The sequence below is a fragment of the Macaca nemestrina genome, chromosome 20 (assembly GCF_043159975.1).
Source record: "Macaca nemestrina isolate mMacNem1 chromosome 20, mMacNem.hap1, whole genome shotgun sequence".
Taxonomy (NCBI): Eukaryota; Metazoa; Chordata; class Mammalia; order Primates; family Cercopithecidae; genus Macaca; species Macaca nemestrina.
In genome coordinates this window covers 44822157-44878514 of record NC_092144.1, presented here as the reverse complement: position 1 = coordinate 44878514, position 56358 = coordinate 44822157, and the positions used below count along the sequence as shown (strand labels likewise).

General features: G+C 50.0%; 2 protein-coding genes and 1 long non-coding RNA gene across 11 annotated transcripts; 2 read left to right on the top strand and 1 right to left on the bottom strand.

Moving 5' to 3' along the window:
- The first annotated feature begins 8859 nt into the window (after nucleotides 1-8859).
- LOC105495521 (dermokine) lies at nucleotides 8860-26494 on the top strand. 8 transcript variants are annotated; one of them, XM_011765194.2, is made up of 19 exons: nucleotides 8860-9394; nucleotides 9653-9853; nucleotides 9967-10023; nucleotides 10627-10677; nucleotides 10847-11059; nucleotides 12216-12284; nucleotides 12506-12556; nucleotides 14229-14264; nucleotides 14964-15017; nucleotides 16985-17044; nucleotides 17185-17232; nucleotides 17402-17449; nucleotides 20558-20614; nucleotides 20953-21000; nucleotides 22533-22580; nucleotides 23403-23474; nucleotides 24799-24822; nucleotides 24932-24979; nucleotides 26176-26494. In XM_011765194.2, exons 1-18 carry the CDS (start codon nucleotides 9065-9067, stop codon nucleotides 24977-24979), a joined length of 1515 nt encoding a protein of 504 aa, XP_011763496.2. In that variant the 5' UTR covers nucleotides 8860-9064; the 3' UTR covers nucleotides 26176-26494. The 8 variants fall into 8 exon arrangements, with proteins under 8 accessions (XP_011763496.2, XP_011763486.2, XP_070942444.1 ...); XM_011765184.3 differs by lacking the exons at nucleotides 23403-23474; nucleotides 24799-24822; nucleotides 24932-24979; nucleotides 26176-26494 and having other exon boundaries at nucleotides 22533-22777; XM_071086343.1 differs by lacking the exons at nucleotides 16985-17044; nucleotides 23403-23474; nucleotides 24799-24822; nucleotides 24932-24979; nucleotides 26176-26494 and having other exon boundaries at nucleotides 22533-22940.
- LOC105495523 (uncharacterized) lies at nucleotides 26493-35837 on the bottom strand. Its single transcript, XR_011617459.1, has 7 exons — nucleotides 35685-35837; nucleotides 32626-32721; nucleotides 32107-32187; nucleotides 31367-31479; nucleotides 28021-28190; nucleotides 27326-27380; nucleotides 26493-26672 (listed from the first exon to the last, which is right to left on the bottom strand). It is a non-coding gene; the product is annotated as an uncharacterized lncRNA (long non-coding RNA).
- KRTDA (keratinocyte differentiation associated protein) lies at nucleotides 33257-36406 on the top strand. Of its 2 annotated transcripts, XM_011765196.2 has the most exons (6): nucleotides 33257-33398; nucleotides 34910-34948; nucleotides 35047-35088; nucleotides 35265-35309; nucleotides 35976-36023; nucleotides 36264-36406. In XM_011765196.2, the coding sequence occupies exons 1-6, from the start codon at nucleotides 33312-33314 to the stop codon at nucleotides 36300-36302; spliced, it is 300 nt and encodes a 99-aa protein (XP_011763498.1). In that variant the 5' UTR covers nucleotides 33257-33311; the 3' UTR covers nucleotides 36303-36406. The 2 variants fall into 2 exon arrangements, with proteins under 2 accessions (XP_011763498.1, XP_011763499.1); XM_011765197.2 differs by lacking the exon at nucleotides 35047-35088.
- The last annotated feature ends 19952 nt before the right edge of the window (nucleotides 36407-56358 follow it).

The window sequence follows — 56358 nt, the reverse complement described above, 5'->3', positions numbered from 1 at the left end:
TGCCCTTTGGCAGCAGCGGAGAGGGGGAATCGGTGAACAGGAAAAGTGAGACACGGGATGGGGCCGGGGATCCTCTCAGGGGAAGGAGGGGGAAGGATGGAAGGCTCAGGTGGAAGACATGTTGGTGACAGGAGCCACCGAGTGGGGGCACAGAAGGCCCCATTTTCAGATCTGTGCACCATTCAAAGCCCAGAGGAACGACGATTACAATTACTGAGTATAGAGCACTTGCTAGACTCAAGGTACCGGGTACAGAGGTGTTCATATTCTCTCTCTCTTTTTTTTTTTTTGAGACAGAGTCTTGCTCTTTCGTCCAGGCTGGAGTGCAGAGATGCGATCATGGCTCACTGCAGCCTCGACCTCCTTGGCTCAAGCAATCCTCCCACCTCAGCCTCCTGAGTAGCTGGAACTACTACAGGCACGCGCCACCACATTCAGCTAATTAAATTTTTTTTTTTTTTTTTTTTTTAGAGAGGGGGTCTCACTAGTCTCACTATATTGCCCAGGCTGTTCTCAAACCTGGGCTCAAGGGAGTCTCCCGCCTCAGCCTCTTGAGTAGCTGGAACTATAGGCACGCACCACCACACTTGGCTAATTAAAAATTATTTTTTTGGCCGGGTGCAGTGGCTCATGCCTATAATCCCAGTACTTTGGGAGGCCAAAGCTGGCGGATCACGAGGTCAAGAGTTCAAGACTAGCCTGACCAACATGGTGAAATCCTGTCTCTACTAAAAATACAAAAAAAAAAAAAAAAAAAATTAGCTGGGTGTGGTGGTGGGTGCCTGTAATCCCAGCTACTCAGGAGGTTGAGGCAGGAGAATCACTTGAACCTGGAAAATGGAGGTTGCAGTGAGCTGAGATTGTGCCTCTGCACTCCAGCCTGAACGACAAGGCGAGACTCCGTCGCAACAACAACAACAACAACAACAACAAAAACAGGGCCTCACTATATTGCCCAGGCTGTTCTCAAACTCCTGGGCTCAGGGGATTCTCCCGCCTTGGCCTCCCGAAGTGGTGGGATTACAGGCAAGGCCACTTCATCTGGCCCGTTCATGTTCTTTAAGTCTCCCACAACCCAAAGGCAGAAGCCCTCTTCTCGTCAACACTGTCTGGATGAGGATGCTGCAGCTCCGTGGGACGAGGGCACCCACAGAGAAAACAGCAGGCCTGGGTCTGGCTCTATCTATCGCCAGCACCTGACTTCTCATGGTTCCCCGTGAAGTCTCTGTAACCCTCCCAGGCACTAGCCTGGGCGCTGGGAGACTTGCGTTCCAACCAGGAGCAAGATGCCTGAAGGCAGCGTATTTCCCGGAGGCAGGGATTCCACAACTGTTGCTTCCAGCTCCAAAATTCCGTCAGTGGGGGACTGGAACTAAGAGACAGTGTTCTTGCCCTTGGGGAATTCACAGCTTTCCTCGGAGGCAAGGCCTGTAAACAGAATGTGAATGCAAACACACAAAGCCACGCATCAATAAGAGCTCAATGACTGGCAAGGGGAGGGGCCTACATTTGTGCAAAAAACGTGAGATTCCTCACTTTATAGTCACTGCATTTTCCCTTATTCTGTGGAATACCATAATTTCATTACATATGCTCCTTCCCTCCCCCTGCGATATTTTATTTTGAAAACATTTCAAACATCATGAAAAGATGAGTTTTATAGTGAACACCAACATTCTCACCACTTAGATTTTACCATACTTGCTTGATCACGCATCTGTCCATTTAGCCCCATATCAAACATTTTTGATGTATTTCAAAGTAAACTGTAAACATTATGTTTGCTGCATTTTGTCTTCTTTATTTTTTGAGACAGAGTCTTGGTCTGTTGTTCAGGCTGGAGTTCAGTAGCAGGGTCACGGCTAACTGCAGCCTCAATCTCCTGGGCTCAAGGAATCCTCCCACTTCAGCCTCTCAAGTAGCTGGGACTACAAGCACACACCACCATGCCTGGCTAATTTTTAAATTTTTTTTTGTAGAGATGGGGGTCTCATTATGTTGCCCAGGCTGGTCCTGAACTCCTGAGCTCAGGCAATCCTTCCGCCTCAGCCTCCCAAAGTGCTGGGAATACAGGTGTGAGCCACGGCACCCACCTGCTTGCTGCACTGATGTAAATAGAACCTTCCATTCATGTCACATACTGAGTGAGGGTCTGCTCTGTGCTGGACTTCGTTTCACAGGTATTGGAGGAGGCTCTACTTAAAGGAATCCTACAGTGGCGGCTTTTGAAAAGGCAAAATTGAAGGGACTCTTTCTTTTGTGAAATAAAAGCTTTCATTGACTTTATTTATTTTTATTTAAAAAATATATACATACCTATATGTATACATATGTGTGTGTGTATATATATATATATTTTTTTTTTTGGAGACAGGTCTCACTCTGTCATCCAGGCTGGATTGCAGTGGGTGATATCAGCTCACTGCAACCTCTGCCTCCCGGGCTCAAGCAATTCTCCTGCCTCAGCCTCCCTTACAGGCGTGTGCCACCACACCCAGCTAAATTTTTGTATTTTCAGTAGAGATGGGGTTTCACCATGTTGGCCAGGCTGGTCCCGAACTCCTGACTTCAGGTGATCCGCCCGCCTCGGCCTCCCAAAGTGTTGGGATTACGGGTGTGAACCACCGTGCCTAGCCATCGCCCGGCTGATTGACTATTTTTCAGGCACATTTTCTTGCTGGGTTTGCTTGGATGGGGGTCCTGAAAATACCAAAGAGATACAAGATAATTGATAGACACTGAGTCAGTCCTGGGAGGCCTCTGAAAAAGCAGAGCTTTGAGTCTGTTTTGAGGGTAAAAGAGGCTGGGCTCTCTCCTGTCTGAAGGTCTTGCATGCTGCTCCCTCTGCTAGCAACACTTTCCATGCCCCTCGGCCCCCCATACTGGCTCTTCCCTACCCTTTGCATCTCAGCTACCTTGACCGCTCAACCTGAGCTACAGCCACCCTGTCACTCTCTCTCATAGCCCTGATCGTGTTTTTCCTGTTGGTTACGACAATCTGTAATCATATTACAAATATCCTACCCATTTCCCCCCAGACGAAGAGGTTCAAGCAGTGATGTCAAGGCCAGGTGTCAATGTCTGCCAAAAGCAGAAGGGAAGCCACTGGCTTGAGCAGGTTGGGAAGGGCCATGGAATGAATGTGAGCAAGACACAGGCTGCTTTGCCTGAGACGGGTGGAGCCAGGCTAGGGAGAAACACGGAGAGGAAGGGCCGGTTTCTGAAGATGTTGAAGAACAGGGAGAGGAGTTTGGGTGTGGCTCTCACTGGGCATCTTTTATAGGGTCTGTGCTAAGCACTTACAGGCATGATTCATTTCATCCCCACAACCACCTAGGAGGCAAGTACCATGATCATCGCCCTCACAGATGTTGAAGAAGAGGTGCACAGAAGGGAGCGTGTTGCCTGAGGCCACCCAGCTAGTAAGTGGTGAAGGCCAGGCTCCTGTTCAAGGGCACTTCCCTGCTGGACATCTCTAGCAGTGAAGTGGCCTGCTGCCCTTGCGACTCCCAGGAAGGGGGAGGGGGCTACATCCAAATGAATGTTGTCTTGTTTGTTTGTTTTTTTGACAGAATCTTGTTCTGTTGCCCAGGCTAGAGTGCAGTGACACGATCTTGGCTCACTGCAACCTCCAAATCCCGGGTTCAGGAGATTCTCCTGCCTCAGCCTCCCAAGTAGCTGGGATTACAGGCGCACACCACGCCTGGCTAATTTTTGTATTTTTAGTAGCGATGGGGTTTCACCATGTTGGCCAGGCTGGTCTTGAACTCCTGATCTGAGGTAATCAGCCTGCCTTGGCCTCCCAAAGTGCTGGGATTACAGGTGTGAGCCACCCCGTTCTGGTTCCAAATGAGTGTTCTTTAAAAGTAAGTTTCTGTATCTGGCATTTTTTTTTTTTTTTAAATTGAGGCAGGGTCTTGCCCTGTCATCCAGGCTGGAGTGCAGTGGCGTAATCATGGCTCACTGCAACCTCTGCCTCCAGGGTTCAAGCGATCCACGTGCCTCAGCTTCCCAAGTGGCTGGGACTACAGGCACATGTCACTACACCCTGGTAATTTTTGTATTTTTTGTAGAGACGGGGTCTCACCATGTTGCCCAGCGTGGTTGGGAACTCTTGGGCTCAAGCAATCTTCCCTCCTTGGCCTCCCAAGGTTCTGGGATTACAGGCGTGAGCCATGTATCTGGCATTTCAGGATGTGTGCATGTGTGTGTCTCAAGATTAAACAACTGCCAAGAAAGCATTCCAGGAACAGCAATGTGATCAGCACTGCCGAGAAATATATTGAGTGCTTCTGAGTGGCAGACACTTCTCTAAGCAATTTACTTGTATTGCTTCACTCAATCCTCACATTCACCCCTCTTTACAGATGAGAAAATTGTTGCACAGATGGGTTAAGATCATGGTTAGTAAGCGGTGGAGCTAGGGTTTGAATGTAGGCTCTGGGATAGGCCCCGTGGAAGAGGTGAGACTGTAGGTGCCAGTTTGAGACCTGGCATCCCACAGAAGGGAGCAGAGACATCACCCACCCCCAAGGCCTTATCTTCCCACTAGACTGAGTCCAGCCTCCAATCTCCCTCCTCCCTGGTTCTCTGTACTCCACAATCCCCAACGATCTGTTCCCCAGGGGAATGCTGTTAGCACCCGTGGCAGCCCAGAACCCTTGGCTGGTTCCACCTCATTCAGAGTACAAATAAAAGTCAAAGTTGGCCAGGTGTGGTGGCTCACACCTGTAATCCCAGCACTTCGGGAGGCCTAGGTGGCTGGATCACTTGAGATCAAGGGTTCGAGACCAGCCTAGACAACATGGCAAAACCCCGTCTCTACTAAAAATACACAACTTAGCCAGGCATCGTGGCAGGCACCTATAATCCCAGCTACTTGGGAGGCTGAGGCAGAAGAATCACTTGTACCCTGGAGGTGGATGTTGTGGTGAGTTGAGATTGTGCCATTGACCTTCAGCCTGAGCGACAAAAAAGAAAAAAGAAAAAAGAAAAAAGTCAGTCTTCATAATAGTCCCCAAGACCCCAGGATCTTTCCCTCTTTGACTTTAGCTTCTCCCATCCCGACACTGCTCCAGCCACAATGGTTCTCAAATACAGTAGGCAGGCTCCTGCCTCCAGGCCTTTGCATGGCTGTTCCCGCTGCTTGGAATCCACTAGCCCCAGCTAATCCCCACGGCTCACTCTTCCACTCCCTGCAGGGCTCAGCTCACAGGTCACATCTCAAAGAGCCTTTCCCGAGTACCCTATTTAAAACACCTCTCTGTCACCTATTGCCCAACTCCCCCCACCGTGAATGTAAACTCTGCAAGGAGAATGCTTTTTTTGAGACAAGGTCTCACTCTGTCACCCAGGCTGGAGTGCAGTGGTGCGATCATAGCAGCCTCAACCTCTAGAGCTCAAGCGATCCTCTCACCTCAGCCTCTGGAGTAGCTAGAACTATAGGCGTGCACCACCACACCCAACTACTTTTTCAAAAACATTTTTTAGAGATGGGGTCTCTCTGTGTTGCCCAGGCTGGTCTCGAACTTTTGACCTCAAGTCATCCACCTGCCTCGGCCTCCCAAAGTGCTGGGATTGCAGGCGTGGGCTGGGATTACGCGGTGTCACTTAGCTGGAGAATGGTTTCTAGGCTGTATCCCCAGTGTCCGGAATAGGCGTGTCACGGAGCAGGTAGTCATAAACATTTGCTGAATGAATGATGTGGTGAATTAACGAGAAGAACTGAGACCAGAGGGCCTTGGACATGACATAGGCATGTCAGATTTGTGGGTGCCATCACGCGTAAGAACACGGGTGGCATGGTGATGGAGGAGAGAAAGCTGTTTGGAGTCAGACTGACCCGGCTCAAGTTTTTGTTGTTGTTGTTGTTGTTTTGAGACGGAGTTTCGCTCTGTTGCCCAGGCTGGAGTGTAATGGTGCAGTCTTGGCTCACTGCAACCTCCACTTCCCAGGTTCAAGCAATTTTCTTGCCTCAGCCTCCTGAGCAGCTGGGATTATAGGTGCCTGTCACCACACTCGGTTAATTTTTGTATTTTTAGTAGAGACGGGGTTTTCACCATGTTGGCCAGGCTGGTCTTGAACTCCTGACCTCAGATGATCCACCTGCCTCAGCCTCCCAAAGTGCCTGGCTCAAGTTTTGACAACTCTATTTTACCACAGTCTTTTCACATATGATTTTGTGTGTGATGCTGAGCCACTTGGGCCTCAGTTACCTCATCTGTATAATGGAAATAATATTAACCTCTTGTGGTCATACTGAGGATTCAATGAGATCATGTATCTGAAAGCACCTAATATTTTATTTGGTTCACACTAGGTATTTAATAAGGATGCCCTAGGGCTGACCTGCGGTGGCTCCTCAGGTCCAGCGACGTCTGAGGGCAATTTTTTCCTAGCAGTAGAACATGGGCCTGTTGGTGGCGTGGGAGAATTGAGGTGATCCGTGGACACAGCTTTGAATAACTGAATCACACAGGGAGAAACTTACTTTCTTCTCAATTTTCTTTTAAGCTCTCTGACTGTGTTAAAGAGAAAGATTTCATTTATGTTTATTTTTGAAAAAATTTATTATTAGTGTTATTTTCTTGAGGCCTGGACCTACCCTTGAGAAAGACCCCATGTCCAGTTGTGCTGGTGAGTCAGAACACCTCTTTCATCCTTGCTAATCTTCCTTCTTAACAAACAGGGCACGTGGCCGGGCGCGATGGCTCATGCCTGTAATCCCAGCACTCTGGCACTCTGAGGTGGGCGGATCACTTGAGGTCAGGAGTTCGCCACCAGCTTGTCCAATGTGGTCAAACCCCATCTCTACTAAAAATACAAAAATTAATTGGGCATGGTGGTGTGCACCTGTAATCCCAGCTATCTGGGAGGCTGAGGAAGGAGAACTGCTTGAACCTGGGAGGTGGAGGTTGCAGTGAGCCGAGATTGTGCCACTGTACTCCAGCCTGGGCGACAGAGGGAGACTCCATCTCAAAACAAAACAAATAAACCAACAAAAAACAAAGAGTGCAGGAGCTGCAGCAAGTATGATGTAATACCACTGTTTACTCATGCCTGTCATCCCAACACTTTGGGAGGCCGAGGCGGGCAGATCACGAGGTCAGGAGTTCGAGACCAGCCTGGCCAACATGGTGAAATGCTGTCTCTACTAAAAATACAAAAATTAGCCTGGCATGGTGGCGGGTGCCTGTAATCCCAGCTACTTGGGAGTCTGAGGCAGGAGAATCGCTTGAACTTGGGAGGCAGAGGTTGCAGTGAGCCAAGATTGTGCCATTGCACTCCAGCCTGGGCAACAGAGTAAGACTCTGTCTCAAAAAGAAAAAAAAGAAAATTAGCTGGGCGTGGTGGTGTGTATCTGTAGTCCCAGCTACTTGGGAGGGTGACGGGAGGATCGCTTGAGCCCAGGAGGTCCATGCTGCAGTGAGCTACGAGTGTGCTACTGTACTCCAGCCTGGGCAAGACCCTGTCTCTAAAAAAAAAGAACTATCTCCTAGAGTTGTATAATTCTTAAACTGCTTGTGCTTAGTCCAATGCTGGGTACATCGAGAAGCGCTGATAAGCTGGAGCTGTAATTATTATTATTGTTGTTATTATTACCACCATTATTATTATCATCATTAACGAGTAAGAGATGGAATAACAGGGAAGTAGGAGCTGAGGAGGACAGATGGGGATTGTGTTTACAAGGTAAGAAGTGTTGGATGTTACAAGCTGGGGTGCGGATATTGGGGTGGAGAGAGGAGGGAGAGACTGACTGAGAGACATTGAGAAAGGCTGATGGAAACTGGCCCCTCCTAACTGGGTGATGAACCCCAGTGATACGAGACAGTGGGAGAACCTGTGGCCCCTGGGAATAGAGAAGCAGCCACATTTGCTGGGCAGAGGTGAGGCGGGGGGAGGCTCCCAGGTTCTGTATCACGAGCTGGGACTGGGGAGAGGGCTGTGGCACTCACGGATGACTTCTGACCTTGTGTTACCCTCTCCTCGCTTCCCACTGCTGCCCTGGCCCCTGGCCTGGGGGATGGGTGGGGTGAGCTGGCCCAGTCCCGCCCCTCATAGGTGCTCATACTCACACGTGCCCCTCCAGGGCTGCGTAAACAGGATGGGCGCCTGGGTCAGCGGCTCCCTCCCTTGGCCTTCCTCCCACTCGTTCCCTGGGGGTGGCTGGCGCGCCCGGCCGTCCTGCTCCGCGCCCAGCTTTCTCAGCCGGGAGCAGCCCGAACGCTGAGACACCCTGCTGACCACTCAAAGGGCGACAGCCACCTCCCTCCCCAGCACTGAGGGTCCCCCCGGGGGCTCTCCCCAGAACGTCAGAAGCTGACACGCAGCCAGTCTCTCTCTCGGGCTGGAAGGTGTGGAGGAACAACAGGGCAGTCACCTGTAGGTGGCAATGCGGGAGGGGAGAGGGAGAGGAGAGGCTGAGGTGCTGAAACCAAAAAAGGCCGACGATGGGCTATGCCTGTCACTCTGGAGCCCCTGAGCCAGGCTGGCTGAGCCTGGGTGGGTCCTGTCCCCTGGGGCTTCCCTGTCCTTACTCCCCTGGTGGGGTCCTGCCAGTAACTCCTCTTTTCTAAGTCTGCCCCCACCCCACCGCCTCCAGGAGCCACTGACAACCTGTCTCCTTGAATGCCCCTGCCCCCACCCAGCGCCCCGAATGCCTGGGGTTGGGAAATGGGAGCCCTTTTGCATCACCTCATCCATTTCTCCCTCCCTCCCTGATGCAGTTCACTCTCTGTTTCGACAGAGACTCTCAGACTCACAATTACCGCTCATTACCCTATCGGTAGCTGGGCCCTGAGTCACTGAGGGGAGGGACCTCAGGTTGCCCAGCCCTGTCACCTTCTCCCAGCCTAGTATAAGGAGTAGTGACAGGGAGGTGGACTCTGGGAAGGCCGGGAAGTTGAGGACAGGAGACAGAAGGCTGCAGACCCAGAGGGAGGGAGGACAGGGAGTCGGAAGGAGGAGGCCAGAGGAAGGCACACAGACGCAGAGCAAGGGCAGCAAGAAGGAGACCCTGGTGGGAGGAAGACACTCTGGAGAGAGAGGGGGCTGGGCAGAGATGAAGTTCCAGGGGTCCCTGGCCTGCCTCCTGCTGGCCCTCTGCCTGGGCAGTGGGGAGGCTGGCCCCCTGCAGAGTGGAGGGGAAAGCGCTGGGACAAATACTGGGGAGGCCCTTGGCCAAGGGACCAGAGAAGCAGTCGGCACTGGAGTCAGGCAGGTTCCGGGCCTTGGCACAGCAGATGCTTTGGGCAACAGGGTCGGGGAAGCAGCCCATGCTTTGGGAAACCCTGGGCATGAGATTGGCAGACAGGTGGAGGATGTCATTCAACATGGAGCAGATGCTGTCCACGGCTCCTGGCAGGGGGCACCCGGTCACAATGGTGCTTGGGTGAGTGGCTGTGGGGCCAGGTGTGGAAATGGGAGGCTGTGGGCTTCTGGGTTGAGATTCTTGGGAAGTGGTTGAAAGGATGGATGGATCTCTTACTTGCAGCCTCTGGGGCAGCTTTCTTCTATGTTCCGCCCCCCTCCTATGCCACCCTGGAGTCCCTCTGCCTGTCCCTCTCCCGGTCTCTCTACAATTTGCTCTGGCTCTTCTCTGTCAGGGTCAGAGATGGTCCCACTAAGTGCAGGTTTGTTATTCTTGCAGGAAACTTCTGGAGGCCATGGCACCTTTGGCTCCCAAGGTGGTCTTGGAGGCCAGGGCCAGGGCAATCCTGGAGGTCTGGGGACTCCATGGAACCAGGGATACCCTGGAAACTCAGCAGGCAGCTTTGGAACCAACCCTCAGGGAGCCCCCTGGGGTCAAGGAGGCAATGGAGGGCCACCAAACTTTGGGACCAACACTCAGGTAAAGTCACTCCCCAGACCTGCTACCTGCCACCTCCCTCCCTCCAAGCCCACACACTCCACGTGCCTCTCTGGTCCCTCTGGATCCTACACTCAGTCTCACCTTCTCTGCAGGGAGCTGTGGCCCAGCCTGGCTATGGTTCAGTGAGAAGCGGCAACCAGAATGAAGGGGTAAGAGGAAAGGGCTGCGAACGAACGAAGAAGCCACTGGGTGCAGGCTACCGAGAGCTGGGGAAAGAGAAAGAGGAAAGCAAGATGCGGGAGTGGAGGGATTGGGGTGAGAGAAAGAGATGGGGCTGGGCGAGGAGTCTCACGCCTGTAATCCGAGCACTTTGGGAGGCCGAGGCAAGTGGATCACCTGAGGTCAGGAGTTCAAGACCAGCCTGGCCAACATGGTGAAACCCTGTCTCTACTAAAAATACAAAAATCAGCTGGGCGTGGTGGTGTGCGCCTGTAATCCCAGCCACTTGGGAGGCTGAGGCAGGAGAATCACTTGAACCTGGGAGGTGGAGGTTGCAGTGAGCCAAGGTCGCATTACTGCACTCCAGCCTGGGCAACAGAGTGAGACCCTGTCTCAAAAAAAAAAAAAAAAAAAAAAAAAAAGGAGGAAGAGACGGGCTTGGGTCTGGGCCCGGGGAGGAGGCAGATGGGAAGGGGAGGTGGGAGAAACATGTTAAGAGAAAGGAAGCCAAGCCCTAAAGAACAGGAGAGGCCTGGCCTGTGTCCACGGCCGAGGCCGACATCTCCAAACTCACCGTCCCCTTCCCTCCGCAGTGCACTAACCCCCCACCATCTGGCTCAGGCGGAGGCTCAAGCAACTCTGGGGTGAGTGGAGAGGGGCAACCCGGGAGTTTTGCACCAGAAGGAAATGGAAAAGTTCTGCTCCCCTTAGACTGGGCACCATGGAATTTGGCCTGGGTGGAGAGGGAGAGAGGTGGGGCCTGTCTTGGTGCTCTGTCTTTAATCCTGGCCCTGCTCCCTTCCTGCCCCTCAGGGAGGCAGTGGCTCACAGTCGGGCAGCAGTGGCAGTGGCAGCAACAGTGACAACAACAGCGGCAGCAGCAGTGGCAACAGCGGTGGCAACGGTGGTGGCAGCAGTGGCAACAGCGGCAGCAGCAACAGCAACAATGGTGGCAGCAGCAACAACAATGGTGGCAGTAGAGGTGACAGTGGCAGTAGAGGTGACAGCGGCAGTGAGTCCTCCTGGGTGAGTTTGGCACCTCTGTGGAAGACTGAGATGGGGTAAGGCCCTAGTGGTCCCTGCCGGGAGAGGGCTCCAAGTTTCTCTGAAAGCTGCCGCTGCCCCAGGATGGGCAGTCTCCCTGGCAGTCGTCACTCAGGGGTTCCCTCAGCCTCCTGTTCCCCACCCATGCTGTGCCCCTGACACGCGCACTATTATTTCTGCCAGAGCCACCCCACAGCTTCTGACTCTGTATCCCTATTTTCCACTCTGTGATGGTGGGGACGTTATCCCGCCTGTCTAAGCTCTTGCAGTCAAGTCCACTTGGCAAGTCTCAGGAGATCCTGGGGTGGTGGAGAAGAGGGGGGACATGGGAGAATATGACACTTGTCTGGGAAGCTTCCAGGAGAATGGGGGCAGGACTGTGATCCGGGAGACCTACGGACGCTGACAGAGCGACGGTGCAGACGACATTCACACACGGGGCCCCTGCATGAGTGTGAGGGCAGGAAGGGGCGTTGTGACCCCGCAGCTGCCACCCCAGGGCCCCGGGCCTCACTGACTCCAGAGTCGGCAGTCCCTCCAGCCTCCTGGCCAATGGCCTGTCCAACCCCTTGGCTGATGGCGTCTCCCATCCCGTGTCCTGGAGTCGAGCTGGAGAGGGAGCCACATCTGGCTTCCTCGGGGGTCTGGGAAAGGTGTCAGACAGGAGGAGGTGCGTGAACACAAGACGCCAAATAACCTGAGCTGCTCTCATGCCCCGCTCCCGGTACAATCCTCTTCTCCCCCATCTAAGGCAGTTCTGGGAATGGTGACCAAGGCAGCTCCGGCAGCTCCCAGGTGAGGGCTCTCGGGTCCCTTCCACTTGCTGCCCCCTGGTGGCAGGATCGCGGTTACTGCGCGGCCGGGCTCCAGGGGTTCCCACCCCTGGCCTGCGGTGGGCGGCAGCTTAGGTTCCCCAAATCATTGCATAGTTCCGAATACCCTCGGCCACACCTGGCTTTCTCCATGCTCAGAATAACTTTCTGCAGCGACCAACAGGCTAAAGACAGGGAAGGTGTGGAGGCTGGAAAGAGGACTGGAATCTGATTGGGGTTCCAACAAATCTGCAACACCGCTGGGAGCGACTGGGTCCCCTTTAGGTCCTTTAGGACAGCGTTTGAAATCTTGCTTTCCCCTGCAGGGATCCAGTACCGGCTCCTCCTCCGGCAACCACGGTGGGAGCGGCGGAGGAAACGGACATAAACCCGGGGTGAGTGACTGGCGTGAATCTCCCACCTACCGCGGGAAGAAAAAGGAGAGCAGCTGATGTCACTTGCAGGATCGAGGAGCCAAGGCTCCGCGGAGATGGGGCTGGATGGCCGCGGAGTGGAGCGGAAGAGGCTCGCCCCAGGGTTAAAATGCTCCCATTTGGGGGCTGGGACTGGTCTGGGAGGGGACTGAGAGAAAGCCTCCACTTTCTTCCCCCGGCAGTGTGAAAATCCAGGGAATGAAGCCCGCGGGACCGGGGGATCTGGAATTCAGGTGAGAGCCAAAGTCTCTTGGGGACTGCAGTTCCTGCCCGGGACTGCGCCCGCTCCTCCTAACTCAACTCCGCTCAGCCCCCTCCTGCCCTGTCTGCGGGGAACTATTTCAGCAGAAGAAACCAAAATGCACTCCTAAAAATGCTAACAATTTCCAAAGTACTAATTAATTGCAAATCTTGCTGTGATATACCTCACCTTATACCACAGATGAGGCTGGGAGAAATCCCAAGTAAACCGATCCTGGCACAATTGTCTTAAATGTCCTCTATCCAGCCAGGGAACAGACTGTGGTGAACTCTGGGGGATTCAGAGTGTTTTGGAAAGAACATTCCCCCCAGTTATGCTGGAAATGTGGGCTTTATGTCAGCAACCGTGGTGCTGAGAGTTAGTGTTACTGAGATCTTGTGAAAGTGCGGGTTGCTCTAACAGGGTTGAGTAAGGCTGAGCTCCGCGTTGCTAACAAGCTCCTGGGTGAGGCTGGTGGGAAAGGACTCACCTGGCCAGGAGTAAGGCCAGACAGGAAGTGCTGGGGCTGAGTAGAGACAGCTCTTTTTAGATCATCTATGAGGGATACTAACCTTTTATGGGAACAAACTGGATTTTAAAAAACTTTCTCCCCATTTGTAACCCTCTTTCTAGTTTTTTTTTTTTTTTTTTCTTTTTCCTTTTTGAGATGGAGTCTCATTCTGTTGCCCAGGCTGGAGTACAGTGGTGCGATCTCGGCTCACTGGAACCTCCACCTCCGGGGTTCAAAAGATTCTCTTGCCTCAGCCTCCGGAGTAGCTGGGATTACAAGTGCCTGCCACCACCCCTGGCTATTTTTTTTTTTTTTTTTTTGTATTTTTAGTAGAAACAGGGCTTCACCATGTTGGCCAGGCTGGTCTCAAACTCCTGACCTCAGGTGATCTGTCCGCCTCGGCTTCTCAAAGTGCTGGGATTACAGGTATGAGCCACTGCACCCGGCCTTTTCTAGTTTTATAATATACCACAGTTTTAAGTATATAAGTAGTCAAAAAACAGCCATCTTTTCCTCTATGGTTTTTGCTCTTGGTGTACTGCTTTAAGGTTTTTATTTTCTTCTAGCACTATGCATAGTCCTGTAATTTCATTTTTTCAGTTTAACTGGGATGCATCTGGACTTTGTTTTCCCGTATGCTGTCTAGTCCCACCCCTCCATCTAACCAGACTTACCCTACACTTTGTATCCGAGCTGTGTGCTCCTTTATGAGGGGGAAAACTGGTTAAAAACAGAGAGGAGGAAACTGATGAGCTAGAACTAAAATTTTCCTCCAAAATACTTCACTGATATTCCCAGTCCCATGTATTCAAACACTTCAGCCTCTGACTTAAAATGCCTCTTATAAATACCTTAGTATTTTGGGGAGCTTCTGGGAATTCTGTCAGACAAGGACCACACTGCTTTATTTATGGTAGCTTTAGAGTATGTTACTATCTTCCTCTTATCTTCACTTACCATTTATCTTTTCCAGTGTTTCCTTACCTATTCTTAGACTTTTGTCCTTCCAAAAAAAAAGTCAGTGTTTGAACCAGTTCCAAAAGACAGTGCCATTAGGATTGTTAGAGGAATCATATTAAATCAATGCATTAATTTTTGGTGGTGGCCTCAGGATCTTAAACAGGGGTCTGTGTTTCTTTGTCTCACCCTGCAGGACTCCAGAGGAGAGAGAGTTTCCAGCAACACGAGGGTAAGAGGATGGCAGACCTGGGGGCAGAGACTGTACCAGTAGTAAGTGGGATAGAGGTAGGTTCTCCAGGAGCAATACTGGCAGACAGGTGGTCCCACATCCCTGCCAGGTCTACATGAGAGCTCTGGGAACGAGGAAGTACTTATGGGTCTGGAATTCACCACGTTTCACAGCAGATAAAGCAGGACTCCAGAGGAGCCCACCTCTCCCTTAAGAGGGGACCAGCCAGTCTACTCTACGCCGCCTCAGCCGCTACTGGCTCTCCAGCTAGCATCCCCTTTTCTTACTAATGCCAATCAGCCCAGACAGGGTCCTTCAGTTTGAATCAATTTAGTGCAACAGCCTGGCTCACTCCAGCTCCCAAGCCAGGGGAGAATTCAGATGCCTTGCTGGCAAAGCCCTCCCTGATGGATTTTGGGTGGCTTGCAGAAATGAACATAAACAGAGATGGCAATGTTATCTCTGGACATTGTAAGTGAGCAGCCACCCGACCCACAGGAGCTCAAAATAAGATCGAAGGGCAGATGGAGCTTCCCTGAGACAAGGACCTCTTTCTCGGGGCTCTGGGAAGTCCTCTATCATGCTCATGTCTCAGTCCCCCGATTCAGGAACCCCTTGCTGACACCCTGCTCCTCTGCCCTCTCGTCCCCCTGCCCGCCTGCCTCCCCATCAACTCCTCTCCATTTTCTGTCTCCCTAGGAAGTAAGCAAAGAGGGCAATCACCTCCTTGGAGGCTCTGGAGACAATGATCCGGTGAGCTTAGGGGCAGGCAGGGTTGGCTTTAGGAGAAGAGATGGTGAAGCATGCTAAGATCCTGGGAAAAGAAACAAAAATGTCAGTTTCTTCTTGCAAGCTGCTCTAAATCTGTGTCCAGTAACCATCAGGAGACCAAAACAGGGGTCTGGGATCCCCATCTCCCTTTTCGGTTCATTCCTTCCTTCCTTCCTTTTGATTTGGATCAGAGCCATGTTACTTTTGTAACGGGAAAAAACAGATAAAAGTAACAGAAGAATGGCCAAGGGGATTTCCATACTTAGGGAGGCAGTGTTGAGAAGGAGAAAGTCGGCTGGGCGCGGGGCTCAAGCCTGTAATCCCTGCACTTTGGGAGGCTGAGATGGGCGGATCACGAGGTCAGGAGATCGAGACCATCCTGGCTAACATGGTGAAACCCCGTCTCTACTAAAAAATACCAAAAACTAGCCAGGCGCGGTGGCGGGTGCCTGTAGTCCCAGCTACTCGGGAGGCTGAGGCAGGAGAATGGCGTAAACCCGGGAGGCGGAGCTTGCAGTGAGCTGACATCTGGCCACTGCACTCCAGCCTGGGCGACAGAGCAAGACTCCGTCTCAAAAAAAAAAAAAAAAAAGAAGGAGAAAGTCACTGAGCTTTGAGGTAGAAGATGGGGTTTCAAAAGCCATCTCTGACCAGGCATCAGCATAACTGTAATCCCAGTGCTCTGGGAGGCTGAGGTGCGGGGATCATTTGAGCCCAGGAGTTTGAGACCAGCCTGAGCAACATAGCAAGATGCTGTCTCTACTTTACAAAAATAAAATAATAGGCCGGGCACAGTGGCTCACACCTATAATCCCAGCACTTTGAGAGGCCGAGGCGGGTGGATCACCTGAGGTCAGGAGTTCGAAAACAGTCTGGCCAACATAGTGAAACCCCACCTCCACTAAAAATACGAAATTAGCCGGGCATGGTGGCGCATGCCTGTAATCCCAGCTACTTGGGAGGCTGAGGTGTGAGAATCGCTTGAACCTGGGAGGTGGAGGTTGCAGTGAGCCAAGATCGTGCCATTGCACTCTAGCCTGGGCAACAAGAGCAAAACTCCATCTCAAACAAACAAAAACAAAGAAAGGAAAATAAGTTTTTTTTTTTTTTTTTTTGAGAAGGAGTCTCACCCTTGGCCCAGGCTGGAGTGCAGTGGCGCAATCTCGGCTCACTGCAAGCTCCGCCTCCCGGGTTCACGCCATTCTCCTGCTTCAGCCTCCCGAGTAGCTGGGACTACAGGCGCCTGCCACCACGCCCGGCAAATTTTTTTTTTTTTTTGTACTTTTGGTAGAGACGGGATTTCACCATGTTAGCCAGGGTGGTCTCGATCTCCTGACCTCGTGATCCGCCCATCTCGGCCTCCCAAAGTGCTGGGATTGCAGGCGTGAGCCACTGTGCCCAGCCTCAAAAAAATTTAAGATATATGTTAAAAACACCACCAGCTCTGTCATGTCATCTGTGTATCTTCAGGCAGGTCAGTTAACCTCTTCTAGCCTGAGCTTCCTCCGGTAAAATGAGGACAGTGAAGCCTGACTCACATAGCCTTCAGTTACCATACAGCTTTCTGTGTCACCACCAGACCAAGGTGTTGTGGAGTCCAGACTCTGGAGGCAGATGCCGCATAAGGCACGGTGCTTGGCGTGCCGTGGGACTGCGTGCCAACTAATCTCATTACTTGGGGTGTTTTGGGGACAGAAAAGGGTGAAGGCAAGAGTCTGAATATTGAGATTCAGGGGACTGAGTGGGGTTCCATGGGAGCAAGCCATTCTAAGAAGGCCTTCCTAGGTGAACTTTTAGGGGCTATGTAAGGAAGAGAAGGCGGCTTTACAGAGAGGAGGACAGGAAGCCTGGACCGAGGTGGGGATGAAGCAATCCGGGGCAGGTTGACAGGTGGCAGGCATGATAGGACGCATAAGCCTTGGACATCGGTCCCCCTTTTCCCCACCCAGGGGCAGGGGTCCAGCTGGGGCAGCAGAGGAGGTGACGCTGTTGGTGGAGTCAATACTGTGGTGAGTGGAGGCGACACTCCACCTTGGGCTGGGACCATGGTGTCACGCAATCCTCGCCTCCCCTCCTGCCACTCATATCTCCCGCCTCTGGCTCACAAAGTGGGTTCTTCGTCTCATCCCATTTCTCCTTGATTCCATAGAACTCTGAGACATCTCCTGGGATGTTTAACTTCGACACTTTCTGGAAGGTGAGTTCTGCAAGATGGCCCTGTTCACTTGCATTTGGAAAACCCCTGCCCTTGGCCCTACAGGCTGGGGTCCTCTTTCTAAACCAACAGTCAGCAGTGGCCCTTGACCTCTCTCGGCCAATTACCTTATGACTCAATTTGGCCATTCTTCTTTTTGTTTCCTCTGCAGAATTTTAAATCCAAGCTGGGTTTCATTAACTGGGATGCCATAAGCAAGGTAAGGGCTGGAAGGCCGTGTGATCCCAATCTCCGTCGGAGAGGGGTATAGGGAAGAAAGCTAAACCTCCGCTCGGTGAGCTGGGGAAACAGTGACCCTGGCTACTAAGGGAGCATTTAGGCCAGTGCTAAAAACAAAAACTAAACCCACTGGGGGTGGAGGAGGGAGGACAGAGGAGGCCTGAAAAGAGGGGCAGAATCCGGAGCAGTTGGGATTGGGGATGAGTGGAGGGGATGGGCTTCTTTGCTGCTTCAACACATAGACCCGAGCAGGTCCCGAACCTCAGTTCCCCCTTTGAGATGGGGAAGGTTAAGGGGAGAGTAGGTTGACTCCTAGAGGGTACACAGAATGAGGAGGGAGGTGGAGCTAAGACGCCCCGAGAGGATGGACACCCAGAGAAAGGAACCAGCAGTGGCCGACAGCCTCAGGGGTGACAGGCATTAGTTTCTCCCACACAAACAAAAACACAGCTGGGGTGCAGAACCCCTCCCTCCTTCTTCCCTGCCCACACTTCCCTCCTGCAGGGGAAACCCTGGCCAGGCTGCTTTGATATCTGAGTAGCAGAGGCACCTCTAGAGGAGAGGGGGCTGGACTGGAAGGGAGGGGAGGAAGGACAGACAGACAACCCACACAGACACTGCCCCGGCAGAAGCTGCGACTGGTGATGAAAGGATGGGTTTCTGAGCCACTATTTTTTTTTTTAAGAATATGAATTAGTTTAAACATGGAGAGACTTCACATAATGATTTGGATTTCGGGTTTCTTTCAAAAACTTTGGCAACACTGGATTCCATTTCCACGGGATGGGGTTAGGCGAGAGCTGAGAAACAGCTGCTGCTTGGCCCAGGTAGGGTGTGTTGGGAATAGGTGGGAGGGTCACTCTCTAGTGGCCAGACTGTCCCTACCTGTCACAGTCATTTTTTTTTTTTTTTTTTTTGAGACGGAGTCTCGCTCTGTCGCCCAGGCTGGAGTGCAGTGGCGCGATCTCGGCTCACTGCAAGCTCCGCCTCCCGGGTTCACGCCATTCTCCTGCCTCAGCCTCCCGAGTAGCTGGGACTACAGGCGCCCACAACCGTGCCCGGCTAATTTTTTGTATTTTTAGTAGAGACGGGGTTTCACCGTGGTCTCGATCTCCTGACCTTGTGATCCGCCCGCCTCGGCCTCCCAAAGTGCTGGGATTACAGGCGTGAGCCACCGCGCCTGGCCTATCACAGTCATTTTAGCCACCCAACTGATCCCTGTGAGCAGTGGAGCTTCTGGCCTTTAATGTAAAAGAAAGAAGACTGGGCTCAGGAAAATCGAAGTCTGACGTTTTAGGAAGAAGGTTGAGGAGACAGGAGAGTACAGATGTTCCCACCCAGCTACAGTGGATTCATGTTCTCTCTTTCTTTCTCTTTTATTTATTTATTTATTTATTTATTTATTTATTTATAGTGAGACTGAGTCTCGCTTTGTCACCCAGGTTGGAGCGCAGTGGTTTGATCTCGGCTCACTGCAACCTCTGCCTCCCGGGTTCAAGCGATTCTCCTGCCTCAGCCTCTCTAGTAGCTGGGTTTACAGGTGCCCACCACCACGCCCGGGTAATTTTTGCAGTTTTAGTAGAGATGGGGTTTCACTATGTTGGCCAGGCTGGTCTCGAACTCCTTACCTCCAGTGATCTGCCCGCCTTGGCCTCCCAAAGTGCTGGGATTACAGGCGTGAGCCACTGCATCCGGCCTCTCTGTTTCATAGAGAATGGTTTCTGGTAGAAACAAGACTCTTTCCCGGGTCACAGGGAACTTAGGGTCTGATGGGAGCCGGGGCACATACAGACACTTCCCAGAGAACCAGGACCGACACCGTGCCATTTTTGCCCATCTAGGGCGGCAGTCGAGGGAGTGATCGCAGTGAGTCAGGATTCATCTGGGCCAGCTCCTCAGGAGGCAGATCTCCTAGAAAGCAGGCAGGGTAGAGGTGGGCAGGGCAGAGGGTGGAGCCCCGCTCTCCAGAGTGGGGCGAGGGAGCTGAGGACTTCAGCCAGAGTGAGGAGGAAGCAGAGGGGAACGCAGTGTAATGTTTCTGACGAGGCAGGGGGTTCTCAAGCCCACGCCGGGGTATCTGGGTTTGTTTGGATAGCAGGGCAAAAAGGTCCCTGTAGATTTCTGGAGCAGGGGTTTTTTATACCCTTGTGTCGGCTCACGATGTCCCGGAATTCCTGTTCCTCAAGCTCTCTCTTTAGAACCTATTTCTGGCCAGACGCGGTGGCTCATGCCTATAATCCTAGCACTTTGGGAGGCCAAGGCTGGTGGATCACTTGAAGTCAGGAGTCTGAAACCAGCCTGGCCAATGTGGCCCATCTCTACTAAAAATACAAAAATTAGCCAGGTGTGGTGGTGTGCGCCTGTAGTCCCAGCTACTTGGGAGGCCGAGGCAGGAGAATCGCTTGAACCCAGGAGGCGGAGGTTGCAGTGAGCTGAGATCGTGCCACTGCACTCCAGCCTGGGCAACAGAGTGAGACCCTGTCTCAAAAAAAAAAAAAAAAAAAAAAAGAACCTATTTCTTTGCCCAGGACCAGAGGAGCTCTCGCATCCCATGACCTCCAGACAAGGAGCCACCAGATGGATGGGAGCCCCCTACTCCCTTCTTAAAACACCACTCTCTCTCATCACTAATCTCAGCCCTTGCCCTTGAAATAAACCTTAGCTGCCCTAAACTCCTGGTCTCTGCTCCTTTCTTACGTCTCCGCTGTTGTCCGGGGTGGTGTGGAAAGGGTGACTGCAGCCCACAGCTTTGGGAAATGGGATGGAGGAGGCCCAGCAGGTGGAAAGGGGATGCTCTCAGGCAGGTCCTAGTCTTGAGGTTTTGCTAGAATTAGGTTCTGCTGGAGGCTGGCAGACTTGGGATAGAGAACATTGTATGCTCTGGGACAGGGAGAGTTGGTTAGTGCCTCTCTCTCTCCCTGTGTTTCCAAACATGGTTTTCTGGTGTCCCTAAAGACTCCCAGCTCCTCCCGTTCCAAACCTTAGTCACAATGACATTCTGAAGGCTGAGAAAGGGCAGTAGCAGGAGGAGGGGTGGGTGAGCGTGCCCAGGCTCTCTGCTAACCTGCTCACCACCTTTCATCCACAGAACAAAGTCCCACCCCCCAGCACCCGAGCCCTCCTCTACTTCAGCCGACTCTGGGAGGTAGGAGAATTCTTGCTGTTTGAAGAATGGAGGCCTGGCCCTCCCGACTCCCCAAGCCTCCCTCAAGGCAGCCACCCTCTGCTCCCACCACCTGTCTCCAAACTCCCCCTCTTTTCATTTTTGAGATAGCTCATCCAAATCTTATCGCCCAAATCTTATCACCAATACCATCTCAAGTCCTGCCACCCTCAATCTCCCACGTGCTTACCTTCCTCCAACCCCAAACCACACCCAAAAGCTCCTTCCTACCCGAGATCTGGAGACTACCCCAATTTGCTGCACAGACCACCCCCTGGGTTCTGCCTCCCCGGCCCACTCCGCCCTCCTTCTCCCCGCAGGATTTCAAACACAACACTCCTTTCCTCAACTGGAAAGCAATTATTGAGGTAAGCGGGGCAGGACTTCTCAGCTCTGGGACACGGGGTTTGGGGCCCTGGGCGAGCCGCTGACCCAGGTGTCTGTCCCAGTTTCTTCCCCTCCCTTCCCACTTTCCCAGGCTTTGTGCAATCCCAAGTGGGGGTGGGGTGAGAGGGAGAAGCTGTGAGTCACTGAGGAGCAGGGTGGGAGGACCTCCTAGTATAAAAGCCAAGGCCAAGCGCTGGGGCTTCCACAAGCACATGAACATGAAGCTGGCCGCTGCCTCTGCTCTGCTCCTGCTCCTGCTGGGCCTGGCCTGGACCCAGGGGAGCCACAGCTGGGTGGGTACTGCAGCGTGCGCAGGTGCGGGGACACCACGTCGTGGGGAAGAAGGGGCCTAGGCTGTGGCATGGGGAGGACAGCTGAGGGGGAATGGGAAGGCGGTATGCAGGGGTCAGGTCCCTGTCTAGTGGAGGCAGCTGCTGAGGGTCTGAAGACCTGGGTCAGGGAGGATGGGCCGGACCTCTGGACCGTGCCAAAGACCACACTCCAACTGTGCATGGCCAGTAGCCTTTGAGAAACAGGACCCGTGGGCACTGAGGTAAGGGCTGCCTGCTCCCGCATCTACATGTGCCAAGTACATGAGGCTGGACAGGTGGGGCCCTGCGAAGGGGGAGGTCGACTTCAGCTGAGTGCGGTCATGCATGTGTGTGTGAACAGGGTGGCAGGTCGTCTGATGTTTCACGAAGAACCAGGATGCTGATCTCTAATTGTAACTAATTTAATTTTTAAGTGGACCAAGCAAAAAATATCTGGAGGCCCATGGTCAACCAGTTTGTGACCTCAGGGTTAGGGCTTGCAGTGGGGTTTAGGTTCAAGGTCAGGTATGGATAAGGCAGAGTTAATGCTGGAGTCAGGACTTCACTGTCACTGTGTGTGTGTGTGTGTGTGGCGGGGCGGAGGGTCCAAGTGGAGAAGCTGTGATGGCTTTTCAACGCTTAGTTTCTCCTCCTGTGCTGGGGCTGGGGGTGTCCGGCGCATCTGCAGCGCCTTAAGTTGCTTTATCTGTTTTCTTGTATTTCTTTTTTTGCTTCCTGCAGCCCAGAGCTGACCTAAGCATGCAGCTTCTGCAGATAACAACCCCTCCTTCAAGCACCCTGTGGGGCATGGCATCGGTGTGCAGGGACTAAGGGCCTACGGGCATAGCAGCAGGACTTGGTACAGGCAGAAGGCGAGCTGGGCTGCGGTGCCTGGGTCTGCCCCAGAGGAGCCTGCGTGGCTGCAACTCACTTGTTCTAGCTCAGTCTCAGGCTGGAGCTGTCAACTCTCCCAGGGCATGGGTGGGGAAGGAGTTGCCAAACCTGGTTCTCTCCCTGGCTCCCAATGCTGAGTGTGGAAATCTGTCGTCTATCTATCTGGGCCAACAGCTTCTCCAGGCTCACTGCCTTCTCTATAGGTAGCACGTGGAAAGGGTGGGGTGAGGGAGAAACTGGGGCTCCGGAAGCCCGGCAAGGCCCGCACGACTGCAGAGGCAAAAACTGTGGCCCCTTTTTCCTTTCAGGGTGCGGACACGTCATCACTGCAGAAACGTGCAGGCGGCGCCGATCAGGTGAGTCTCTGTCCTCAGGTTCCCCTGCAGGGCCCTTGGTCCCCCTTGGCCTTGCTCCCAGGTCTGGGCAATCTGAAATTCTCTTTGCCCCCACCCCCCACCCCATTCAATGGCGTTCTCAGCCGGGTGCAGGCTGGTAGGAGGTGGCAGCTGTAACTTCCAAGGTGAGACATCTACCACGGACCCACTGGGTTAGGTCCTGGAGCTTCTTTTCTTGGTCTCCTACCCTCATCTCCCAAGTAACACTTGAAGAGTTGGGAGAGGACTCGAGGGCAGGGTGAGGAGGAGGAGAAGGTGGTGGCCATTTGGGCTAGGACAGTAAAGGCAGGTGAGGGTGTGGGCCCTAGCTGGCTGGAGGAGATTCTATAAAAGAAAACACGTAGGGGCCGGGCGCGGTGGCTCAAGCCTGTAATCCCAGCACTTTGGGAGGCCGAGATGGGCAGATCACGAGGTCAGGAGATCGAGACCATCCTGGCTAACACGGTGAAACCCCGTGTCTACTAAAAAAATACAAAAAACTAGCCGGGCGAGGTGGCGAGTGCCTGTAGTCCCAGCTACTCGGGAGGCTGAGGCAGGAGAATGGCGTGAACCCGGGAGGCGGAGCTTGCAGTGAGCTGAGATCCGGCCACTGCACTCCAGCCTGGGCAATAGAGCGACACTCCGTCTCAAAAAAAAAAAAAAAAAAAAGAAAACACGTGACACGAGGGGAGAAGGCAGGCGTTTTAAGAAAGGTTCGGTCCAGGCAGGAAGGTGGAATGTTTATTCCAGAGCAAAATGGCCTTCTTCCGTCTGTTCTAACCCCCACACCCACTTCTTCCACAGAACTACAACTATAACCAGCATGCGTATCCCACTGCCTATGGTGGGCAGTACTCAGTCAAGACCCCTGCAAAGGTGAGACCTGCAACCGCCCCGTCTTCCCACTGGGGGCTCTGCATGGGGGATGGGGAGAGAGGCTTTCACTGCCGGGTCCTCTCGGTTGGTTGCCTTGCCTGAGGCTGGATCCCGCTCTCTTTGAGTCCAGGCCTCCCCACCCTTTTGCAAGGGAGACTCGGGTTCCCTGAGACAGTTTGGAAGTGAAAGGCAGGAGGGTTCAATGCTCCTCACACCCACCCAGTCAGAAAAGGTTAAAAAGGAGCAGCAGCAACAGAGAAAACTGAGAACCAACACCCTCTCCAAGAAGAATATAGGGTCTAAAAACTCATGACACCGGCCGGGCGCAGTGCCTCACACCTGTAATCCCAGCACTTTGCGAGGCCCAGGCGGGCGGATCACGAGGTCAGGAGTTCAAGACCACCTGGCCGACATGGTGAAACCCCATCTCTACTAAAAACACAAAAATTAGCCGGGCATGGTGGCGGGCGCCTGTAGTCCCAGCTATTTGGGAGGCTGAGGCAGGAGAATTGCTTGAATCCAGGAGGTGGAGGTTGCAGTGAGCTGAGATTGCGCCACTGCACTGCAGCCTGAGCAACAGAGCAAGATTCCGTCTAGAAAAAAAAAAATAACGACACCTGCAAAACACACGAGCAGCTCTTCCTCACAGGTTCCCTCTGTGTGGACGTTTTTTGGGGAAGATGGAATGGAGAGTGAGGAAAACAGACTCGCGCTTAGGGGCCAGCCAGGGAGTGGATGGTTGGTGGAAAAATGGATGCTTTATTCCACAAAGGAAATGAAAGGAAAAAATACGTGAAAATATGGTTTCATTCTGTTGCAATGAAGGCAATCTCGTAACATCAGTAAATGAATATGCTAAGTGCAAATTCGGCTGACAAAGCGACAGCAGGCTGGGTATTTCCATCTCTCACGACAATAAAGTCCTCGCCTTGGGGAGTGGACTTTCCACTGAGAGAAACCACAGGCCGGTGAGAGGAGGGACGTGCAGCTTTTACTGCCTGTGGCTTCCACTCTGCCGGGTTATCTGTGGCCAATGTCGACCCACCTGGCAGGCCGAAGGGAGGCCTATCCTCTTTTGACCCCCTTGGCCAGTACGTGCCCAGGAATCATGTTCAATATCATCTTGGATCAAGTACACTTAGGATAATAAATGTGCTGTGAAACCGACTCCACAGTCTGAATGTCCACAGTCAGACTGGAGAACCTTGGTGATAGCCCCGGTGTGAGCCTGCCCTTGCCGCTGGGCCCTTCGTGAGCCCGGAGGCCATGGCAGGGTACAGGGAGGCCATGAGCCCCACATCACTTTCCTTTGATTTTTTCACAGGGGGGAGTCTCGCCTTCTTCCTCGGTGAGTATGGGGGCCTGATCTTCATCTGGCTGGAGAGAGAAGGGGCCTGAGGCCAGAGGGTGTGGAAGGGACCCTGTGGTGACCACTCAGATTTCTCTTTTTCTGGCAGGCTTCCCGGGTGCAACCTGGCCTGCTGCAGTGGGTGAAGTTTTGGTAGGTGAGTGTCAGAGTGGGCCGCACCAGGCCACATCCTGGGAGCGGATGCATAGTCACCCCAGGGCAGGGCCAGGATCTTGGTATATCCTCAGATCTCAGTGGGCAGCGACATGAAGTCAGGTATGCTCTGCGTGGACGCTCTAAAGGTGTTAAGGCAGAGGGGAGCTCATGGTGGGGTGTGGAGAAAGACCCATAATAAAATGATCTAGGGCCGGGTGCGGTGACTTATGCCTGTAACCTCTGTGCTTTGTGAGGCTGGGGTGGGAGGATCACTTGAGGCTGGGAGTTTGAGTCCAGACTGGGCAATATAGCAAGACCCCACCTCTAGAAAAGCAAAACAAACCAAAACAAACCATTCCAGCCTGGGAAACACGGCAAAACCCCGTCTCTATTAAAAATACAAAAAATTAGACAGGTGAGATGGTGCATGACTGTAATCCCAGCTACTCTGGAGGCTGAGGTGGGAGAATCACCTGAGCTTGGGAGCTTGAGGCTGCAGTGAACTGCAATCACGCCACTGCACTCCAGCCTGGGCAATCAGAATGAACAAACAAACAAATGAAATGAAAACAAACAAACAAACAAACAAACAGAAAGATTAGCCAGGCATGGTGGCACCTACCTGTAGTCCCAGCTACTTGAAGGCTGAGGCAGAACGATCGCTTGAGCCCAGGAGTTGAAAACTGCAGTGAGCTATGATCACACCACTGCACTCTAGTCTGGGCAACAGAGGGAGACCCTGTCTCTAAAAAAAGAAAGAAAGAAAGAGAGAGAGAGAGAGAGAGAGAGAAAGAAAGAAACAAAGAAAGAGATAAAGGAAGAAAGAAAATGACCTAGGACCATCAGAAAGCACCCTAAGGTGGGACCACACAGGCACAGCTCTGGGAAGAGAAGATGGTGTTCTAGATGGAGCACAGGGACTGGGATAGAGATGTTGCAGGGGAACTGTAGAGAAAAGAGCCTCCTGGTGGAAAGGTTCAGAGGCAGGACGCAGCGAGGCTGCAGGGGCGAGAGGTGATAGCTTAGCTCGGCAGAACCACAAACTTTGTTTTAGGTGAAGCAAAAGTGAGGGGCACCACAGGTGAACAGGTTGGACAGCAAAAGAATGGTGGGCGCCCAGACGCTGGGTGAAAAGATGCCCCATTTCCGTAGGCTTAGGAATGGCCACATGCTACCATTTGATTTTCTTTCTTCTAGGCAATTTCTTCCAACCACCACCGAGGCCCCGAAAAACACTGGTAGTCAGGGAGCTCCTCCCCTTGGCTCCCAGCCTGTACCAGCCCTGGCCCGGCTGCTGCACCTCTGTTTCCTAGGCTGGGGACCCAGCTTGTGTCTCCTTATTTCCTCCCACTGCACTGTGGGGCCTCAGTGACCACCAGCCTCATCGGATACACCAGCATCTTTCTCTACCTGCTCCCTTTTGTGACCTGAAGTCACTGTGACAGTTCTCCGGGAAGGAGGAGCTTCCTACTTTTGAGTCTCTCTGTGGAAATAAAACATGAGTCTTGTTTCCCTACGACTTTCTCAAATTTTATTCTTTAATGCTATGTTGATGGCCTGGCTCAGGGAGGATGGAAGAGTGATTTAGGGGCAGCTAATCTGCCTGAAACTGGTATAAGGCACAGAGGCCGAGAGAGATGAGACCTGGGTTTTATTTCTGACAAGCAGCCTGCATCGTGCATCATTTTCCTCATCTGTTAAAAAAAAAGAAAAAATCATTAACCAACCTATATCTGAATACCATTCTTTTCTTTTTTTTTTTTTTTTTGAGACGGAGTCTCGCTCTGTCACCCAGGCTGGAGTGCAGTGGCGCGATCTTGGCTCACTGCAAGCTCCGCCTCCCGGGTTCACGCCCGTTCTCCTGCCTCAGCCTCCCGAGCAGCTGGGACTACAGGCGCCCGCCACCGCGCCCGGCTAATTTTTTGTATTTTTAGTAGAGACAGGGTTTCACTATGGTCTCGATCTCCTGACCTCCTGATCCGCCCGCCTCGGCCTCCCAAAGTGCTGGGATTACAGGCGTGACCCACCGCGCCCGGCCGCCATTCTTTTTTTTTTCTTTCTTTTTTTTTTGAGAGTGAGTCTCACTCTGTAGCCCAGGCTGGAGTGCAGTGGCACGATCTTGGCTCACTGCAACCTCCACCTCCTGGGTTCATGCAATTCTCCTGCTTCAGCCTCCTGGGTAGCTAGGATTACACGCATGCGCCACCACACCTGGCTAATTTTTGTATCTTTAGTACAGATGGGGTTTCACCATGTTGGCCAGGGTGTTCTCGAACTCCTGACCTCAGGTGATCCACCCGCCTCGCCCTCCCAAAGTTGCTGGGATTACAGGCGTAAGTCCCCATACCCGGCTTGAATACTGTTCTTTTTGCACTTGAAGCAGCCACAGGTGTTTTGGTGGCCTGAAAAAGCGACAATGGAACTATTCAAGTCAGGAGGCAGGGGGAAAGAGGTTGTTCAAAGTGGGAGGTCAGTCCCAGAAGGTCAGGGAGAGGGCAGGAAACAGGAGCCAGGTGCTGGTGGAGACTGTGCTTCACCACCTGGACAGGCTGCCGTGGGGATGGGGGTGTGGCTGGGGAGACGCGCTTAGGAAGTTGGGGGCACTGGATTAACCCAGGGCCTTATCATAGGCACTGCCCTGTGTTTCCAGGATACAGAGGGAGGGAGGAGAACACTTCCACCCCATCACTGTATCAATGAAACAGGAGAGGCTGCGGCGCAGGCTGAGCCAGGCGTATTCCACGCTGAGGAGCCCTTGGGATGGGGCTGGGGGTCTGCAGTTGGAGCCCCTAAGCCCCACCAAGCTGGTCCAACACGTCCGGATTAAGGATCCCCTACCCCTTTGTCCCCCTGGCATCCCTGCAGGGGACAGGAAGTAAAAGGTGGACAGGAGGCGCCCTGCCAGCCTAAGTGACTCCCTCCCAGGTTTGAGTTCCCTGAGGGCATGGCCCCCATCTGCCTAGGTCACTCTCCACCCACAGGACAGGCACAGGGCCTCACACAGTGGATGTATACATGAAAGAAACTCGGCCCAAAACTGACTTCAGGAAACCAAGCTGACCCAGTCCGCCTGCCTGGGAGAAGGCTCGGCCTCTCTTCCGCTCGGCCTCTCTTCCGCTCGGCCTCTCTTCTCTCCTGGGTCCTGAAATCCTGACGCTGGTTTGTACCTGTCCTCTGGGGTTCAACGCCGTAGGAGAGCCTTGCAGTACCTCCTGGAGGCCACAAGGGGGAGAGCGCGGGGCTGTCCCAAGGAGGAGGCTGCATCCTCGCTGCACAGGGAGCTTCCCGGAGCGTGGGTGGGGGTGGAAACCCGCGGGGAGCTCAGGTCTCCTCTGCCCAGTCCCTGAGGCACTGGGAGACGTGGGGTGAGCACGGTTCTTGGCTCGTGGGGTGCTCGTGGCCCAAAGAGCTGAAAGCAGCTCTTGAAAGCTTAGAGTGACACCCGAGGCAGGCTAAGATCCCCTGGCATAAGGGGCCCTCCAACTAAGGGTGGGTACCCCTTTCTCCTTTCAGGGATCCTCCAGTGACCTCCTGAAGCCGCAGCTTCCATCATATTCCTTAGATCCCATTCTTCCACAACGCCCGGAAGGAGCCCGTGCTCGGAACCTACCACCAGCTTCTCATTAGCCCTGGAATAAAATCCCTATTCCTCACCACGGCTCTATGCAATGGGCCTGGCATCCCTCTCTAAGGTCCCTCTGGGCCTACTGGCACAGGCCATCAGGGAACAAGGGCGGCTGTTACCAAGGTCTTCAGAAAGCCAGAGCTTCATCTGCTTTTAGGACTAATTTCAAATTTCTCTCCCTGGGCCACCTTTTTAAATTTGTATTTTAATAGAGATGGGGTCTTGCCATGTTGCCCAGGCTTGTCTGGAATTCCTGGGCTCGAGTGATCCTCCTGCCTCAGCCTCCTAAAGTGCTGGGACTACAGGTGTGAGCCACTGCACCCGACCCTCAGGCCATCGACCAATGAAGCCCTGTCAGCATGATATGGCTGTCAGCATCATACGGTTTTCTTCGCAGCACCTGTCCTTCTCTGAAGTAATCTTGTTTGTGTGTCTATTTTTTGTTGCATTATGATGTCTCCTTCGCTAGGATGTGGACTCCGTAGGGCAGGTCTTTTGTCCATCTGCAGTCCCCAGCACCAAGAGTAAAATAAATATTTACAAATTAGCCAATGGAGAGAGGGATTGGAATTAAGTGGGACCAATCCGGGAAGACTTCCCGGGACAGGTTTAAGCACAGGGCACATAGGGTGGGTGGCAAAGGAAGAAACCGGACCTGCTGGTGGATGAGGCTGCTTTCTTGGGTGTGACAACACTGACGAAGGGAGGAAGGGATGGGACAGGGATGCCCTGAGTTCTGCCCCCTAATACTCCACACCCCAGCCCCCTTTCTCTCCCAGGATTCCTGGCTTTCCACCTAGTGTTCACTAAGGCCCCGAAAACCCAGTGTCTATCTCTTGGAATCCCCACTCCCTCCCTAGACCCAAAAGGCTGGCTGCCAGGCCCTAGGTGTGTCTCACAATGGGGCAATCGGGGCTGGGCCTCGCCTCCTACCCACACTCAAGTTCTGGCAGATTTGGGGTGGGGTGGGGGCAGGCCTGTGGGAAAACAGGGGTTTACTGGTATTCTCAGTGAGGGAGCTAGGAAGTCAAGCCAACCTGGATATGTGATGTTGCAGAGCCAGTCTCTGCGGCTGCCTGACTCCATTAACCCTCCGTGATTCATCCAAAGCTGAGCTGCATATCGGGCAGATTTTCCTGCCACCCATCACCTGAACTGCTGGGACCCTCTCCCAGGGAGAACCCCCTGCCCCTCTCTTTCCCCATCTGCCCAACCCAACTCAGGGACACAAACTACTGAGGCAGCGTAGATGGAGGAAGCTGGAGGAGTCTGGAGAGAGACACTGGCTTCTAAAGCTGGCACAGCAAAAATCATGTCAGGATGGAACTAGCTGGGCGCTGTGGCTCACTCCTGCGATCCCAGCACTTTGGGAGGCCGAGGCAGGGAAATCACTTGAGGTTAGGAGTTTGAGACCATCCTGGCCAACATGGTGAAACCCCATCTCTGCTAAAAATACAAAAATTAACTGGATGTGGTGGTGCATGCCTATAACCCCAGCTACTCGGGAGACTGAGACAGGAAATCACTTAAACCTGAGAGGTGGAGGTTGCAGTGAGCCGAGATCATACCACTGCACTCCAGACTAGGTGACAGAGCAAGACTCTGTCTCAAAAACAAAAAACAAACAAACAAACAAAACCCCAAAAAATTACCCTCAGAAAATCTACCAGGAAGGTGCCAAGTGGAAACAAATCATGAGTCCAACACAGACAGCTTTTTTGTCCAGCATAGGAACAGAATTTCTTTGGTTGAGCACACAAAGCAGTTGGCCTGTGTTTAGAGGCACGATACAAAAAGTACCTATTTTTAAACCCCAGAATGTTGAACACTAGAGCCAGAACCAGAACCTTATCTGTAAACACATACTTGGTGTGGCAAGATGATTATACTACTGGAGGCATCTGGAAACTGAGGCAATCTCAGGTTCATTCGGGGGCTGATGCCACTAACCTTAGTTCTTCGTTTTCATTTTGTCAAGAGCGTGCAGTTTGATTCATTTAAATGAATGCACCTATGCTTGGAGCTGCCATGTCTGATGGTGCAGGCTATGTATCACAAAGGACACTGTAAAGGGGACCTGCGGGGGTTTGATGCAGTCTGCCCCCTACTCTCAGGGCATAGGTCTAATTCACACAGGGTGTTACATGGGCTGTAACATAGCCTGTCCAGCATAGAGAGGAGCGATACAGGTTCAGGCTCTGGAAGCCCAGTGTTCTAATGCTGGTCCTGTCACATTCTGGCTGTGTGACCTGGGGTGAGTTATTTAACCTCTATATGCTGTGGTTCCCCCGCCTATAGAATGTGAGTAATTATAGTACCCACCTGTGTCAGAATCACTGGGACATTTCAATGAGATCACGTATTTGGAGCACTTAGTACAAGGTCTGCCACATAGTAAGCCTCAGTAACTCAGCTAACATTCTTATCAGTACCATGAGGTGGAGAGGAAAATATAGGAAGGGCAATTTATTGTCAAAGGACAATCACAGACTAGACTCTAGAGCCAAACAGAAGATGGCGTTGGATTGTTTGATGCTCTAGATCACCTAGGCCAAAACTGGTGCTGGGTCCCCCCACCCATCTGTCAAATCATAGCTGATTACACATCAGTTCTCTTTTGTCTGATTCTTCACTCTTGGAGTTGACCCTATGCGGATGGAACGGTGGCTAATGAGCTTTTTCAGTCACTGTTCGTTAATTAGTAAGATTCATTACACAGAACTTGTGTCCTCCAGAAAACCTTTTGGGAGGTGCTCCACCCACCTCAGTCATTCTATAACTCGTCCCTTCCAGGAGCACCAACTCTGTGACATCTACTACTGCATGGCCATCTGGGCTAAGGGAGTGTTCTCCAAGCAGTGTTCCCTCAGGTAGCTCTGCAAAGGGGAAGCTGCCGTTATAAAATCAGAGGAGGCTGAAGAGGGGCAGGATGTCTGGGACTGGGGTGTGGGGGCAGCGTGAGGATGGAGCCGAGGTGCCCAGCTGCTGGGGTTCGTAAAGGTTATTCATGGACACCGTCCAGCCCTCCCACCCAGGGCCGCCGCCACGGTGCATTGCATCAGGTTGGGTTGATAAGGTCTTGCTTTGCCCTGGCAGCGCCGGTCCATGTCCCAGCCCCTCCCTGTTACAGCAGGAGCCGGTTTGGCCACCTGAACTTCACTGTGGAGAAGGCTGCTTGACTAGGACGTTGTGTCACAGTGAGGTGATCCAACTTCCAAACGGGGGGTGGGGCGAGGTGGGTTAGGGCAATGACATGGAGTGGGCACTCCAAGTTCAGGGTACCTGGATCCCATCTCCAACTGGGCACCCTAAGACCTGGTTTTTGTTTCCCTGTTCCTTGTCGTCTTAGCTCAAGACAGTCATTTCTCTGAAGACCCAAGAGTAAAAGATGGGCAGTTGGAAAATGGAAAGGTTCAGCCCCATGGAAGAAAAATGTACACTGTGGCAGAAGGATGCTTGAATACTAAGTCTAACATATCCGGTCTGACTAATGCTGACTCCACCTGGGTTCTTTGTGAGCCGTGGTACTAGGGGGATGTAAAGCTGGTCAAGATACAGCTCCTGACCTCAAGGAACTTGATATTCTGAAAGGGAAACAAGGCAAGAACATGACTTACTTAGATACAATAGACACACTTAGATACAGAGACATAGAAACGAATGAATATGGGAATTCTGTGAAAGGAAAGGTGTGGAGAGAGGGACTGGGCATGGCAGGAAAAATCTGGGAAGCTTCATCCAAGAAGAGTGCTGGGTTCTGAGAACTGGAGATGAGAGAAGGCCATGTTAGGAATAAGGGACAGCATGGCTAGATTCTTGGAAGAGGAAAAAAGAAGGATACAGTTGGTAAGGAGTCCAGTTTGGTCAGAATGTGAGGTATGTACAAAGGGAGTAATGGAAGAAGTTATAAAGGTGGGTTGAGTTCAGAGCATAGACCGCCTTCACTGCCAAGCTAAAGAGTTTACATAGATTTTGGTAGGGTGAAGAAACGGCCTGAATTAGTGTGGAGCGCGGGCTGATACCTGTAATCCCAGCACTTTGGGAGGTCAAGGCAGGCGGACCACTTGAGTCCAGGAGTTTGAGGCCAGCTTGGGCAACATGGCGAGACATCTTCATCTCTACAAGAAAATTTAAAAAAAGCTCCAACATCTCTACAAGAAAATAAAAAAATTAGCTGGGTGAGGTTATGCGTGCCTCTAGTCCCAGCTACTAGGGAGGCTGAAGTGGAAGGATTGCTTGAGCCTGGGAGGTCAAGGCTGCAGTGAGCCATGATCACCTCACTCTACTCCAGTCTGGGCAACGAGTGAGAGCCTGTCTTAAAAAAAAAAGGGGGAAAAAAAAAGCCTGAATTCTAAGAGAGGAATAGGGATATAAGGAAAAGAGACAAAGACAAAAGGAGAGGTTGCTTGGGTACCACTGCCAATCCCTCGGAGGGACAGGTCCAACCTGTCTCTGTCCCAGCCCCATCTGCATGAAGAGACCCATTGCAGTCTCACCTTCCACGTGCCTGGGGCAGAATGCGAATTGAGAAATCCAAGGCAAATGAGGAACAGTCCATGCCTCCCCCTCCCAAAGCCCCGGGGGTGGGCGACAGGCTCTGAGGATGAGTCAGTGGGGTGGGGACCCCATTTCTGTGCTCATCTGCCTCCTTGGGAATATAAAGAGCAAGCACTGAGGCCCCGCCTCAGAGCACCCCAAACTTGATGCCATGAAGATCCCGGTCCTTCCTGCCGTGGTGCTCCTCTCCCTCCTGGTGCTCCATTCTGCCCAGGGAGCCACCCTGGGTGGTTCTGAGGTGAGCACGTCACCTGCATTTTTATTCTTATACATGTTACCCACCTACCCCTCCATCTCTCTACCTTCTGTCCATTCCTGGATAGGTGGCTCTTAGTTTTGGATTCTGATGGGGGCTGAAGAAGTTGGGGCTCTGTGGAAGGGAGGAGGAGGGAACAGAGCATCCCTGGGGAGACATTTGGGACAGAGATGCTCCTCTTTCTGGAAGGGATGGTGAAGTGTGTGGGGGAGGCTCGTGTACTGAACCCTGGGAGGAGACAGGACTGAGTGGGTCGTCTGGGTTCAGACGATCTCCACCGTGGGCCCTCAGAGTGTTCACTCATTCTGTTCCAGCGCACACATGCCTGGGGATGTGCAGGGGAAGAGGGGGAACTGGAGAACGGCAATGTGAGACAGAGCAGCTCCAAACCCAGGCCTGCGTCCACATGGACAGCAGGTGGAGAGGGTGGAGCAAAGCGAAAAACTAGCTAATGCTGCCTGCAGCTGACTTAACTCTAGGAGGAGTGGGGCTGGGGTGTTCTGGGATACCCCTGCCTAGCCCCTCTTTGCTCTATTTGTGCCCCTGTGAGCGGTGCCCTCGTGACGGGTGGCTCCTCACTGTCTCTGGAGCGCAGACCACGGTGAGAATCTTTACCATCCAGTCCTCAGCCAGAGAGGAATCCTGATGCCTGCTCTGGATTTAAAAGTCTAAGACAGGGGCACAGGCTCAGCGGCTGACGACCGAGCCAGTGATGTCACTGAGCTGGGGGACTGTCGGGGCCTCAGGTGAAGGGGGGCTGACTTCCCCAGTCTGAAAGGGCAGCTTTCACACTACCTGACACCATGGAGTGGGAAGACGTGCCTAGAATTTTAAAAATTTTAGGGGAAACTAGAAATCGGGATGAATTTATGAATTCTTACTAATTCAAAATGTCCAATTCAAACCAAAAAACAAATGAGCCAAATTTTTATGAGATCTGAGCATCTGGATCCAGCCTGCGGGTTCCGTGTTTGGCTGTGTCCTGGGGAGGACACGATGGGGCACACTGAGGCCTGGGGTGGGTAACTGAGCCTCCAACAGTGGTGGCAATAAAGCCACAAAGCAAAGCAACCTCAATCAATGAGAGGCAGGCGGTTCACCTCAGCAGCTGGGCTCCCACCTGCATGCGAATCTTTCCCACCCAGCTATGTGGACTGAGCATGGGTGTCTCCAGAACACCCCACCTCTTAGAATTAAGTTAACTGCGGGGCAGCACTAGCTAGTTTTTCCCGAGCGAATGCTCCGCTCCAGGCTTTCTGCCTGCTGCCCATCACGACACCGCTTACATGTACCATTCTCCAATTCCCCCTCCTCACCCTGCACATCCACCAACCATGTGCGCAACTGGAATGGAGACCATGGTGGAGAACAGGCTGCGTTCTTTCGGGGACTGGCCTGTGGATGAAGGCAGAGCTGGCAGACAGGGATGTGGGTGAGGGCCCTGGCGTCATGTGACCACCTGCCTGCCTCCTTTTCTCCCTCTCCCTTTCTAGGAAGAAAGCACCATTGAGAATTATGCGTCACGACCCGAGGTAAGCCGTCTGTTTTCCCCGGCCCTCCAGCCGTGAGTCTGTCCTTTCTCTCTTTGTGCTTCTTAGCAACTTTCCTAACACCCTGCTTTTCCGCCTAGGCCTTTAACACCCCGTTCCTGAACATCGACAAGTTGCGATCTGTGAGTACGCTTCTCTGGTGCTGCCCCCGTGAATACCTTCATTACAGAGGGGATAAACGCCTTGGTGGAGAGCTTGCAAAGCTGCCATGGTTCCTTCACCTTCTCCAGAGGGCTGGGGGCTAAGCTCTGGCCTCCCCTGGAGCTGACCTGCTTCTGCTGTCCCTCTTCCTCCACAGGCTTTTAAGGCTGATGAGTTCCTGAACTGGCATGCCCTCTTTGAGGTGAGTGCTCGGGCGCCCCTTGCCCTCCTTGGTTGTCTGCAGTCATCCCAGGGTAGTGGCAGCACATTTTGGCTTTAAATGTACGGGTTGGTTCCTGAGCTCTGGGAGGGAGTGACTGCCCTGCCTGGATGCTGCCCAATGGGCTGTCAACCGAAGAAAGCTTCCCCCGGCGTCTGTCCTGGCTGGCTACCCATGTTTTCCTAAGATGGTGGTGGAGGAGCAGAGCCCCAAAGACAATTGCAGAAGAGGAAGAGCCTAATCGGTCAAGATTTTATTTGAATCCCCTCATCCTCTATGGAAAAACTGGGGCCCACCCACACTTAGAAGGCAAAGTCAGTGACAGAGCTGGGGTCCGCGTCTCCTGACTGCACTCACTTCACACGTGGCCTCATGCGAATGCCTTCAGCTCCCTCGGCCTCAGCTTCCTCTGTGAGGTGGGGATGACAATCCACCACAAAAGGTTGCTGTAAAAACCCACTGAAATCATGCTTGTGCAAGGCAGACACAGAATGAGTCCTCAGGAAATATTAGCTCTTGATAAAGTAATGGCAAAATAATAACATTATTGTTACTATGGTTACTGTGGGAGTTCATTAAGGGAATGCTTACTGATCCATGCCCGGCTGACCCGCAACACAGCACTCTCTTTCTCTTTCTTTCTTTTAGTCTATCAAAAGGAAACTTCCTTTCCTCAACTGGGATGCCTTTCCTAAGGTAAGAGGTGTGGGCATTAGGAGGATATTGGGGGTAAGGGAAGAAGCAGAGGATATGGGAGAGAGAGTGCGGACAGGGAAAGGAGGATCAACCTTCTCACCAAACTGAAGGGAGATCTTAACTACTACATATAGACGAGAACGGGAACTCACATCGAGGCAGAAATTCCTTTCCATCCGTGCCATCCTATACTGGGCACCCAGGGGTTTCCCCATCTAACCCTGACCCCTCTCCCTCCAGCTGAAAGGACTGAGGAGCGCAACTCCTGATGCCCAGTGACCATGACCTCCACTGGGAGAGGGGGCGAGTGTGAGCGCTGATTCTCAACCTACCATAACCCTTTCCTGGCTCAGGAACTCCAATAAAATGTTTTCCATCCAACAGCTCCTGTATCTGTGTCTCTGTCCTCCTACTGGGCTTTACAAAGGAGTTAAGATGGAATGGGCCCCAAGGCTGGTAGGTAGAAATCTTGACTTCCAAGAGGAGAGTAAGTAGGGAGACAGGAGGAAATAGAAAGGACACACCAAGATGGCAAGAGACCTCCTTGTGTTTTAGCTCGTTAGTGTTGACTGGGATCCTTGAGGAGCATGAAGCTATGGCTTGCTTAGTAAGATGCTCAAGAAATTTCTAAACCAAAAAGTAACTGAGACAGGTCTCATTCTCTTGAGGGGGAGCTCGTGGACCCAGAAAACTGTCCTGTTGGTTTGAGCAATAAAGACAGCTCAAACTAGTGCCAAGCACCGATAGATTTGTCAGAGGTCAGGGTCACCTCCACTCAGAGGCCATTCGTTGGTTGCCAATTTGTAACCCAAAAAGTATCTGAGACAGGTCTCAATCAATTTAGAAGTTTATTTTGTCAAGGTTAAGGACAATGCCCAGGAGAAAAAATACAGAATCAGAGGAACGGTCTGTGGTCTGTGCCTTTCTCCAAAGATGATTTTGAGAGCTTCAGTATTTAAAGGGGAAAAGCGGGGAAAGAGGGAGGGTATGGTCACATTACTGAATCCACATGTTATAAGAGAAAAGGAGCAGGTAGGGGAATAGTCCATTATATATTTGTCTCATGCTCAGTAAATCCAGCACTTTACATAAGATATGGTGAACATAGAGTCGCTATCTGTTGAGATAGTTAACCTTTCACCTGTAGCTATCTGTTTAGGAACAAAAGGAAAGGCAGCTTCTGGCATGTCTCAGCTTTCAGCTGATCTTTTTGCCTTTCGATAGAGTGAATTGGGGTCCCAAATTTTCATTTTCCTTTCACAGATCAAACCTACTCCCTGAACTGTTGGCATTCTCCCCCTACCTACCTTCTGAAAACCTGATTCCCTTTGTAGTGGCGATTGTGTATAACAGAGCTATCTGAAATCCAAGGTTCAGGACCCAGCTTAAATCACATGAGCCCATCTGAAATCCTTTTTTGGAATTAGGTAGGCTCTAAATAAAGAAAACTAGCAGTGTGACCCTGAGTTTCTTTCTAAGCCTCTGCTTCTTTATCTGTGAAATGAGTATGGGAATAAATAAGAATGATAACCACCATGTGGTGTTGTTATGAAGGTCAAATAAGTATGTAAAGCCCCTTGCACACGGCCAAGCATATAGTAGATAATGTATTGCTACTCCCCCAGTTTCAACCAGAGAGCTGCCACAATGATCCAGATTCACTCATTCACTCACTCATCCATCCATCCACCCATTCATCCATCCATCCACCCATCCACCCACCCATCCATCCATCCATCCATCCATCCATCCATCCATCCATCCACTCCCCCACTCCCCCATCTACCCATCCATCCCTCCACCCATCCACTCATCCACCCATTCATTCACCCATCCACCCACTCCTCCACCCACCCACCCACCCACCCATCCACCCATCCACCCATCCATCCATCCATCCATCCATCCATCCATCCATCCATCCATCCACTGCAAAGATCTTGAAACATGAAATGGATTTAGTTTTGTTTCCTGTAGATGTATTTTTCTATGACCCAATTTGTGTACTTAAAATACTAAACTAGTTGGAATTATTTCTGGTTCCTCTTGAAAATTGGGAAAATTAGAGAACAGTGGATCTGTGACTGACTTAAAGCCAAGTAGCAGCTGCCCTCTTTACATAGGACATGGCTTCCAGGGAAGTTTCTACTTGGCAAGCTTCACTTGTTTACATTGCCTTTGGCCTTTATAAGCAACTGAGTTTGTAAACCATGAACTGCATTTAATTGAGGAAGTGCACTACAAGGGAAATTAAACTTAGTTCCTACTTTCAAGGCGCTTACAGACCAGGTGAATAAGACATGTAAATGTTCCTGGCCGGGCACGGTGGCTCACACTTGTAATCCCAGCACTTTGGGAGGCTGAGCTGGGTGTATCACTTGAGGTCAGGAGTTCGAGACCAGCCTGGGCAATATGGCAAAACCCTGTCTCTACTAAAAACACAAAATTAGGTGGGCGGATCACATGAGGTCAGGAGTTCGAGACCAGCCTGGCCAACATGATGAAACCCCATCTCTACTAAAAATACAAAAATGAGCCGGGTGTGGTGGTGTATGTCTGTAATCCCAGCTACTCAGGAGGCTGAGGCACAAGAATTGCTTGAACCCGGGAGGCGGAGGTTGCCGTGAGCCAAAATTGTGCCACTATACTCCAGCCTGGATGACAGAGCAAGACTCTGTAAAAAAAAAAAAAAAAATGTTGCTTATGCTCTTCCTTCCAATACACACAAAGGAGAGGAAAGCTATAAATGGGATGACCAACAGAGAGGAAAACTATGGACACTGGTGAAATGCCACAATCAAATGAAATACTTAGTGAAGATTGGCCGGGCGTGGTGGCTCAAGCCTGTAATCCCAGCACTTTGGGAGGCCGAGACGGGCGGATCACAAGGTCAGGAAATCGAGACCATCCTGGTTAACATGGTGAAACCCCATCTCTACTAAAAAATACAAAAAAACTAGCCGGGTGAGGTGGCGGGCACCTGTAGTCCCAGCTACTCGGGAGGCTGAGGCAGGAGAATGGCGTGAACCCAGGAGGCGGAACTTGCAGTGAGCCGAGATCTGGCCACTGCACTCCAGCCTAGGCGACAGAGTGAGACGCTGTCTAAAAAAAAAAAAAAAAAAAAAAAAGAAATACTTAGTGAAGATTGTGCACTCACAAACCAAGTGATAGGAAAGGGAGTACAGGAAGAAGAGGGGAGGTGCTTAAGGGACACCCATCGAGTGACTAGGTTTTAGGGGAGGAGTAAAGCATCCCCAGGGAACTAGGAGTCATGATACACAAGTTAAGAGTATCTCTGAGATAAGACAGTAGTTCTCAAAGTGTGGTCCCCAGGCTGGCAGCACTAGGATCCCCTGGGAACTGAAAAGAAATGCAAATTCTTGGGCCCCACTCCAGATCTAGTAAATGCGAAACCAGGGGTGGGGCCCAGCAATCTGTGTTTTAACAAGCTCTCTAAGCAAGTCTGATTCACTAAAGCCTGAGAACCACTTCAAAAAGGAAAGTCACAGGACTTAAGATTAACCCAGAATCAGGATAGTAGTTGCCCCTTAGATGGAGAGATCCCATGTGATAGGAGAGTGGCACACAGGAGATAAGGGGGGTGAAAGAAGTCACCTCTACATCATGTTTCATTTCTTCTTTAAATACATACACTTTATACACACTTATGTGTGTTGTATTCCACAATAACGATAACATATGATTAAAGCCAGAGAACACTAGACCAATTTGCAAGTGCTGACAGAATGCAGAGTCAAGAAACAATTGGAGCCGGGTGCGGTGGCTCAAGCCTGTAATCCCAGCACTTCGGGAGGCCGAGACGGGCGGATCACGAGGTCAGGAGATCGAGACCATCCTGACTAATTCGGTGAAACCCAGTCTCTACTAAAAAATACAAAAAACTAGCCGGGCGTGGTGGCGGGCGCCTGTAGTCCCAGCTACTCGGGAGGCTGAGGCAGGAGAATGGCGTAAACCCGGGAGGCGGAGCTTGCAGTGAGCTGAGATCTGGCCACTGCACTCCAGCCTGGGCGACAGAGCGAGACTCCATCTCAAAAAAAAAAAAAAAAAAGAAAAGAAAAGAAAAAAAAAAGAAACAATTGGAGAGAAACTGCAATCTGAAGCAAAAAGAAAAAGACAAAGTGAAGTGTAGACAAGCTGTGCATGTGAGTGACAGATGTATGCTAGATCATGTGAAATTGACAAAATGCACAAACATGGGTCAGGCCATTCAGAGGATTCAAAGAATGGCAGACACAGCACCTGTGCTCCCCGAGGATGACCTGTGCAGGATGAGGAAGAAGCCAGGGGGTAGTCACTCTTTATTTTATACTTTAGAAAAACAATAACAACAAATACATTTTTTTTCCTTTTTTTTGAGATGGAGTCTCACTCTGTTGCTCAGGTTGGAGTGCAGTGGTGCAGTCTCGGCTCACTGCAACCTCTGCTTCCCAGGTTCAAATGATTCTCCTGCCTCAGCCTCCTGAGAAGATGAGATTACATCTTCTACACGGGTGCCTGCCACCATGTCTGGCTAATTTTTGTATTTTTAGTAGAGATGGGGTTTTGCCACGTGGGCCAGGCTGGTCTTGAACTCCTGACCTCAGGTGATCCACCTGCATTGGCCTCCCAAAGTGCAGGGATTACAGGTGTGAACCACCATGCCTGGCCAACAAATGCATCTTGTATGGACACTATACCACCTGTTCCACAGGACCTAGAGATACACACTGAGCTATGAAACAATCTCCAAGATAGAGTAAAATGAAAAAAGAAAGTGGCAGATCATTATGCTGCCACGTGGTTAAAATAAAGATATGGTACAAATATATGCTATTATCTGCATATTATCTGCCATTATCTGGAATAAAACTTGAGAAGTAACAGTGATCACTTCTGGAGAGTTAGATACTTTCGCTGTGTACCCCTTTGGATTTTATGAACAAAAATGCTTTACCATGTGAAAATTACATATTTAAAAGAATAAATTAAAAATCAAAACTCTCTAGTACAGCAAACAAACACCAAAAAACGCTTTGCATTGTAAAGTGGTAGGGCCTAGTCCATGCACTGACCCAGAGTAGGTGCCTCTTAACTGAGTGAATGAAACTGATTTCTCACATTTACCACACCCTTTTGCTACTCAGAGTGTGGTCCCCGAGCCAGCGGCATCAGCATCACTTGGTGCTTGCTTGCTAGAAATACAGAAGCTCTGCTCACTCAGAGCTAATGAATCAGAATTTTAACAAGACCCCTGCCCCAGGATGATTGACATGTGGAATAATGTTTGAGAAGCACGGCCTTAGGCATGATGTTGAGTGCTATGCAGAAGGCCTTCAAGGAGTTATGATTCAGTTGATGCTTACGACAAAGGAAGCGCACAGGGAGAAGGCACTAGATACCTTAGAACGATATGTTTAAATCTGACAGAAGGGAGGAGATAGTTTTGCACCAGGGTAAGAAAACTAGGGAAAGTAACTTTGAGTCTGGCATTCATAAATGAACTTTAAAAAAAAAAAAGTCCCTGTCATACTCAGCCAGGACATAAAGGGACTAAAAACCAAAGCCAAACTCACTGATTACCTTGGAAGGCTGCTGGGAATCAACTCATTTTAAAAACTGGTAAATAAAGGAAATGAATAAAAGATTCATCCTCACTTTCCTCTATGAACTATACTTCAGGGTAAACAGTTTCTCTCTCTCTCTCTCTTTTTTTTTTTTTTTTTTTTTTTTGAGACAGGGTCTTGCTCTTTTACCCTGGCTGGAGTGCAGTGGCATAATCTTGGCTAGAGGTAGCCTTCACCTCCCTGGCTCAAGAGATCCTCCTGCCTCAGCCTCCTGAGTAGTTGGAACTACAGGCACAAGCCACCACACCTGGTAAATTTTTAAATTTTTTGTAGGGTGGGTGTCTTGCTATGTTGCCCAGGGTGGTCTTGAACTCCTGACTTCAAGTGATTCTCTGTCCTTGGCTTTCCAAAGTGTTGAAATTACAGGCATGAGCCACCATGCCCGGCTGGCAAAATTTTTCTTTATACAAGAATTTGAAGCTAATAAATGCAAAAGAAATAATAGAATATTTTCATTTTTCAAAATTTAATTAAATAACGAATGTAGGCTAGCATCTGTAGGGAAGGAAGAAAACATTTTTTAATACTGTCTTAGGTTCAGTGGCTGTGGCAGGCTAATTAAATTAACAAAAGAGTCCACACGCAGTGACTTACGCCTGTAATCCCAGCACTTTGGGAGGCTGAGGAGGTGGATCGCCTGAGGTCAGGAGTTCGAGACCAGCCAGACCAACATGATGAAACCCCATCTCTACTAAAAATACAAAAATTAGCTGGGCATCATGGCGCATGCCTGTGTAGTCCCAGCTACTCAGGAAGCTGAGACAGGAGAATCGCTTGAACCTGGGAGGCAGAGGTAGCAGTGAGCCGAGATTGCACAACTGTACTCCAGCCTGGGTGACAGAGTGAGACTCCATCTTAAAAAAAAAAAAAATAACAAGCAAAAGATAGATTAGCAGGAGAAAAGGCTTATTATGCATGCATCCAGGAGCTTCACAGAAAAGAAGTGGAAACCTAAAGAAGTGGCCAGGCTTGAGGCTCATATACTGTTTTAACAAAGGGTGATAGATTGTGGAAAACTAAGCTGGGCATGGTGGCTCATGCCTGTAATCCCAGCACTTTGGGAGGCTGAGGAAAGTGGATCATTTGAGGTCAGGAGTTTGAGATCAGCCTAATCAACATGGTGAAACCCCATCTCTATTAAAAATACAAAAGAATTAGCCGGGCATGGTGGTGCACACCTGTAATCCCAATTACCCAGGAGCTGAGGCACAAAAATCCCTTGAACCCAGGAGGCGGAGGCTGCAGTGAGCCCAGATCACACCACTGTCCTCCAGCATGGGCAACAGAGTGAGACTCTGTCTTAAAAAAAAAAATGTGGAAAAATGACAAAACAATAAAAAAGGGATTTGGACATCCAGGGGAGGTAAATTGTTGGAAGGTAAGTAAAATATACAGGGGAAATTAATGGAAGATAAAGGTTATTTAGCAAGATTTGCTGATGCAGATTCACGTCTCCAGTATTGAGTTATCTCCTCTACTTGATGGGAAATGTATGCCCTGCTTTAGGCAGACAGGGGGACGACAGAGAGTTCCTCTTCTGTCTGCCGCTTCTTAATTGTCTTCAGCTCAAAATAATCCTTATGCAAAAGCAGCATACTTTGGAGTGGCACATGCTAATCCCCTTCACATTAATGACTGAAAAACCCGGCAGGTGAAACGCTGATGGGGAACTTTATGGTGGTGGATCAGGCTCACAACCCATGAACCCATGGATCTATCCAACACCCAGAGAGAGGAGACAAGCTTCTGTGGACCTGATGCAACAGAAAGCACAGGGCCCCACATAGAACACATTCTTGCCAAAACTCAACTCCAAACCTGATTAAAACTCTAGACTCTAGATCTAACTACCAGTTTGCAGGGGGATGAAAAGGCACAGGGGAACACAGTAAAGGATTCTACAGGAAAGACGTTAATAACTCCCCCCACCCTTGGCATTTCCTATGAGAAATTCTAGAAACTGATAACCCAGTTTCTTCAACAAAAACACTGTAGAAAAGTCAGGCGCGGTGGCTCACGCCTGTATTCCCAGCACTTTAGGAGGCTGAGGTGGGCTGATCACCTGAGGTCAGGAGTTCGAGACCAGCCTGACCAACGGGGGGAAACCTTGTCTCTACTAAAAATACAAAATTAACTAGGCATATTCCTGTAATTCCAGCTACTGGGGAGGCTGCTGAGGCAGGAGAATTGCTTGAACCCGGGAGGTGGAGGTTGCAGTGAGCCGAGATTGCGCCATTGCACTCCAGCCTGGGCGACAAGAGCGAAACATCATCCAAAAAAAAAAAAAAAAAAAAAAAAAAACCACCACCACCAACAACAAAAAACACCACTATAGAAAAAAAAGAGAAAGGGGGAAAAATATAAAAATTGAGGGGGCTGGGCATGGTGGCTCACGCCTGTATTCCTAGCACTTTGGGAGGCTGAGGGGGGTGGATCACCTGAGGTCAGGAGTTCAAGACCAGCTTGGCCTACATGGTGCAGCCCTGCCTCTACTAAAAATACAAAAATTAGTCGGCTTGGGGGTGCATGCCTGTTATTCCCAGCTATTTGGGAGGATGAGGCAGGAGAATGTCTTGAACCCAGGAGGTGGAGATTGTGCCACTGCATGCCAGCCTGGGTGACAGAATGAGACTCTGTCTCAAAAAAAAAAAAAGTTCATTGAAGAGACACATCACTTAAATGCAACATATGAATCTTGTCTATATCCTAATTTGAACAAACCAACTGGGAGAGAAAAAGATTTAGGAGACGATGAAGGAAACCTGAACACGGACATATTGGTAATAAGAAATTATCATCTTTGGTTTGGGCATGGCGGCTCAAGCCTGTAATCTCAGCACTTTGATTTGGGAGGCCGAGGTGGGTGGATTGCTTGAGTCCAGGAGTTCAAGACCAGCCTGAGCAACATAGTGAGATTCCGTCTCTAAAAAATAATTTAAAAAAGAAACAATCAAAAAATAAATAAAAAGAAATTATATTTTTAGATGTGAAAATGTTATTGTAGTTATGTTAAAAAAGAGTCTTTACCTTACAGATACATAATGATGAATTTATGTTTGAAGTAATAAACTCTTTAGGATTTGCTTCAAAATATTCCAATGGGGGGAACAGGTTGGGGTACACAGGAAATAAGTTCGGTAATTACCTAATAAAAAAAGAGGTTCATTATATTAGCTTTTCATATGTGCATATTTTGAAATATTCTACAGTAACAGTTTCTTAAAATATTCAAAAAATTTCAAGAGTATGCTTTTAGAGGAGGGAGGGGGGAAGAGGGCCCTCCAGTGGGCAGAGCATGAAGAACTGGTAGTGCGGGATTCTGGACTGGGAACGCTGTCATTCAGCCTGGCTATCCTGTAGGCGTGGAGGCCTGGAAATGCAGGTTAGGTCAGATGATGGGGGGCTGAAAATTTTCCACTCAATCCTGTGGTCAGTAAAGACAGTCCCGAAGGTGGTAACAACCACAGCCACAATTCAATAGCAGCCATTCTTATTTGGTTCTTAACACGCGCCAGGCTTTATGCCAAGTGCTTTGCATATATTATCTAAGTTGATGCGCAAAACAAACCTATTAGGTTGGCATCATTATCCCCATCTTACAAACAAAGAAATTGAATCTCAGAGAGATAAGCACAGTCATGCTCTGTATAATGACGTTTCGGTCAACAACAGACCGCATAAACAACAGTGGTCTCAAAAGATTATATCAAATTTGTACTGTACCTTTTCTATGTTTAGAAACACAAATGCTTATTGTGTTACAGTTGCCTGCAGCATTCAGACCAGTGACATGCTGGGCAGGTTTGTAGCCTGGGAGCCATAAGCTATACCGCACAACCTAGGTGTGGAGTAGGCGACGCTGTATAGGTTTGTGTAAGCGCATTCTGTGGTTCTTCATTTCTCAAAATGTATCTCCATCATTAAGTGATCCATGACTGTAATCTGTTCAAGCTCACACAGTCAGGACCTGGCAGAGCCAGGATTGAACCCATACCTACTTTACCCCTGCTTTAACTGGTGTAATTTGGCCTTCGCTTGCTTTACAACCTATGGTTTCATTTAAGACTTTGCTTGGGAAAAAAAATGCTTCCATTCCTTAAAAAACGTTTGGAAACCACTGCTAAGGATCTGCTGTAGGCATTTAAGGTAGTACAACTTAGTGGTTAGAATATGAGTTATAAAATCAGTCAGACCTGATTTCAAATTCTGTTCCTACCGCTTTACTAGCTATGCGTCCTCTGGGTGGCCACTCTGTCAGGGCCAGAGTTTCATCATTTGTAAAGTGGGAATAATAGCAATACTTCACAGGGGTTAAGAAAACCTCAGTAAATGGTAGCCTAGCTTTTTTCATGTTAATAAAAGGTAGCTGTTATTATTATGCTATAAAACTCCACTTAGATAATGACTCGATAGAGTCATACTTAGAGAAATAATATTTGCAACTGTATTCACTTGCTCTCTTCGGACAGATGAGGAAACTGAGGCCCATAAAGATGAAGTGACTTTCCCAAGGGCACCCAGAGAAGAAATAGCAGAGCCAGGCTTTCAACTCAGGTTCTGTTAGACTTCAGAGCCCTAGAATTTTCAGCTATTTTAGTTTCTTGTGTTGGCTGGGTGCGGTGGTTCACATCTATAATCCTAGTGCTTCCGGAGGCCAAGGCAGGTGGATACTTTGAGGCCAAGAGTTCAAAACCAGCCTCAGCAAGATACTGAGACCCCTGTTTCTCCAAAAAAATCATTAAAAAATTAGCCAGGCATGGTGGTGCACGCTTGTAGCCCCAGCTAGTTGGGAGGCTGAGGTGAGAGGATCACTTAGCCCAAGGAGTTCAAGGCTATAGAGAGCTATGATGGCAACACTGCACTCCAGCCTGAACCAGACCTTGGCTTACAAAAAAAAAAAAAAAAAAAAAAAAAAGCAGGGGGCAGAGGGGGCCGGGCATGGTGGCTCATGCCTGTAATCCCAGCACTTTGGGAGGCTGAGGCGGGTGGATCACGAGCTCAGGTGTTTGAGACCAGCCTGGCCAACATAGTGAAACCCTGTGTCTACTAAAAATACAAAAAATTAGCTGGGCATGGTGGCAGGAGCCTGTAATCCCAGCTACTCAGGAGGCTGAGGCAGGAGAATTGTTTGAACCCAGGAGGTAGAAGTTGTAGTGAGCCGAGATCATGCCACTGCAGTCCAGCCTGGGGGACAGAGACAGACTCCGTCTCAAAAAAAAAAAAAAAAAGCTCCCAGGTATTGAGTGCCTACAGTGTGTATGATACTTACGGTCTCATTTAACTCTTACGACTTTATGAAGGAGCCATCGTTATCACGCGCACTTTACAGAAAGGAAAATAAAACGCAAAGGGGCAAAGCATGGTTGGGTTTAACTTTCTGTCACTGAAGTTTCTCATCAGATTCCCGAATGCCAAAACCAAGATAGCTGTAGAGTCATGGATGGTACACCCCAGCAACGACCACCCTAGGGATACACTAGAGAGAAATTCTTGCATATATATGCAAAGAGGCAGGTGTAAGGATTTTCACAGAAGCAGTGCCTGGAATAGCTCCAAGCTGGAAACCATGAATAAAAGAGTGGATGTCTAGGTTGGGCACAGTGGCTCATTTCTGTAATCCCAGCACTTTGGGAGCCCGAGATGGGCGGATCGCTTGAACCCAGGAGTTCAAGACCAGCCTGGGCAACATGGTGAAACACTGTCCCTATTAAAAATGCAAAAATTAGCTGGGCATGGTGGCAGGCGCCTGTAATCTCAGCTACTTGGGAGGCTGAGGCAGGAGAATCACTGGAACCTGGTGGAGGTTGCAGTGAGTTGAGAGCCGAGATCATGCAATTGAACTCCAGCCTGGGTGACAGAACAAGACTGCCTCAAAAAAAAAAAAAAAAAAAAAAGAATGGATGTGTAAAATAGGGTGGACCACCTGGTGGAAAGGTAGCTGTCCAGCAATGAAATAAGAGTGAAGGCCGGGCGTAGGGGCTCACGCCTGTAATCCTAGCACTTTGGGAGGCTGAGGTGGGCAGATCAAGAAGTCAGGAGTTCAAGACCAGCCTGACCAACATGGTAAAACCCCGTCTTTACTAAAAATACAAAAATTAGCTGGGCATGGTGGTGTGTGCCTGTAATCCCAGCTACTCAGGAGGCTGAGGCAGGAGAATCACTTGAATCCGGGAGGCGGAGGTTGCAGTGAGCTGAGATTACACCACTGGACTCCAGCCTGGGTGACAGAGCGAGACTCTGTCTAAAAAAAAAAAAAAAAAAAAAAAGGCAGAGGAATGCGTACACAGGAGTTTCTTAATATGGTTTCTCGTATCTTTATGTGTATTTGAAATACTTCATAGCATAATATTTTATTTTATTTATTTTTGACACTGGGTCTCACACTGTCATTCAAGCTGGAGTGCAGTGGCACAAACATAGTTCACTGTAGCTTCAACCTCCGGGGCTCAAGCAATCCTCCTGCCTCAGCCTTCTGTGTAGCTGGGACTTCAAGTGCATGCCACCATGCCTGGCTAATTTTTAAACTTTTTTGTAGAGATGGGGTCTCACTATGTTGTCCACGTTGGTCCTGAACTCCTCAGCTCAACTCATCCTCCTGCCTCAGTCTTCCAAAGTGCTGGGATTACAGGAGTGAGCTACCATGCCCAGCCTAACATAATATTTTAAGGTAACCACAATAAAGACACCTTAACTTCAAACTGTCCAAAGCCATTCAGCTGTGAGGGACAAGGCTGAGAATTCTGGTGGCTGACGGGGTGCTCTTCATGTTACCTCCTAAACACAGTCCCTCCTGAGAGCCTGATTTACTTGATTACAAACCTCAACAATGGTGGCACTGTGGAGGTGGCCCGAGAACTTCAACAGGGTGAAATGGCCTCAGATGCTCCTGAGAAATGAACATAGCACCCCGCCCTTGATGACTATCATCCCATTAAGATCTCCCACTACATTTTCTGATACCCAACAGACCAACCGACCACAACATTCCTGGGTCCTCCTCCCCTAAATCAGTGACAACCCAAACAAACAAAAATCCCCAGGCCTCTCCCATGGAAAGATGCCTCATTACCCTCGCCTGCACCTGAGTCTCCTTCGCAGGCTGGTGACCTGAGGTAATGCTCCTTAGCGCCCCCTACAACAAATGACCGCTTTTGTACTTACCCTCCTACTGAGCCTCTATCACCCATGGGATACACAGTCCCTTCCCAGAATCCCCGACAGCCCTTTTTATGTTAAATCAGTTCATGCTCTCTCTCTACTGTCTACACTCTACCCTCCCATGATTTCCCATTCCTTCATAATAAAACCCCAAAGATTTTACTATGGGCCTCATCTCCTACCTCCCCCTCCCATCTTGATCACTTTGCTCCAGCCCTCCGCACCCCATTCCAGCCTCCTTGAGGGCTCTTCAAAAGGCCACACTCCCTCTGCCTGCATGACTCATTCCCTTCTTCCCTTGCTCCCTCACTTTATCTAGGTCTCTGTGGCAATGACACCTCCTCCAAGAGGCCTTGCCAGTCTGATTATCCAACCTAATCTTGCTTTATTTGTTGTTCTAGCCAGAAACCCTCGCACATTATGAAAAACCTCACTCCCCAAACAGAGCATCCCCCATCACTCATTCCCAATGTAGCATCGGAGACGGAGTCTGGATGTTCCTCCAGCACTGCTGATCTGATGAGAACATCCCTCAGGACATCCAATTATCACAGATTTCCTCTTGCGGCTTATTCTCAGGGTCATCCTGCTTACTAATTCCTAACAGAACATCTGGGGCTCCTCACGAGTAAGGGCAGAAACTAGGAAGACTTTCAATTTTCACTCCTTAAATTTATCTCGAAATGAGATTTTTCAGAGAGTCACAGAGGTAGGCTAACTGGATTGGGACTACGAAGTCTCATTCACTGTACAACTTAAAAACTGTCTCTCATCGGCTGGGTGCAGTGGCTCCCACCTGTAATCCCAGCACTTTGGGAGGCCGAGGTGGGCGGATCACCTGAGGTCAGGAGTTCGAGACCAGCCTGGCCAACATGACAAATCCCCGTCTCTACTAAAAACACAAAAATTAGCTGGGCATGGGGGCACATGCCTGGAGCTACTCGGGAGGCTGAGACAGGAGAATCGCTTGAATCTAAAAGGCAGAGGTTGCAGTGAGCCAAGATCGTGCCACTACACTCCAGCATGGGCAACAGCGCAAGACGCCATCTCAAAAAAAAAAAAAAAAATTGTGTCTCATTAACAGGTCACCTCGTTATTTCTTATAAATCCAATCATCTGCACAACTGTATTGCCCTGAGTATATTTTCGTATAATTCATTTATTCAATGTAAACATTTGCAACACGGCACAATTTTTGGAACAATTTTTGCTTTGGCATCTGTTCATTTCTCAGCATTTCATTCTCAGTATTCAGTTTCTCAATGAAGCCTCCCAAGACCTTACTGGACTTCCAAGAAGCCTTGTCCAGATGCCTTCCCGAGAAGACCCTGCCTAGGAATAAAATTTCCTCTCCTTGAGGCCCAAATTCACAGTTCTTACTATTTGTGGATAAGTCCATTTTCAGTTCCAACTTGATTTCCGATTCAATGGTTCAAAATCTGTGTCCATCACTCTTCTCATCACTCACCTCAGCCCAAACTTCCACTTCCCTTCTGTCCTCGTGCACTTCCAGTCGCGGCTAATGTGCGCATGCGTCCTGGTTTTGGATGCCCTTTTTTTTTTTTTTTTTTTTTTTTTTTGAGATGGAGTTTCAATTTTGTTGCCCAGGCTGGAGTGCAATGGTGCAATCTCAGCTCCCGGGTTCAAGCAATTCTCCTGCCTCAGCCTCCCGAGTAGCTGGGATTACAGGCATGGACCACCACGCCCCGCTAATTTTGTATTTTTAGTAGAGACAAGGTTTCTCCGTGTTGGTCAGGCTGGTCTCGAATTCCTGACCTCAAGTGATCCACTTGCCTCGGCCTCCTAAAGTGTTGGGATTACAGGCATGAGCCACCGCTCCCGGCCTGGACGCTCTCTTTTTACCATCCACTTCCTGCTAAGACCTCCCTGAGGTGCCTCAGCCCCTGGGAGGCATTCCTGGCCTTTTGTCACACCTGTTTTGTTTGAGCCACTGCACTGATAGGCACCTTGAAGCCTCGCGGGAGGACAGCCCTCCCTTCTCTGTGTGCAGGCCCTGAAGGGCACATCACATGGAGACAGGTACAGAAAAGGAGGGAAAGCCAAGACGCAGTGTCTGGGGCATGGAGGCTGGGTCTTGAAGTGTAAGCCCTTGAGTCCCCAAACAGCAACGCAGCTGCTGAGCTTCTCAGAACGCAGAAAAGGCATAGAGTAGGAGCTCATGCGCACACATACACACCCCAATGCATCCGTCTGTCATCTATTCATATCTTTATTAACCAATTACATGTTGGGATGATAATCCTCTGAACATGTTGGTTTAAATAAAATATATTCATTTCGTCTGTTTCTTTTTACTTCTTTTAATTTGATTATTAGACAATTAAAGATTGTTTAATGGCACCTGGAGCTACTCGGGAGGCTGAGGCAGGAGAATCTCTTGCATCCAAGAGGCTTGGATTTTTTAAAAAATAGTTTACATTATATTTCTTTCTTTTAATTTTTTAAAGCTATTTTGAATTTTAAATTTTTTTGAGACAGAGTTTCGCTCTTGTCACCCAGGCCGGAGTGCAATAGTGCAATCTCGGCTCACTGCAACCTCCGCCTCCTGAGTTCAAGCCATTGTCCTGTCCCAGCCTCCTGAGTAGCTGGGATTACAGGTGCTCGCCACCATGCCCAGCTAATGTCTGTATGTTTAGTAAAGATGGGGTTTCACCATGTTGGTCAGGCTGGTCTCAAACTCCTGACTTCAGGTGATCCACCTGCCTTGGCCTCCCAGATTGCTGGGATTACAGGCATGAGCCACCACCCCTGGCCCCTTTTAATTTTTGAAGAAACAGGGTTTTGCTATGTTGTCCAGGCTGATCTCGAACTGGTGACCTCAAGAGTTGTTCTGGCGTCAACCTCCTAAATTGCTGGGATTACAGGCATGAGTCACTGTGCCTGGCCTTGGCTTACATTGTATATCTATTGGACAATGTTGGGGTTGATAAAAGGATTCATTGCAAAGCTCCTAATCCAGTGACTGGCTCATAATAGATATCTGATGGATTCTCTAAACATATTTTTACAGATTGCTTCCCTGTGAAAAGGTTTCTGCCCCATGGGGCTCAGCCTTAACTTGGGAGACACACAACAGTTGAGTGAACAGGCAAAGACACTTTCAGATCATGATAAATAAGTGTCGTGAATGGAATAAAACAGCAGGAATTGGCAGCATTTAATTAAGGTGGCCGAGAGGGCCCCTCTGAGCTGGCGGCCTTTGAACTGAGCCCTGAATGACTGACAAAAGGAGGCTCTGGATGGCTTGGGCAGGGGTTCAGGGCCATGGGAACAACTTCTGCAAAAGCTCTAAGGCAACGATGAGACTTCTACGATTGAGGTAGGGAGAAGAGGTCTTGTGCTTGGGAAAAGCGTAGTAGGAAATGCACCTGCAGAAGTCAAGGTGTGGTGAGTGGCAGGTCACAGGGGCCTTGTAGGCCATGGTCACTGGTATTTGAAGTGTGACAGGAAACTTTTGCAGCTGTCTCCACCCAGTTCTCGGTAGACTTAAGCCCTCAGACTCTAAGGCATCCATTGCATGTAATGAATTAAGTTACCTCCTACTGTAGTAATGGTATTAGCTAGTAGCATCCTTGCGAAAATCAAGAAAACAATTACTCAAACCTTTCTCTGTGGGGCTTAATTATCTCCCAAAACCCTAAGAAAGGTTGCAGGAGAGATATTTAGCAAAAGAGTTGAAAAAGCTCACTCTGACTGCAATGTGGATGGGGTGGGGGCAATAGGCAGGAATGGAGGGAGGGAGTTCAGTAGGAAGTCCTTCAAACTGGCCTGGAAGAGAGATGGCGGTGGCTTCCATGGGGCCTGCAGTAGTCAGACAGTGAGAAGTGAACACGTATTTTGAAAACTGAAGCCAACTAGAAGAACCAATGGATTAGATATGGAGGAAAAAGAAAGAGGAGTCAAGGATGGCTACTGAGATTTTGGTCTGATGCGGGATGGATGCCGGTGGTTTGGGTTCTAGTCTCAATTCTGCTGGATGACCTTGGTTAAACAAGTGACTTCTCTCTGCTGATGCTCAGTTTCTTCATCTGTAAAATGGGGGTTGCCATGGAGATGTGATGAGATTATACATGAAATGCACAGGGCTGGCACATAGTAAGCACGTAAACTGCTGTTATTATCATTGTCGTCATTCCTGTGCTGCTAACATACTGGTGTGGCTACACGCATGGGCTCAGGAACCAGTCAGGCCTAAGTTGAGTTCCTAAGTTGTTATGTGACCTTAGGGAGGTCACTTCACATTCCTGAGCCTCAGGGTCCTCCTCTGTGAAGGGAGTTAATGAAAATACCCGCCCTCCAGACCCAGTTGTGAGGATTCAGTGACATCTTGGATGTGAAGTGCTTAGCCCTCAGTGTGGCTCACAGTAGTTGCTCAGTTAACAGGGCCTAAATGCTAGAGTAATTTAAGTTTTGTTCTCTGTGTATGTTTGGTGAGCAGTGTTGATGAAAAGAGTCAAACTCTGTAAAATATTTTGAAGAGATTTATTATGAGTGACTGTGGCCTGTGACACAGCCCCCAGGGGGTCCTGAGAACATTTGCCCAAGGTGGCCAGGGTGCAGCTTGGTTTTATAATTTTAGGTAGGCATGAAACATCAATCAAATACATTTTTTTTTCTTTCGAGACGGAGTCTCGCTCTGTCCCCCAGGAGTGCAGTGGTGCGCTCTCGGCTCACTGCAAGCTCCACCTCCCAGGTTCACGTCATTCTCCTACCCCAGCCTCCTGAGTAGCTAGGACTACAGGTGCCCGCCACCATGCCTGGCTAATTTTTTTTTTTTTTTTTTTTTAAGTAGAAACGGGGTTTCGCCGTGTTAGCCAGGATGGTCTCAGTCTCCTGACCTCGTGATCCGCCTACCTCAGCCTCCAAAAGTGCTGGGATTACAGGCGTGAGTCACCATGCCCGGTCTCAAATACATTTAAGAAATAAATTGGTTTAGTCCAGAAAGATGGGACAATTCAAAGTGGGGCGGGGCTTCCAGGCTATAGGTAAATTTAAACATTTGCTGGTTGACAATTGATCGAGTTTGTCTAAAGACCTGGGGTTGATAGAAAGGAAATGTTCAGGTTAAAAGATTGTAGAGACCAAGGTTCTTTTGAAGTCTTACAGTGGCTGCCCTTAGAGACAATAGATGATAAATATTTCCTAATCAGATATTTAAAAGGTGCTAGACTCTTAGCTAATCTCTTCAGGACTGGGAGGACCTGGAAGAAAAAGATCTAGTTATGTTAATAGAGATTCTTTGCAGATGCAAATTTCCTCCACAAAGGACAGCTTTGCAGGGCCATTTCAAAATATGATTTTGGGATAACATATTTTGACCTTCTTCTTTGTCAAGTAATGTTATGCCAGGGTAAGACTGGAAAGTAAGTCACCATATATAGGGTTAAATAAAACCCATCTGATGAGAATTTATGGTTTTTAGGGCATGATTCCCTGGGTCCCTTAGATAGGAATTTGGGCAGGATTAAAAAATCAGAGCTTAGTCCTCAGCAGAATCAACTTAAAACAAGCCTTTATATGTTTATTATGAAATAATATGCTCACGGGAAAAATGTAAACAGTACAGAATTATGTAAAGTAGAAAATGAGGCCGGGTGCAGTGGCTCATGCCGTAATCCCAGCATTTTGGGAGGCTGAGTCGAAACAATTGCCTGAGGTCAAGAGTTCCAGGCTGCAGTAAGGTGACCGTGCCACTGCACTCCAGACTGTTTTTTAGTGACAGTCTCACTCTGTCACTAAAAACCAAATTTGTTAATGAAAACAAAAGAAAAAAGAAAATTGACCTAACCTCCCCTCCTCCCAATTTCCTAAGTAACCATTGTTGACCGTCGAATAGCCTTTGATTTTTTTTTTTTTTTTTTTTTTTGAGACGGAGTCTTGCTCTGTAGCCCGGGCTGGAGTGCAGTGGCCGGATCTCAGCTCACTGCAAGCTCCGCCTCCCGGGTTTACGCCATTCTCCTGCCTCAGCCTCCGGAGTAGCTGGGACTACAGGCGCCCGCCACCTTGCCCGACTAGGTTTTTTTTTGTATTTTTAGTAGAGACGGGGTTTCACGGTGTTAGCCAGGATGGTCTCGATCTCCTGACCTCGTGATCCGCCCGTCTCAGCCGCCCAAAGTGCTGGGATTACAGGCTTGAGCCACCGCGCCCGGCCTAGCCTTTGATATTTTCACATACATGTGTACACATCCATGCTTTCCTAGCAGAGGCTGAGAATTCAGACTCCGGAGTCATACAGATCCAGATTCTAGTCCTGCCCTGCCACTTATTTGCTATGAGATATAGGACACGTTATTCCACAATCACTCTAAGTCTCAGTTACTTGTTTTTTGGGAGACAGGGTCTCACTCTGTTGCCCAGGCTGGAGTGCAGTGACTCAATCTCAACTTGCTGTAATCTCCATCCTCCCACTTTAGCCTTCTGAGTAGCTGGGACCACAGGTACAAGCCACCATGCCTGGCTAATCTTTTGTATATTTTGTAGAGATGGGGTTTCACCATGTTGCCCAAGCTGGTCTTGAACTCCTGGGCTCGAGCGATCCTCCCAAAGTGTTGGGATTACAGGCGTGAGCCATGCACCTGGTCAATTTCCCTTTTTGTAAAAAGAAAAGTCATGGCAATACCTATGTCGCTGTGCTTCGGTAAGAATTCATTGAACGGTGCATGCAGAGAGTTTAGCTGTGTGCTCACATGTACGAAGGTCTCAAAAACACTCAGCTGCTATTATTGTATATAAATAGTAATGCAACACATAACGACATTCTGGTCATTGACAGACTGCGTATACATACGATGGGGGTCCCATATGATTAGAATGGAGCTGAAAAATTCCTATCACCTAGTGACATTATAGCTGCTGTAACATCATAGCACAATGCATTACCTTTTCTATGCTGAGATACACAAATACTGTTGGGCTCCAGTTGCCTGCGATATTCAGTATAGTACCATGGTTTGTAGCATAGGAGCAATAGGCCAAACCATTATAGCCTAGGTGTGCAGTAGGCCATCCCATCTAGGTGTGTGCAAGTACACTCTATGATGTTTGCATAATGACAAAATTGCCTGTATTTCTCAGAACATATCCCCATTGTTAAGTGACACTTAACTATACTGATTTTAAGATTATAGACGGTACTGTTTTCTTTATTCTCTTTTGCAACTGCTATTGTAGCTTCATAAGATGTCTCAGACCTCTTTCCGTACCAAGACTCATCTTGAAGGCCGGGCACAGTGGTTCATGCCTGTAATCCCAGCACTTTGGGAAGCAGAGGAGGGTGGATCACTTGAGCTCAGGAGTTTGAGACCAGCCTGGCCAACATGGTGAAACCCCGTCTCTACTAAAAATACAAAAATTAGCTGGGTGTGGTGGTGGGCACCTGTAATCCCAGTTACTTGGGAGACTGAGGCAGGAGAATCTCTTGAACCTGGGAGGCGGAGGTTGCAGTGAGCCGAGATTGTACCACTGCACTCTAGCCTGGGCGACAGAGCAAGACTTTGTCTCAAAAAAAAAAAAAAAAAAGACTCATCTTGATT

Bases quoted from the DNA above. Each gene is read 5' to 3' on its own strand.
- LOC105495521 (XM_011765184.3), top strand. From the start codon at position 9,065: ATGAAGTTCCAGGGGTCCCTGGCCTGCCTCCTGCTGGCCCTCTGCCTG. The intron at 9,395-9,652 runs GTGAGTGGCTGT...TTATTCTTGCAG, and splicing joins CCGGTCACAATGGTGCTTGG to GAAACTTCTGGAGGCCATGG. The intron at 9,854-9,966 runs GTAAAGTCACTC...CCTTCTCTGCAG, and splicing joins ACTTTGGGACCAACACTCAG to GGAGCTGTGGCCCAGCCTGG.
- KRTDA (XM_011765196.2), top strand. From the start codon at position 33,312: ATGAAGATCCCGGTCCTTCCTGCCGTGGTGCTCCTCTCCCTCCTGGTG. The intron at 35,089-35,264 runs GTGAGTACGCTT...CTTCCTCCACAG, and splicing joins ACATCGACAAGTTGCGATCT to GCTTTTAAGGCTGATGAGTT. The intron at 36,024-36,263 runs GTAAGAGGTGTG...CTCTCCCTCCAG, and splicing joins ACTGGGATGCCTTTCCTAAG to CTGAAAGGACTGAGGAGCGC.